Source organism: Sus scrofa, chromosome 9, assembly GCF_000003025.6.
Source record: "Sus scrofa isolate TJ Tabasco breed Duroc chromosome 9, Sscrofa11.1, whole genome shotgun sequence".
NCBI lineage: Eukaryota > Metazoa > Chordata > Mammalia > Artiodactyla > Suidae > Sus > Sus scrofa.
The window spans coordinates 8,905,988-8,978,076 of record NC_010451.4 but is presented as its reverse complement, the minus strand read 5'-3'; the positions used below and the strand labels follow the sequence as shown (position 1 = coordinate 8,978,076).

Genomic DNA, 72,089 nt, shown 5'->3' with positions numbered 1-72,089 from the left:
CCACTGAGCAGGGGCAGGGACCGAACCCGCAACCTCATGGTTCCTAGTCGGATTCGTTAACCACTGCGCCACGACGGGAACTCCCCTCTGCCCATTTTTAATTTGAGTTGTTTATGTTGAGTTGTATGAGTTCTTTGTATATTTTGAATATTAACACCTATCAGATTTATTACTTGCAAATATCTTCTCTCATTCAGTAGGCTGCCTTTTTCTTTTATTAAGTGTCCTTTGCTGTGCAAAAGATTTTTAGTTTGATATATTCTCATTTGTTTTTAATGGGTAATTTAAATTCTTTACTTCTGTCCTATTTCAACCTGTTTTATTTTATTTTTTATTTTTGTCTTTTTAGGGCCACACTCGTGGCATAGGAGATTCCCAGGCTAAGGTCCAATTGGAGCTATAGCTGCTGGCTTACACCACAGCCACAGCAATGCAGATCCAAATCTGTGACCTACACCACAGCTCACAGCAACACCAGATCTTTAACCCACTGAGCAAGGCTGATCAAACCTGCATCCTCATGGATACCTGTCAGGTTTGTTAGATGCTGAGCCATAACGGGAACTCCAAGACTGTTTTCCTTTAGATCTTTTATATTTCCATATAAATTTTAGAACCAACTTGCCAATTTCTTAAAAAAGGACTGCTAGAAATTTAGTATTGTCTTGAACCTATTGGTCAATTTAGGGAGAACTGACAAGTTAGCAATATTGTATTCTTCCAAGCCATGAATATGTTATCTCTCTGTTAATTTTGAATTTGTTTGTCGTATTTATTTTTTTATGTATTTATTTATTATCTTTTTGGGCTGCATCCATGGCATATGGAAGTTCCAGGCTAGGGGTCCAATCAGAGCTACAGCTGCTGGCCTGTACCACAGCTGCAGCAATGTTGGATCCTTAACTGCCTAAGCAAGGCCAGGGATCAAACCCATGTCCTCATGGATACTAGTCGGGTTCGTTTCTGCTGAGCCATGATGGGAACTCCTATTTATGGTTTTTAATGTAGAGATCTTGCACATATTTAACATTTACTTCTAAATATTTTATGTTTTCTATGCTATTATAAATGGTATTTAACTTTTTAAGATTTTCTAATTTCTTATTGCTAGTATATATAAATACAATTGATTCATGTATCTTGTCACTTTACTAAATTCACTTATTAGCTCCAGTAGTTTTGTGAGTTTTCTAATTTGTTTAGATTTTTTAAGTTTCTGTATCTACATGTTCTTTGAGACTAAAGACAATTTTATTTCTTCCTTTTTGAAGGCATACTTTCCTTTTGTATGCCTCTTATTTATTTTTTCTTGTCTTATTGCATTGGCTAGGACACCTCCAGTGATAATATTGAATGAATTGATAATGGCAGATATCACTGCCTTATTCCTAAACTTTTTTTTTTTTTTGTCTTTGTAGGGCCACACCTATGGCATATGGAAATTCCCAGGGTAGGGGTCAAATCAGAGCTGCAGCTACTGGCCTACACCACAGCCACAGCAATGCCAGATCCAAGCCACATTCTTACCTACACCACAACTCATGGCAATGAGCACCAGATCCTTAACCCAATGAGCAGGGCCAGGAATCAAACACATATCCTCATGGATACTAGTCAGCTTTGTTACCACAACTGGAACTCTTTTATTCCTAAACTTAATGGGAAAGTGTTAAATGTTTCACTAATTATCACAATTAACCATAGAATTCACACATTCTTCTTTACAGATGGAGAATGTTTTGTTCTATTTCTAGGTTTTGGAAAGTTTTTATTTTTTTTATCAAGAATAGGTGGTGAATTTTGTAAAAATACATGTTTATCTTCCATGTGCATTTGAAAAGAATGAGTATTCTGCAGTTATTGAGTATAGTGTTCTGTAAATGTCAATCAGGCCAAATTGATTGATAAGGTTTTTCAAATCTTATATATTATTATATTAATTGTGTTTTTGCCCCTGAATATGAGTCACACTTCCCATTACTTTGCATATCTCATACTTTGTGTTTGTTAGATAACATATTCTAACAATTCTAAAGTTGTTCTTTTTTTGCCTAGGGTGTTTTTTCTTTTGCATGTTTAGTAACTTTCCTGGAGTAAATCTGTGGACCTGTAGTGTGCAGTCACTGATATATTTCTTGGTTTTGTTTTCTTTCTTTAATTCTTGTCTTATTTATTTTTCTTTTTACAGCCACATCTGTGGCATATAGAAGTTCCTAGGCCAAGGGTTGAATCAGGGGTGCAGCTGGGGCCTATGACACAGCCACAGCAACACAGGATCTGAGCTGTGTCTGCAACCTACACCACAGCTTATGGCAACACCACATCCTTAACCACTGAGCCAGGCCAGGGATCAAACCCGCATCTTCACAGAGACAACATCAGGTCCTTAACCGCCAATCCATGACTCTATCTTGTCTTTATTTTCAAGCCTTGCTAGCTTCTGTGTCAGCTTTGCTAAGGAGTCATCCAATGATTGGTTAGAGGTTATGTTCAAACACCTTGAGCCCCCAAGATTTTCATTTTCTTCAATGGCTGTATGATGAATCTAATGTGTGGGTGAGAGAGTACATTCAAAATCCTGGCGGTTTACATGTCTGCCCTAGTTTTACTTTCTGTGGGCCCTCTCATGTCTCCTCTACTTGTTTACATGGTCTCAGGTTCTACTAGGAATATGTGGATAACCAGGGCACTGTCTTGTCTCTCCTGAACATATGCTTTGCCAGAGCTATTTAGGAGCTTGCCAAGGCCCACTATAGCTGGCTCATTCCCATTACATCTCTGATAAATTTCTGGTCCCTTGCTTGTCCCAACCAACACCTCAACCTCAGGCTACCTGAATTATTGGCCTGCCCTTTTCTTTCCCCACTAAGATTGCTGCTGTTTCTTTCAATGCCCCAGGCATAGGGTTTTTTTCAAGCTCTGCTCCAAATCAAGTGAACCCTTTCCTTAAACAAAGCTGCAGTTTTTCATGGCCTCCCTCTTCCTGTAGGACAGTTATGACAATGACGGAGCTGGGGGCGGGATGGTATGAGGGGATAGCATTAGAAGCAGCTGCAGGCTAAGATGTCACAGACTCCTTACGGTTCTTACCAAAGATTCAATCATTTTTCCTGAATCAGTGCTCCTCAACTTCTTGTAAGCCTTTGATGCTTTTGACAATTTTGTCCAGTTTTAATGTTTTCGTTTTTTTTTATTTTTTTAAAGAGGATTTTCTGAGCTTCTTTGCCATTCTAGAAGGCCTGCCCTCACAATTCTATATCCTTCCAAACTGTGGATTTATCTACTTCTTTTTTCAGTTCTGTTAGTTTTTAATTCATGTGTGAATAAGCCTGCCCTAAATATCCACGTACAGGTTTTTATGTGGACATAATATTTTCCTGTGTTGACAATAGTTTTTAATTCATTTGGATAAATATCAAAGAGCACAATTGTTAGCTCATATGGTAAGATTATTTAGTTTTGTAAGAAACTACCAGACTGTCTTCCAAAGTGGCTGTACCATTTCACATTTCTACCAGCAATGAATGAGAATTCCTATTGCTCCACGTCCTTGCCAGCACTTGGTGTTGTCAGTATTTTGGATTTTGGCCTTTCTAACAGGTGTGTGGTTCTGTATCATAGTTGTTTTAATTTGTAATTCTCTAATGACATATGATGTGGAGCATCTTTTAATATGTTTATTTGCCATGCCTATATCGTCTTTGGTGAGGTATCTGTTTAATAAATCTTTCACCCATTTTTTAAAATCGGGTTCATTTTCCTTTTTTTTTTTTTTTTTTTTTTTTTTAAGGGCCATACCTGAGGCACATGGAGGTTCCCAGGCTAGGGGTCAAATTGGAGCTACAGCTGCCAGCCTACACCAGAGCCACAGCAACACAGGATCCGAGCCACATCTGTGACCCACACCACAGCTCATGGCAATGCTGGATCCTTAACCCACTGAGCAAGGCCAGGGATGGAACCCACAACCTCATGGTTCCTAGTCGGATTCTTTTCTGCTACGCCACGACGGGAACTCCCATTTTCCTATTTTTGCATTTTTAAGTGTTCTCTGTATATTTTGGATAGCAATCTTGTATCAGACATACCTACTGCAAATGTTTTCTCCAAGTCTATGACTTGTTTTCTCATTCTCTTAAAAGGGTGTTTCACAGAGCAGAAATTTTGTTTGTTTTCCTTTTTAGGGCTGCACCCATGGCATGTGGAGGTTCTCAGGCTAGGAGTGGAATAGGAGCTGTAGCTACTGGCCTACGCCACAGCCACAGCAATGCTAGATCCAAGCCACGTCTGTGACCTACACCACAGCTCACAGCAATGCTGGATCCTTCACCCACTGAGCAAGGCCAGGGATTGAACCCGCATCTCCATGGATGCCAGTTAGATTCATTTCCGACAAGACCCGATGGGAACTCCTCCATGTAAACTTTAAAATCAGTTTGTCCACATCCGTAAAATAACTTGCTGGGATTTTGAGTGGAGTCGCATTGAGTCTAAAGGTCAAGCAGTGACATTTAAAAAAAAAAATTACATTTTCAGTTCCAGCATTTCTATCTCTTTTTAAACAAATCTCAGTTCTCTGTTGGGATTTCTTATTTTCCCTCATTGGGTTTAAACTTTTCCCTAATACCTTGATCATTTTTACAACTGTTTTAAGATCCTTGTCTGCTTATTGCAACATTAATGTCATTTATGGATCTGTTTCTCTTACATTATTTTTCTTCTGGTTATGAGTCATTTTCCTGCTTCTTTGCAGGTCTGCTAATATTTTATTTTATGATGGACACTATGGATGCTACGTTGTTGGGTGTCTGGATTTTTTTTTTTCCTAAAATAAGAACAAGAATTTTATTTAAAGGTACTCAAATGTCTCAAGTTTTAATCAGATCATCCTCTATGCACACATTTATTTGCTACGGAAAATTAAAACAGCACATCAAAAATTTTTCTAACAATTCAATAGCTGCTCTAGTGATGTTCTAGCCAAACTACCAACATTTTCTTTAGATTCTTTCCACACAAGTTGATTTGCTTCACATTCTTTTTTCTTTTTGGTCTTTTTAGGGCCAGCACTTGGAATTTCCCAGGCAGGGGGTTGAATTGGAGCTGCAGCTGCTGGCCTATGCCCCAGACACAGCAACACCCGATCTGAGCCTCATCTGCAGCCTACATGGAAGCTCACGGCAATGCCAGAAACTTTAACCCACTGAGCAAGGCCAGAGATCGAACCCTGGACCTCATGGATACTAGTCAGGTTCATCATCACTGAGCCATGATGAGAACTCCTGTTTCAAATTCTTGATACTGGGTTTCATGTCTGGACTCGAGGCTTCCAAAACAGGCAAAACCTGAGACCAGTTAGTGCTTCTTTGTGTCAAACCAAAGTGGAACTAAAGTACAGTCAAGTCCCTCAAATGCAAACTATATAGATTCCTCATAAGTTTCCTGTATTTAATAGGTAGAAAAAGAGATACAGGAAAAAAAGTATCACAGAACTTATAGGTTATCAAAATATTGGTTCACAATCTTTTCCAAGCCGCTACATAATCATCCTACAATTACTAGTGAGAAAAAATAGTAAAGAATAAGGTGATGCCTCAGCCTACTCGGTGTCAGAATTACTGTCATCATCATCGTCATAATTACTATTATAATGATTCCCGTAATTACCCCCAGCAGTATCTCTATTATTCAGGCGATAAGTACAGGTGTATTTAAGTCTTTCCATTCTTGATTTTGTCAGAGGTTGGTTTGCCGAACCGTGTATCGAATCAGCCATTCCACCCTTGGTCCGCGAGCACTCAGCATCGTCCTCACCCCTTCCTTCCTACAGATGACACTTCCCCAAGTCGCCCTCTAGTTGCTTGCGATGGATATTCTGGTTGAATGGATGGCAATTTTGTGCTCAGGTCGAGAGTCAAGTGACTGGTTCTTTCTGAACACATCGAGTCAGACTGAAAGGCGGGTCTCTGTCCAGTTGGTCGAGGTGGATGTTCTGGTTGAATGGCTGCCACCTGTGTACTAGGGTTGAGCGTCAAGTCACTCAGGTTCTGCATGAACACATCAGAGATGGGTTGAGAGGCAGCGGCATTTCCTGGGAATTTTCCTCAACGAACACTTGAGGACAAGCCTGAGTCCGGGTTGGATTAAGGTCTGATGGCTCCATTGGGAGTCTAGCCACAGTCAGAAGCTCCTCCTTGTCTTTGGGTTCCCCTGGAAGCTGATCCTTTAGACTCTCAAATTGCTACAAAGTAGCCTTGAAGAAACTTGGTGACAAGAAAGAGGGAGAAAAATCCAATCTGCCCCTGCTGTGGTGAGAGAAAAGTCCAACCTCGGGTGTCTGGATTTGGTTGTCTTCCTTAATGGGGTGTCGGGGTTTGCTCTGGCAGATAATTTACGTGGATAAGCCTAATCATTTTGAAGTGTTAGAGCTTTGCTAGGGTGCCTCTCGGGTGGCCTTTACTCTAGGGCCAGCGGGCCCTAACCTTAAGGCGTGGCCTTTCTGAGAGGTCTGCTGGATGTGTGGAGTACTCAGTGGCCCTGGTGTACTCTGACTAGTTGGAACTCAGCCACATCCTAGTGCCCTGCGTGCAGTGGTAGTTGTCGAGCTCTCCAATAGTTGTTCCCTGCCAGGCCTCATGGAGTGTCTTCCCTGCATGGGAGGGGACACTACGCATGTTCTGGAGCTCCTATTCTGTGTAGCTCGTCTCCCTGCACATTTCAGCTCCCTCAGTCCCCCTGAACGTCCATGTCTGTCTCTTCTTCTTAGCAAATGTTCTCTTTGGCAACCCCTTCCTTGCACCGGGGTCTAGAAAATGCCTCCAAATTGGGTGATAATGAGGTAAGCATGTTTTCTTTCTATTGGGGATAATATTCCCACTCTGCCTGTTGTCCTCTGTCTGAAAACACGTGTTTCATATGCTGTATCCAGTTTTATACTTGTTTGTGGTCAGGAGGCTAAGTCAGTGCCAGTTACTCTGCATGGCCAGAAGTGGAAATCTGTCATTTTTAAACTGTGTGATCTTGGACAAGTCAACCTACCTTTCTTAGCCTGATTTTTTCTTTCTTTCTTTCTTTCTTTCTTTTTTTAAGTTTTAAAAGGCATGTTTATCGAAGCAAAATTAAATTCAATAAAACTCACTCTGGGAGTTCCCGTTGTGGCGCAGTGGTTAACGAATCCGACTAGAACCATGTGGTTGCGGGTTCTGTCCCTGCGCTTGCTCAGTGGGTTAACGATCCGGCATTGCCGTGAGCTGTGGTGTAGGTTGCAGATGCGACCAGATCCCACGTTGCTGTGGCTCTGGCATAGGCCGGTGGCTACAGCTCCGAATAGATCCCTAGCCTGGGAACCTCCATATGCCGCGGGAGAGGCCCAAGAAATAGCAAAAAAAAACCCTAAAAAACAAAAAAACAAAACAAAGCAACAAAAGAAAAACCTCACTCTGAAACTTGACAAATGCAATAATGACAGTGTAGAAGAGTTCTGTGTGCACACACCCCTCCAGCGTATGCAGCAAACTCCTCCTGATCCTTGGGGATCTGTTGATCTGTTTTCTGTCAAAGAGGTCAAAGTTAATCACTGCCCCCATGAAAAGGATAAAGAAAGCAGAAACCTCTGCTCTGTATATATCTCATGTTCAAATACACCGTATCTCCTTGAAAAGCTTCTTTCAAGTACCAACCCTGAATTTTGTCAGCATCTTAAACTGGACCAAGCCAAGTCAAGCACCACGGCCAAAAAGCTTTCTTAGCCTGATTTTGACATAAGAAAATTGGGACTGATAATAATAGCTAAATCGAAATGTTGTCAAGATGAAAAGAAGTAATGTAAATGACTTCGGTTCCTGGAGCATTTGCAGAAGCTTCACAATGATGGTTGCTTGGCATGGTGGTTGTGTGACCGCATGTTAAAATCTCTATTGGGCAGATGTGAGAGGAAAGGCTGACTGGTCCATCCAATCAGATGAAGAATCTTATCTGAAACCACAAGCTCTCCCATCCTACAGAGCAAAAATTCAGCACTGTCAGCCCAGCCTATGGGCTTCGAGTTGTCCTGAGCAGCTAGTGACATGTGCCTAAAGAATGGTGCTCTTGGAGCCACGGATCAGGTGAAGGCCATTGTGCTTAACAAGAAGTGAAAGTGAGGACACGAGCACGGCAGAAGCAGTGGGATACAGGAGAAAGAATACCCAGGCTTTGGGCCAACAGGCCTGAGTTTCCATCCTAGATGTGCTATTTGACTTTAGGTAAGCCACATACTCTCATTTATACAATCGGGGATAATATGTATTTTGCAAGGTTGTTCCGAAAATGAGAGATACTCTATGTAAGTCCTCTAGCATCTAGCTGGCATGTAATAACCATCTCTGTCATCTGGTTCTATCACTTCCTTGCTTGATAACTTTCCATGGTTTCTTATTTCCTTGGAAGAAAAAACTCCCAGATTCCTCAATATAAGCCCCCCACCCCACCCCCGCCGCCCCATGAGCCGAGCTCCTTTTACCTCTTCAGCCTTGACTCTTGCCGCCAAGCTTCCTTGACTTTGCTTGGCTACACTGAGCTATTTTCGCCGTCTCTGCAGGCTTTTACCTCTGTACGGAACCTTATTTCGATCCTCCGCTTGTCTTACCAACTGAGAGAGCGGCATCATTTCATTCATTCATTCCTTTGTTTATTCACTCATCAAACGTTTATGCAGGTCCCATCACATAGCAGGTACCATGATACAGCAGTGGACAAAGGGTACACAATCCCTGTCCTCAGTGGAATTTGCCACCAAGTCTTACTACATCCCCCATGTCTGGACACGGGGCCCCTTCTAATTTTATGGTGTCCTGTATGTCTCCGTCATAGACCTCTCCTTAAATATTGTAATTACTTCCTGCCGATGGTTAACTCTCACTAGATGGTAAACTCCGTGGGGCCCGGAGCATGTCCTCTTCATCTTCGCTTGATTCCCACTGCCTAGCATATTAAATGTTTGTTGAATTAACAGCAAATTACTGAAAGGTCAGCTGGGCTCTGAAACCTACACAGAGCACGACTCCGGGCAAGACACTGTGGGAGCTAAAGGCCCATCGCACCAGCCAAGTGACCACCAAGATCTCAGGCTCTGGGCCCGAGACCGCACTCGCTGGACAAGCCCATCGTGCGGCCCTTGGTCTGCTGGCACGGATGACCCCGCTGCTTTCCGCACGGATGCAGCCTCTGCGGGAGTGTTCTTCCTTCCAGGACTTTTAACGCCCCCAGTCCACAGAGTTCTATCAGCCTCATAGGCCATCGGCTTGCGTCTCCAGGAACCACAGCAAGTCCTGAGCAGCCCCCATGTCATGTACCTCGGACTTCCTCTGGGGCCGTGGGGAGTTTCTTGCCCCCTTTGGACACGATAGTTTCATATTCTTTGCTCAGTTAAAGTTGTCAGAGTCTTGTTGTCTTTCCCGAGTCTCAGTGAATAAACTAAGTGTGGCTGGCAGCTGAGTTTTCAGTTAGATTGGTCTCCGTTACTAGAAGCGGTGAGAAAAGCCATTTTCATGTATGGATGAACAGCAAAACTGGGACAACTTTGGAAGAGGCGACCTGGCAATATGTGTCTTAAAAAATGTTTATCGGTTAACACAGCAATTGTCTTCCTAGGAATTGATCCTAAGGATAGTTTAAAATACATCACAAGAAGTTCCCGTCGTGGCTTAGTGGTTAACGAATCCAACTAGGAACCATGAGGTTGTGGGTTTGATCCCTGGCCTCGCTTAGTGGGTTAAGGGTCCAGTGTTGCTGTGAGCTGTGGTGTAGGTCACAGACGTGTTTCGGATCCCATGTTACTGTGGCTGTGGTGTAGGCCAGTGGCTACAGCTCCAATTGGACCCCTGGCCTGGGAACCTCCATATGCCGAGGGTGCAGCCCTATAAAGACAAAAGACAAAAAAAAAAACAAACACAGATTTGGGTGCAATCACCCTAAATGCAAGCATAATGCTCCGGAGAAGTTTGTCTCAATGAGACTTGCGTAAAAGTTGCTTACGAGACATTCAGCTTTCAGATAAGAGTTATTCTTATAAGGTATTTAGGTCCAAATTTTAGCCATCTGGAGGATTTTAGAGGAAGAATAAGCTCTGAGCTCTGTAATGTGGTGGAGTATTAAGAGGAGTGGACTGAAATTTCAAAGACCAGGCTCCACCGCTGACGGCATGGTGTTCTGGGTAAGGCCGCTGACCTCCCAGGGCCCTTTCCTCATCTACGAAATGGGATGCTCTCTGCCTGTGTATCTCGGACAGGTGTGTAAGGAGGGACCCAGCTTTCCCTTCGGCCTGTTCAAGGGCGTGCTCTGTAGTGACAGTGACTGTTTTTGTGGTTTCCTTTTGCCTTTAGAATGACAAGATACCTACCACAGCCACAAGGCTCCCGACAGTCTAGCTCAGCCTACATCTCTGGCCTCATCATGGGCACCACCTTCCTGACGGTCACTGGGCTCCAGACACACTGCCCCACCCCCACACCCCCTGCCACCCCCAGGCCCTTCACCTGTGCTCTTCCCTCCACCTGAAATCCTTGCCCCTGTGTCTGGCCGGCTCCCACTTACTGCAAAGTTTTGAGCCTAAATGCCACTCTTCACTGGGACATCCTCTTGGACGATGCCCAACACGGAGGTGCCCCATCCCACGCTCCCAGAGTGCCCCTACAGAGCCTGCGCCAGGCTTGCCACCGTGGCCGGTCAGTGCTCGTCTACGCCACACTTCATTGGGTTGCTGCTCCCTTCCCCGCTCCCTGAGGGCAGGTTCTGGTTCTGACTTCTTCATGACTGTGTGTTTTCGGGGCTTGGCAGGGTGCCCAGCCCAGAGACACAAGGTCAAGTTCTTAAATGAATGAATTTTTACCATCTTAGAGTGTCGGGGATAGAGCTCTGTTGGCTTCCTTTTACAGCTGACAAAATAAAGGCCCAGCGAAGAGAAATGACTTTGCCCAGATCATATGGCTGATGAGGGGAGGAGGCAGTTTGAGATTCACTCATTCATTCACTCGGTCTTTCCTAAGAGCCTACTATGGTCCAGGCCCTGTCCTAGGTGCTGGAGGTGGAAGCACGGCCCGAGCAGGCCCTGCGGCCTAGGACTTACTGCACTGCAGTGGAGGAGACGAGCAGATAAACAGGAGCACGTAGCGCCGTCTCAGATGTTACATCTGTGAAGAAAGACGTGCCCTGAGGACAAAAATCACATCACCAGCAAAGACTCAAACCCATGTTTTCTGCTTCCAAGTGCGGGCTCTTTCTACTACACCACGCCGCCTGCCCTAAGTAAACAAACAAAACCATAATTTATGAGGCTCCCTCAGCTGCCTGTGTGTGTGCTTGCTGGGGTGAAACCCTCATGCTGTCCATGAAAAAGGGCCAACATCAGCAGGAGCAGCAGCTGACTGGCTTGCCTGCTCAAGCAGGTGTCGCAGCGTTCGCCAGCCTGGCCTCTCCTGCCTTGAAACTTCACATCTGGCGCCTGCAGAGAGAGGGAGTGTGTTTAATAAGGCAGCTATTGACCAAGTGGACTGAGGCTGGAGTTGGCTTGTCTCTGGGAATGATGCAAACCACAAGAGGACCGTACTCAAGAGGCAGACAGAGAAAACAGATGGGCTCAAACTGCAGGCGTGACTCTTGCCCGAGCGGCCCCTCCGTCGCTGGGGGAGGCAGCCGAGGCCTCTTCGCTGCCGAAGATCTGTTTATTTTTTCACTTATAAAGGCGCCCTCTGATGTCTGTACTTGGAGGAGACTGTGCACTCAGACTGCTAGCTTTCCTTTAAATGGTTTCAAGTAGAAATGTGCTTGACCTAAGAGGACAGGACGTGTGCAGAACGACACGGCAGCCCCTGGGCGGGAGGGGTGCTGGTGGGTCGGGGGGTCATGGGGTGACAGGTGCGTGGAGGCACAGGCCGCCCGTAGAAACCTCCTCTTCTCACTTTGTCAGAGCATCCGTTCTGATTGGTGGTCCAGTGTGCTGCCTGTGCCACAACGCAGACACTCTCGCAAAGGTCAGTTGAAATAAATGAAGGACAAAGCTTCATTTTCCTCACGTGGGGAAGAGTAAGGCCCGCAGCACTGCCTGGAAAATAACCATGGTTATCACTTGCTGACTGAAACCACTAAGCTGGACGCCCTGTGACCTTTCACCCTCACACTCACCCTGCTGTCGATTTTATCATCATCTTACAGAGGAGCAAACTAAGGCTCAGGGGACGTTCAGTGACTTTCTGGAAGTCACACTGGTAGGAAACAGGCTCTGAACTCTGGTGTGTCCGACTCTAAAATCCAAGTACTCTCTACAAAACCAAGAAGTAACAACCACTTGCTCCACAGCACAAAGCGACCCTCTCTAGCTGCTGGGAAGCCACCAACCTCATGTTGTGAGCTTTGCATAATTCTAAGTAAAGTGGGGCAGGGGCTTCATGCAGAAGCTTCAGGATAGCTGGTCCCTTATTTTATTTTTTTTGGTCTTTTCTAGGCCTGCCCCCATGGCATATGGAGGTTCCCAGGCTAGGGGTCCAATGGGAGCTGTAGCTGCCGGCCTACACCACAGCCACAGCAACGCAGGATCCAAGTTGAGTCTTCAACCTACACTGCAGCTCACTGCAACGTCGGATCCTTAACCCACTGAGCAAGGCCAGGGATCGAACCCGCAACCTCATGCTTCCCAGTCGGATTCATTAACCACTGAGCCATAACAGGAACTCCTGGTCTCTTCTTTCAGAGCTGAGCTCAGGAGTTTGCAGCAAAAACCTCCCTGCGAGGGTAGAAGCCTGTCACTGCACAAGTCCACGCGGAACGGCTGCTCAGTGAGCGCCCGATGTGAACCCCGGCTGCGACATGCAGGACTGCTTACTGCACTCCACCCCATTGGCACAGAACTTGAATGAGGAGTGGCCAGGATGCTCAGTCTGCCCCTCAAGCCCCAGCTCTACCATGTGCTAGCTGGGTAGCCTCTCCTCATTTCCTAATTCACAAAATTGGGCTGTCTACACTTCACAAACTGGTTAGGAGTAAATAATAAAGCATATGGGAGCACCTGGCGTGGGACAGGTGTACAATAAACGTGACCTGAACTTAGACATGCTTTTCTGTTACTCACAGATGAATTCAGTTGACCAGTCTGGGGCTGTGGGTCATTCTGGCCCAAAGAATTCCAGGCAGATGCAGTCAGTTCCAGGTCTACATCAGAGTGTGTACTCGTGCGTCAGAGAACGGCCTCCACGGGTCCTTAGTGGAACCGCGGAACCAATTCCATCTCCATGGTTTAACGAGGACCATGGCTCAGGCCAGAGCCAGAGGATTTCCAAGCATGAGATGACCCAGCGAAAGGCTCTTCATTCCACGTTTGAAGTTGCTCTCAGTTCCCTCCTGTCCTGAACTTCCAAGGGGATCAAAGGAATCATTTGCCCAAAATGGAACTAAATCCAGCTTTGTATTTTTTTCCTCTGCTCGTTCTATCTGAAGATGCAGGTCCAATTTGGCTTTTATTTATGACCTATTTCATACTGGCGATTTTCTCTTCAGGTTACAAAGGGAAATTTCTCTAATGTACAGATCTGAGATGTTAAAATTCTTCGCTGGCTTCCTATTGCCTGTAGTGTGAAGTCTAAACTACTTAGCAGGAGTTCCCGCCGTGGCTCAGTGGTTGAACTCAATTAGTATCCCTGAGGACGCGGGTTCAGTCTCTGGCCTCAATCAGTGAGTTAAGGATCTGGTGTTGCCACGAACTGTGGTGTAGATTGCAGGCGTGGTTTGGATTTGGCATTGCTGTGGTGTAGATCAGGTGTTGCTGTGGCTGTGGAGTAGGCCAGCACCTACAGCTCTGATTCGACCCCTAGCCCGGGAATCTCCATATGCCGAGAGTGCGGCCCTAAAAAGACAAAAATAAACTACTTAGAGACCTCTGTGATCTGGCGCCTACCTACTTAGTGGTCTCCTAGCCCCCTATCCCATCTCGCATTAAACCACTTAGAACCCCCTGAACACCCTGTGTTCTCTCACGTGTTATACCTCTTGTGTCCTATGCCCTTTGCCTGGGTCCCTTCCCTTGCCCAGTGGGCAAACCTGTTTTCAGGTTAAGCACTGCATCCTCTGCGACGCGTGAATCCCGATGGCGGGCACAGACAAGCCTTCCCTGGGCCACACCGCCTGGGCACACGCATCCTTCACGCGGGGCAGGAAGACCGGCAGGGTGGAGAGAATAGGGTTTCAAGTCAGAAAGCCTCGCGCTTAAGCTCTGGCCCTCCCCCCAGGCAGCTGCAACACCCGCCACAGGGAAGCCCGGTCTCGCCGGCTCACGGACAGTCCGCTGATGGGGTTTTCTTCACGTGAAGGTAGATGCAGGGGCTTGAAGCCAGAAGATTCAGTGACCCGAAGCACTGGCAGGATCCCCGCTCTCTGGGATGGACCGTGTTCTAAAGATGAACTCATTTCGCTCCTTTAGTCCCGGCCCCCCCGTGCGCTCGCACACCCATTGGTCAAGGAATCAGCTTCCTGCACAGGCGTGCTAATCTCAACCAGATTATTTTGGTTGTTCCTTTTTCATTATAAATGCATTATTAAAAATAAACCCATCTCACCTTTGCCACTTGGCAAAACATTTAAACTCTGGGCCTCGCTATCACCCCTGTAAATGGAACGTGTTCTGAGGATGAGAGAACACGTGTCTGGCATATGCTCTGACCCACAGTAAGCGCTCATGTTACTTTACCATGATGGCACGTGTAAATTCTCTGTCTCTCCCACCACCAGACAGTACATTTCTCGGGGGCAAGAAATTCACCTTTGTATTCATCCGGCACCACAGCAATGGGCCAGAGTGAGCTTCGGACCAAAGTCCTGGAGCTGCACAAACACGCACACGCTTCGCCTTTCCCCCGGCGCACGGTCCAGGACGGCAAGGAACCTGTCATGGGCTTTGGTCTGTCACAGCAGCCGCCGTGGTCACCGGGCAGACTGGCAAGCATGCATTCGAGGCGCCTCCCTGAGGAGACCAACACCTCTTTCTTCTCCTTGGGCTTGCTCTGTACTGGAAAAGTCACGCGACATGGTGTCTAAAAGCTTGATTCCAGTCCCGGCCCACTCCCTTACTGTCAATGTGAGCCATACTCGCTAAACAACCTGGTTTTTTTCCGCCAAACAGGGGAGACGGAAACCTGGAGGACTATCACAGGGATGACGAAGATCAGGCGAAGCGCCACGTAAAGCGGACTCTAAGCGGGACAAGGGCGACGCACGGAAGCAGGCTTGACGGTTTACAGGAAGATGGAATACAAAGCAGTACCGTGATGATGCTGTGTTTATATAATCGCCACATTTCTTTTAGGAAAACTTAGTTTTGAGATTCCCTTGGCCTAAACCGGTGCCATCGGTGGCGAACAAGTGTCCTGGGGCCCTTTTCCTACCTGTGAACTCACAGCATGACTTAAATAGGGCAAAAAATGCCAAATTTCTTCTTGATTTTCTTGCAAAGCTTAAGTCAAAGGCAAGACCAAGAACTGGACACTCTTTTCCAAGGAAAAACAGTCAGTATCTTGATTTAAATTAAAAGCAACTCAGTGGTTTACTTAGAGACCTATGCTCTATTCAGAAGAGTTTCCTGATGATCCAAAATTAATCATAAAACTTTTATTCTAGCCTCTCTTTAAATTCTTCTTAACATTTATTAGCCTACTTGTCTAACTTTGTAATTTAGTAAGCGTGGTATATTGAGCATAATTGAATCTCTGTTTGTAGACTCAAGACCACTTGGCAGGGAGGCTGTAGAGAGGGCTCGTGCAGCAGGTGGGTGGTTGAGTTAGATAAACACCAAGACTGCCTTCCAGTTTGACAACCTGGGATCCAAACAACCTCGCTGTGTCTTCCCTTGTAAAAAGGAACATGAATCATCACTGCCAAGAGCAGTAGAGCAAGGCGGTGAAGACTGCAGGCCCCGGACGAAGCCAAGGCGTCAAGACTAATATCCCGGGAGTTCCCTGGTAGCTCAGTGGGTTAAGGATCCGGCATTGTCACTACTGTGACGTGGTTTCGATCCCTGGCCAGGGAACTTCCGTATGCCACAGGCATGGCCAATACACACACACTGGCTCTGTCACTTGCTAACTCCATGACCTTACGGTTCCTTTACTTCTCTGCTTCAGTCACCTCATGTGTAAAATGGGAATAAAGGTACCTATCTCTTAGGGTTGCTGGAAGGGTTAAGAGTTAATATATCTGAGAGGAGGGGCAAGACGGAGATATGGGATTAAGAGCAACAGACAACTATGTATAAAATAAGCTACTCGGATATATTGTAAAATACAGGGAATACAGCCAATATTTTATAACTATGAATGGAACATAACCTTTAAAAATTGTGAATTACTGGAGTTCCCTGTGATGCCGAGGGTTAAGGATTTGGCACTGTCACTGCAGCGGCTCAGGTCACTGCTGTGCCAGGGGTTTGATCCCTGGCCCAGGAAATTGCCACGTGCCACGGGCATGGCCAAAAAAACCTGTGAATTACTATGTTGTACACCTAATACTATACATGGACTACACTTCAATGTTTTTAAAAAGTTAATACATTTAACATCCTTGGAACAGGGCCTGGCACATAGTAGGTGTGCCAAAATGTGAGTTATCCTGCTTTGTGTTAGCCTAATGTGTGTCAGAACCCTAGAGACTGACTGCCTATGCAGAATTTCATGAAAGTCTTCAAGCAACCCTTTAAGGTAGATGATTTAGCTCATTCTAAAGATGAGGGACTTATCTGAGGTCAGTGCCTTAAACAGGGCTGGCATCCAGAGCCCTCTGCCTCCCAACTCGTGTGCACCCTGCTTCTCTGGTATGCCAGACTGTTGAGTGTATACAAAACTGAGTTGAACTGGTGCTGATCCAATATACGTAGGTCCTATAAGCTGCCTTTTGGAATAATCCTGCTTGCTAGCCTGTCAATATTCTCACTTTTAAGGTAGGACAGAAATAACTCCATTAAGGATCCACTTTATGATGGTTTACTTACGCCACAATTGTGTAAATGGTGACGTCCGAATAGCTAGATAAAAAAAATCCACTCACATGGTGAACTTTTCTCAGCCTGTTTCTTGTCTTAAATCCTTTGTTATTCTTTACACAGGACTATAAATCTTTGCCCATTATGATTATCCTGGCCCTCTTCTCATTAAGTCCCTCGTCTACCACTCATCTAAGCATCGTCTCCTTGCTACACACGCTGTACAGAGCCCACGTCCTGCCATTCCAAAATGCTGACCTCTGAGCTCTTGCAAGCCGGGACTAAACAGTGCTGGCATTCACTGCCTGACGCTTCGGGTTTGAAAGCCCCAAAGCAGATGCTAAACAATGTGGTTTTTCCATTCTTCATACTTATTCCCAAGGAAAGACATAAGAACCTTGAGAAAGCAAGCCTAAGAGCCCGAAAGAGAGAAAAAAGGCCCAGCCATGAAGAACTTTGAGTGTTAAGGGAGGGGGGGCAGGGGGAGAAGCCAAAGTGAAGCCTCAAGAAACAAGGCATCTGGCAAAAGCAAATGAGAAGAAAGGAAGGGGTCGGGGGAGCCAGAGACGCTTCAGAGTTTGCAGTGGGAGGGGAGCAAAGGTGGGTTTGGATCAGAAGCCTTCCCAAGTTTCTCGGGCTCAAGTGTCTGGGTGGTAGTCTGTGGGTGGCCCGGGCTGAACATAAAAAAAACTGGACTCAGATACAAGTGCTGAGAAGTGTCATGCAGCAGGGAGCGGCGAGAGTCAACCCGAAAGGCAGTCATTTGGGTACAGCGTGCCCTTCAGAGAGGGCATGGTGACAGCCCGGGCTAATTTACAGAGCTGCCAGGGCAATAACTCAGAAAGCAACACTGCCTTCTCCCCACACAGCGAGGCCGCCTCAGCAGGCCTCACGGTGGTCAAGGGCTGCCTTACAGCATCCCGGAACCAGGGGAAGGAGACACGTTTACCAAAACGAGTCCTGACACAGAGTGCGTCTCTGGCAAATGCATTATTCTTCACCCACTCTCCTCGGCTCCTGGAGCAACTGTTTCGCTTCCTTATATGGCCCTTCTCTCCAGCTCTCTCCTGTATCATAACCAACGCCTTCTGGGAGAAACAAAGATAGAAAAGGAAGAGATCCGGTCCACTCATTCCCCTCAGTTTTGTTGTGTTTTGTTTCCCCAGGGAAATGAGCAGAGGCTCACGTCTTTTGAGAATGTCAGAAAAGAACTACCCCAGCTTTTGAAAGCACTTTTTAAAAACTGAAGTCATTTCTGTTAGAGAAAGAGCTGTGGTGACGGGGGCAGACAGGGCCAATGCTGCAACCGCCTGCCCTGACGGCCCGGACGGAGCAGTCGTATTTTAAGCAGGACATTTTTCTTTGATTCCCTGAGAACTTGAATTTGAACACTCCCAGAACTAGGAGACGGTGTGCGAGCAGGGGTAGAAACCCTCCTCCCACGGCTCACGACATCAAAGACCATGCCAGCTGCCAGGCATACATGAAAATCAACTTCTCACGTTACCCGCTCTTCTGAGTCTCCCATGGGCCTTCACAGTCTTCGAATAAAAGCCCAACTCCGTAGGAGGACCCCAAAAGCCACGTCCTTCTGCCTGGAAAGCCCTTTCCATTCCTCTTTGGTAAAATCCTGCTCGTCCTTCACCAAACGGCTCGGCTTCCTCTCCTCCCGGGAGACGTCCTCCGTCCACCGGCCCGGGGCTCGAGGGGACGCTGCGCTGGGCCGGCGGGGCTCCGTGCGAGGCTCCACCTCATCCCGCTGGCTCGTCTCTCCCACGAGAGGCCCCCGAGGTCGAGTGGCCAATCCTGGGATTCCGAGATGTCTTCTAGTGCTCCGGTCAGGAGTCCGACGTGGAGTAGATACCCGGCAAATGTTTTAACGAATAGTAAACAGCGAGCCACACTCCTCACGTTCTTACAGCAGGAAAATATACTCTCTACACCCTTTCAAAAAACAGGACAGCCCTCTTCCCTCCTTGACCACATTTATGGTCCGAAGGATGATTCTGTAAGAGACGAACATCGGCGTCCCATCCTTGCTAGCACTTCAGGACGCTGGTGGCTGATGACGGCATTTGTGGCATCAAGAAGAAAGCCATTTGTAAGCGCACCTGCTTGTGCTGAATTTATTCTGTACATACATCACTTCACTTTTGACAACCCATGGTAACTTGTTTGAGTTGTTTTGGCTTGTTTGCTTTTTGTCTTTTTAGGACCACACCCACGGTACACAGAGGCTCCCAGGCTAGGGGTCAAATTGGAGCTATAGCTGCCGGCCTACAGCACAGCCACAGCACCTCGGGGTCTGAGCCGCGTCTGTGACCTACACCACAGCTCACAGCAACACTGGATTCTTAACTCACTGAGCGAGGCCAGGAATCAAACCTGCGTCCTCGTGGATACTGGTTGGGTTCGTTACCCACTGAGTCACGACGGGAACTCCCTGCGCTCTGTTTTGATAAAGAACCTGAGGCTTAGAGCCATGCCCAAGGTCACAGAGCCAGCAAGTGGCGAAGCCAGACTAACACAATGTGCAAGAACAGGACCAGACTTTCTTATAAAGGAACTAAAACCAAGATTTCCCACAGGGCTGAAAAAATGATGAAGACAGCAAATAACTTGTCCATCTCAGACTAAAGGTATGCAGTTTTAACAACATAAACTGAAAACCAACCTTGTTCCTGTTCAGAGTTTGAATAACTGCATCCACCGTTGCCATCCTGTCCAATAACAGACCTCACCTCATCAGACATTCCGTTTGAAGCAGGTTTGGAATTTCTCAAATTTATTTAACTCACATGATAACATGGTAGAGGGTTTTTTTTGTTTTTTGAGGGTTTTTTTTTTTTTTTTTTGCTTTTTTTACAAAAAGAAAAAAACCAGCTAGCACTTGCTAAGCCCTGCAGACGTCTCAGAGTGTAGGCAGCACACTGGGCACAGTAGTCACAGGATTTGCAGTATCCTTTCAAAGATAAAACTCCACCGGCACCAGTTTTCCAATTCAACATGTGATTTTATTAAAGATCCCAGCATAATTTTTTAAAAAGACTGAATTGTTGCTTTTTTCTTTAACTTTCCATTTCTACTTAGAAAAATGACTAGAGGCGATGACAAAAATAGCCATTTAAAAGGATTCTTCCCCAGCAGCTTTTTGTAAAGGTTTAAGACCTGCCTTTCCACGCTTCTCTCCACCCTTTTACATTTTAAAAAGGAAGGGGTTTGGAACGTGTCAGCCTTCACGCAGCCTGCTGCGCAAAGCCTCTGCCTTCTCTAGTTGCAGACGCGATGCCGGGACTCATCTCTCAAACCTCTGGTTTTAATCAAGGCCATGGGGTGCTGGCTGGAGAGCCCTGGGTGACAGTTGCAAAAGCAGCTCCTGCTAATCCAAGGTCATTCACAATCCTAACCTAAACAGTAGACGCCGAATGCATCATTGACGACACACAGCAGGCCGAGCGGAAGGAACAAGGAGCGAGTCAGACATCCCTCGTCTGTCCGCTGGGCGTCAGGCCAGCCGCTGAGCCTGCCTTCCCCTCCCCAGAGCTCACTGTGCAAGATCACGATCACGCCACCTCCGGCCCCTGAGCTCGCTGTCAGCCATAAAGGAAGGCGCTTCCAAGTTATCACTGGAATAAAGGATTTTCCATAAGGAACCAATGAAAATGTTTACCTCTACCAACGACTCAGTCTCTCCTTGTCTTCTTGGGGAGCCTTGGGGCGGTGGGGGGGAGGGGGGAATTAAAAAGACGGAGGAGCCACATCTGGAGATGATACGCTTTATCTCTTCCTCATTTCCTTCCGGGACTAGATTGTTTCTGAACATTCAGGCTCCTTGGGAAGGAGAACCACTGCTCAATTATTGTTGTACAGGGTGTGGGAGCAGAGGCGGCTCTGGTTAGTCTTCATTTCATCAGTCAGGTTTCCCCTCTGGTAGCGAGAGTGGGAAGGGGAGGGGGAGGAGACCGAAACCAGAGCAGTGTCCACACACCCTGTGTCGGCAACACGACGAGGCCTCGGATACCATCCGTGCTGACTTGGAGTCATTTCCGGTGGAGCTGAACACGTCATTCCACTTCTGTCTGTGCTCCGCCCGAGGCTGTTCCCTAACCGCGACTCGCCAGTGAAGGCCTAGAGAGCGAGCGCTTTGTGCCCGGGCTGGAACACGAGCAACGTGCGGGGCTGTGGCCAGGTGTCCGCGCGCTTTACAAAGGAGGACAAGAGGAGCACAAGGGAGATTTCTGCTTCAGCCTTTAGTCCAACCAAGATTTAAAAGACTTACAGAAAATGCTTCACGCAGAACTACGGCGGTGGGGAAGGGAAGGGTGGGGGGCAGTGGTGAACACATCAGTAAAATTCAGGCATAAAAGAGTACCCACCCAAGGCCACAGAACACAAAGAACCAAGAGGATCACTTCCTGAGCCAGGAACAGATGGATCGGGCCATAGGGTGGGTAGGGCACAGTGGATCAGCCACTAAATGGCTTCAGTGATCATTCTGAAACCTGTTCCAATTTATTTTTGGAGGGAATCCTCCAGGACAGGTCAAAGGTTGTGCTCAAAAAAGGTCATCAGAAGATAACAGCTTTTAAAATATTCTTTTGCCTCTTGCTTCCAGGCAATTTCCTTTTGGTTGAAAACCAGAAACCACAGAAACCTTACAGGATTCTGTAAGGAAGAACAGACCTTATAGGAAGAACAGTCTTTTGACAGAGGCGAGGTGAGGCGCTGGATGAACTTACACAGTAAGTGAGAGTCCGTATGTCTTGGTCTTGGCCCTGGGCCACTCCACGTCTCTGCCCTAACAGAGACGGCAGCTCACTTCCTCTGGAAGAAGCCGGTGATGGACACTTGTCTATTGGCTTTGCCCAGAGCCGCTGTCCCTTTCTTTGGGCCCCTTCGTTCCTCTTTGGGCTCCTTTTTCACGGCCATGGCGGGCGGCCTGGGCACAGAGGAAGTCTTCGCCTGGAGCTCTTCCTCACTATCGGTGCAGGATTCACTCTCGTAGACTTTTTCAGTCACTGGGAGGACAAGGCAGAAACGTGCTGTGAGTGGGCTGAGCCACTGAAAGCGCGGCTCTCTCGGGAGAGTGATACTGGCTCACCGCCCCCCACCAGTGACCGAGGGAGGTGTGCTCACCGGCCACTGCGGCTTTGTCCGCCAGGACATCAGTCCCGCCTCAGGCAGGCGGTCTCTGGCAGGGCGCTCCCTGGCTGCTATGCCCCAGGCCTTCAAAGAGGCCTGATCATGCGACTGCCCCGCACCCTGCACTGGGCCTGGTCACGCGCGCGCATGCGCACTCGCTTCCTGAGCTCTGCAGCAGCAGCAGCAGCGGCCCCATCGCAAACACCCGATTCTGCCTCCCTGCTTTGACTGGCTCACTCAGCCTCACCTCCCTGACCCGCCTGCCCTTCCTGTCACTGCTTTTCCTGGTCTAAACCCTCTGCTCTGCCTGCGTCCCCAGCCTGTCCCGGCACACTCACCGCCACGGGCCCCTCCCTGACGTCACCCACTCTCTGCACGTCCTAAGGTCAGAGAATTGGAGATTCCTCAACTGTTCAGTTCTTGGTTCTCAGTGACCCAGGATTTACTAGTGGGCTACATCATGAAGATAAGGGTCTCAAGCCAACCCAATCAGATGACAAACTTGGTAGTTTTCAGAAAGAACAGTGATAAACATGAGCAACGATGTTACTAATGCTTTTACTCCCTAATCAGTCAAAGGCATATTCTGCCTTTTCTCCTACCAATTAAAATGCACTGAACCCTCGTCCACTGGAAACTTAAAAAATTATACCAGGAAGGAAACACTATAAGGAAGCCCCAAAGGGGAGAACACGGGCACAGACAATGGCTTCCAGCAGCGATGTCACAACCGCTGAGGGGCTCTGGGCTCTCGGGCACTGCTGCAGCGCCCACGCCAACCACATCATCTGAATCCTTCTGCAGCCTTCCTGGTTGCAGCCAATGAAGGAAAAAAAGGAAAGGAAAACACCTTTTCTTAGCAGAGTAATGTGATATGTGTCCTAAGTGCTCAAATGAATAAAGGGAAAAGTATGTTTTCCCATGAACAAACAATGATAGTTTTAAGCTCTCAATTATTGATCACTTCTGTCTAATAAAATACATGCATCTAACTGTTCCAGAGGCACAGCATTGGAATTAAACACCTCTGTGCTCTAATCCTAGTCTGTCACTTACATAATCTCCAGTCTTAATGTGCATCAGGATTACTTGAGGGCTTGTGAGGCCACACATTGCTGGGCTTTATTTCCAGAGTTTTGGATTCAGTAGGTCTGGGGGACCCCCGAATCTGCTTTCTAACATGTTCCCAGGTGATGCTGATGTGCTGCTGGTCTGGGGGCCACCGCCTGAGAAGCCCTCTTCTTTCATCCCTGGTGAAATGCTGACACGCCGCCCCACGGAACATACAAACCCACCAGTAAGGCCTGGCAAGCACGCTTCACTGCTCTTCTCCCCCTCACGGTGGGCCATGCTGGAAGCCAACTGGGCATAGCCAGTGGATGATTCCTTCACTTTATCCACCTAATCCTATTAAGGTTGCATAATTAACAGCCCCTCCTTAAGAGTTCCTAGGATTTGTCATGACTTTCAAGAGCCTAGAGTTTACTTTGGCTGACTCATGCCAACTTAGAGGCTAAAAAAACACTAATAAGCTTTACATGCCTATTTAGCGTTCTTGAAGCCTTAAGGCCCAGAGACCAGAGATATTATAATCTCCCATGAGCTTATGAGAAACACAGAATCTTGGGAGTTCCCACTGTGACTCAGTGGGTTACGAATCCAACTAGTATTCATGAGGATAGGATGGGGTTTGACCCCTGGCCTCACTCAGTGGGTTAAAGGATCTGGCATTGCTGCGAGCTGTGGTCCAGGTGGAAGATGCAGCTTGGACCTGGCATGGCTGTGGCCATATGGCCAGCAGGTGCAGCTCTGATTCGACCTCTAGCCTGGGAAATTCCATATGCTGCGGGTGTGGTGGCCCTAAAAAGGAAAAAAAAGAAACACAGAATCTCAGGTCTGCACCAGGCTGACTGAATCAGAGTTGAATTGTGGCAAGATCTTCAAGTAATGTGTATGCTTAGCAAAGTTTGAGAAATGCTTCTCTAAGATACGTAGGGAACTTCCACGACATACCTTATTAGTTCAACAATCATGATCCCAGACCACCATCCCCAACCTGATGCAGCTTCAATCAATATGTAACAGGATTATTGGAACAAAATCATGAGCTGTTATTTACTCATTATCTCAAAAAAGGAAAGTCTAGAGAGCCATCTACAGATAAACCAATAACTGACTAAGCTATATTCTCTATTCAAAGGGCAGCATGTCTATAGTATTAAATGCCAGCATCAACTGTCTCATTAGTTCATTACTAACCACTGGCTGTCTCATTGCCAATTTTGTACAGCGCATTGCTTGAGGGAGTTAAAAATCAGGCAAGGCAGCACCAAAAGAATTTCTTAAGCAGAACCCTTGGTATATGCCATAAGAGGCACAAGGAGCATTTCTGCAGTCAGAGCTGTACTACTTCAAACCACGGAACAAAGAAGATTTAAACTTAAAAATATAGGTCCTTTATTTTAGCTGAACAACATGCCATACTTTCCTGGGATGCCAGAAAAAAAAAAAAAAAAAAGGCCCAGTTTGTGTGGGTAAAAGAATTCTTTTCCATTCAGCTCTTTTGCTCTTAGAAATCCACCCTGTCCAGAGGTTCACCTCAAGCTTATCTCACGGGCCCAACTCCCCAGCTTCTGCAGCAAACCCAGAGCACAATATGGGACGATCAGCTTTTTAAAGCCACAGACCAACTCTGTTCCAGGACGGGACAAACCCCCTGTGCTGGCACATTTGGAACAGTCCGAGCAGAGAGAGGAAAGCAGAACTCCTTTGTTGGTTACAGGAGCCAAGATTCATTAAATTGAGCTTGGACTAAAAACCTTAAAAAAAATGTGCTATGTGAGCACAGTTCTCATTGTTGCCTCCAAGGCTCTTAACAGTCCTGTCTGGAGACAGAAGCACAAAAAAAGCTCACATCTCATACCTGGCCAGCCCTGGAGTACTGTGTTTTGAACAAAGCAACAAGTAATTAGTCACAAATTCCCAATGAACTATCATAAGGATGCTTCTGTCCTCTTAAATTTAAAAGAATAAAAAATAAAAAATTCAACAGTAAATACATAAATTACCACCAAGAGTCAAACCAAGAGGCTTGAAATTCACTAGTAGAAGACTGAAAGCAAAAAACAAAAAAAAGACCAAAGTCCAAAATTTATAAGCTCACAAGAAAGGTGGCACTGAAAAAGAATCCTCCCGTGTAAGGGATTTTATTCCCCAACCCACTGGCTACACTTAGAATGGCAGAGGCCCTTCCAGAGGAGCGGGACGTGGGGAGCAGGACAGGGCTCAAGACCGAGAAGACCGCTTCACTAGTTTCAACAACCACGCTGCTTAGGAGAGACTGGTTCTTCAGTCAGTCCGTCTTTTAAGACAAAAATCTGAACCAGAAAAGGAAAATCAAGAAGCGGAAAAAATATTTCTCTAGGGGAGCCAAGGTGTGGCAGGTGCCGAAGGAAAGGAGAAATGACAATTACAGATGACCTCACTAACAAGAGGCTGAAGAGCCTACAAACCACGACTCTATCCAAACATGAAAGGCAGTATCGGGATCCAAAGGTCCGATCAGGCCTCAAGTGCTAAACCCCAAAAGCTCAGCAGACACGGGCCGTTGGGGAAAGGGCAGAGCAGCTAACGTGGCTGAAGAACCAACCAGCGCCTCAAAGCCTGAATTCTCATTCCCCTCGAGGCCTCTGTAGGAAGCAGGTGCTTTTACCTAACAGGGCTTACAAGTAGGAAACATAAAGAGGTGAGCTGGAAGGCATACCCTCTAGAGAACAAATGGGGCGAAACACCAGGAAGACTCCTGCTAGGCTTTTCAGGGTCCAGTCATCTGCAGGAGGTTCCTTTCACTGTTCAAGTGGATGAAACATTCCAAAAACCCCCAACTGTTTCTCAAATCTTTGACAACAACATTCAAAACTGGCATTGTGGATTCCATCTTGCAAGTTTTTTAGATACATGACCTCATCTGAATCTTCACAACAACCCCACATCAGGCCAAGTGGATTCCACAGGTCAAGAAACTCCCCACCAGAGGTTATGCGCCTTTTATCCAAGACCTCACGGCTTGTTTTCACAGCACCTGACCCAGACAGGAGCCCACGTGTTCTGACTTCAGCTGTAGTGTTCTCTGCCCTCCAGTACACAACGTGCGGCCACAGGCAGGCGGCACAGCCCCTCCCGGCAGAGTCAGGAGCTGAAGCTGGAGGCTCCTGCTCTCTAAGGGATTAGGTGCTCTCCATGCAATAACACTCTCTCTGGATTTGGAGCCAACGATTTTTCTTACCTATGCAGCCTTCCTCATCCACAAAGGTTTTCGATTTTAGCGTGCGTTTTCGTTTTCTTTTGTTTTCTCCACTTGAGCTCTAAAGATCACAGGAAGATCAGAAGATAAAACATTAAATCCACCATGAAGGTACAGAGAAAATCACAATCACCCTCGAATACTCCATGATGATAAAAAGTTAAGCAAGGAGCTCTACAAATTTGCTTTTGGGGACCAGTCTGACCACAGACAAATTATGCTCACTGATAACGTCACTATTTATGAGAAGAAAAGCAACACGTTAACAAAGAACTGGGTTCATTCAGTCAACAGACTTCTGCTGAGTAGCAGAGGCACCATGGTTAAAAAGACCAAGAGGACAAGGGCCTTAGTGGAAGAAAGAGACAAGGCAAACAGCCCTGCAGTCCACTCTGGTGAGGGAGGTCACGGCAGGCCGCAGCAGGTGCGGACGTGCGCAGGGAAGGCCCCACGTCTCCACGGCATCCGCCCTTGCTGCGGAAACCTGCTAGTCCAGCCTCCCCACTGCAGCACTACAACTGTCTAATTTATTCTCAGAGAGGTATTACTCCTACCAATTCCTTTTCTTTCCCCTGGTCTTTCACTCTATCTTCTCTTCAGCTGAGGAAATTAGTGCAAAATTTAAATGACAGTCTTAACACAATGAACTAAGGATAACTAATAGCCATAAAGAAAACAAAAACAAAACCAAAAACACAACCCGCCCATCTTCTCAATCCTTCATTGCCTACACTAACAGATGCAGCCGAGATCCAGCTAAAGATCACGGAAACCTGTATTTCCCCATTTGCAGCCCTTTTCTAGAAGAGCAACAAACACGTATAAACAGTCGTTGGCTCTACTCTCTTAAACACACACGGCTTCAAGACTTCACTTTGCACAATGACCGACAGAAGCTGGGCAGCACAACTGCACTGAGGCTAGAGGTCATGAAAAACAAGAGCTCCCAGGATTGACCTTGGCGACATTCCTGAGATGAGGCCCTATGGGCTGAACTCCTACTTCAGGCAGGAGGAAGGGAATGCCGTCCTGCACTACCTGCAGGAGAGCAGGATGAGACAGAAGCCAGCTACTGGCATCTGTCAAGTGTCTGCAGCTAACTAATGCAGCAGTGTGGTTTTATCCTTGGGCGTAAAAGACACATGGCAAGGCAACCATCCCAGTACAGTCGTACCTTGACAGAAGGAGGCTCTGGCTCAGGCTTTGGCACTGGTTCCGGAGGTGGAGAAGCAGGAGGCGGTGGGGATGGTGACTCAGCTTCATAAGCCCCGGAGAGTCTGGTACAACTGAAATAAGGAAACCAGCTCAGATAAGAGAACGATGGCAGTATCCGTCTGGTACAAGGCCTGCTCACATGGCCCTCTAAGCTTCCATGTCCAGCAAAGGGTATTTTGTGAGCAGTAATTCATGACAACCAAGGACTCTGCAATTATATATTTAAAATATAATTTTAGGAGTTCCCGTCATGGTGCAGTGGTTAATGAATCCGACTAGGAACCATGAGGTTGCGGGTTGGTCCCTGCCTTGCTCAGTGGGTTAACAATCCGGCGTTGCCGTGAGCTGTGGTGTAGGTCGCAGACGCGGCTCGGATCCCGCGTTGCTGTGGCTCTGGCATAGGCCGGCGGCTACAGCTCCGATTAGACCCCTAGCCTGGGAACCTCCATATGCTCGGGAGCGGCCCAAGAAATGGCAAAAAGAAAAAAATAAATAAATAAATATAATTTTATTAATTTTCATACAAAGAAAATCAAGAATTATGAAAGCTGGAATGTACCTTAGAGATCATCCTAGCTAAGCTTCTAATTTTATAGATAATTTGAGGCATGAAGTTGTTTTATAAATATCCCCTTGTCATCTACCATGTGGCATGCATTTCACTTTATCCTCACAACAAACCTAAGAGACAAACATTGTTCATACATTAGAGTTGAATAAAAAGAGGTTCTGAGGTTAATTAATTCATTAGAGTCACAGACCTTGCAAGTGAGGTGGGAGGTTTGCAACCCCAGTCGGTCTGATTCTACAGCCTGACAATTCCTACCCTACTACTACACGCTGCCTCACTGTTCAGGGCCGGAAGCTTTCTCTGAAGATCAACTAAGGGGAGATAATCCTCAGATTAAACCAAATGTAAGTACCTTTCAGCAGAAGAGCAAATTCATCATAAATATATTTTCAGCTACACCTACCTAGCCATCATTCCTTATGCTTATGTCACTAAAAACATAGAGGGTGAATGCTTGGCTTGATGATAAAGACTAAGGCAGACAGACAGACATGGATTCTAACACATAGAATATGGGCAAACTTAGAAAATTCTCTTTTGAACTTCACGAGCGTAGAACAGAAATAAAGTAACAGTGATTTTGTCACTGTGAGCTGAGGATTATTTGCAACCACCTGAGATGTTTGTTAGACTGAAATTTTCCAGCTGATATTAAGAGCATAAATCATGGGCGGTGGGGGAACTGCCTTTGCAACAATGGTCACAATTATAGCTCTAACGACTAGGACTTGCTTAATAGGATTTTTGTTTGGGAACTTACTTCTAGTGATTGCCTCAATGATAAGGCTGGTTTTGCTACACTGAGCTCATCAGCAGGAAAGAATATTTTCAGCAGAGAAATATCACAATGGAGGTTGTACCACCTGAAATAATGGAGGTTGTACCACCTGAAAACAGAGTGCCATCGGAGGGATCCCACCATTTCTGAATAGGTCCAGAAACAGTGGTCTTAGTATAAGGTCCAGGAAAGGGGCAGATCCTCAGCTGACCTATTGCTTAATCACGACAAAGAAACTGCTGGTCCAGGGACTGGGTAGCTGCTTAGCCTCACCTGCTCCCTGAATCTCCTGGCTGTATTCAAATGCTTAGCACAAGTCTTGGATCTGAAAGTCTCCCAACTCATTAGGTCAGTGTTAAAATTATGACAGTGGAGGATTCAAGGCCAAATGACCTAAAGAGGTGAGGCAGAACAAGAGCCAGAAAGAAACAATAAATTACACACTTCAAGTACGAAATGGGCCCCCAAACTCTGTAAGCTCTAGGAAGTAGAAGCACAAAAGGAAGTGGTCCAGCTATTAACCAGCTCCGGGAGGCTAGAACACGACGGGCACTCAAGCGAGCAAAAGTCAAGTCAAACCACAGAACTAAGCACCCATTTTTCTGAAGGTGTAGCTATTAAGAAGGCTGTGCCACAATGTGTTACAGTGGCAGGAGGAACGTTTATGCCGTGAGGACGCCAAAGAAAAGGAATTTTGAGTACTCCCAGTAATAAATTTATGAGTTCTCATTCTATTTCCAGTTCTGTAACCACTTGACTTAACCAAAGAAAACACATCATCCCAGCGGCACCTCGAAGTCCCTCTCACTGCCCTGCAGGACACAGTTTACCTGCGTTCCCCTGTTAGACTCTAGGCCCCACACAGGCAGAGGCACCGCCATTTCCCTCGCATTAAATACACGGGGACAACGGTTTCCTTTTTCAAGTAAAGGAGAGGAACCATTTTCTGAACTAAACTTGGGTGAGGGGCTTCCAGGTTAAAGAAGATTCAGCATATCCCTCCCTCTCTCTTCCATACACCCTCAAAGAGAAACATGATAAAACCAAGACATGCTGTAACCCCTTCATAGTGGGGAAGAGAACATCATAGGAGCCAAAAGCATTTAGTGAATAAGAAATTCCAGCAAATCCTGGAACAAGGCAGGCAGAAGGGAGAAAGCTGAGAAGAGAAGCATCAGTCAACTAGTGGAGTCAGGCGAGCTTACTACATATTATAAAACTTGTATTTTACCTGACTTTTGAAATTGTGTATATGTATTATTTTGTATATTAAAAAAATAAAATATTTTGAGAAAGGAAAGATAGAGAAAACAACTAGAATTTTCTGGGCTTTATAAACACCAATCATTCATTTTCCTAATAGCCCTACAAAACCACCATCACTATTTCTGTTTCATATGACTGAAAGTTCAGAGATTTTTTAAAAACTTGCCCATATTCATTGCTAGAATCCATGTCTGTCTGCCTTAGTCTTTATTATCAAGCCAAGCCCTGTCTCTCAATATGTTTTTCACAGCATAAGCATAAGGAATGATGGGTGCATTGGTGTATTTTAAATATATCTTTCACAGGTTTGCAGCTCTTCAGATGGAAGGTATTCAAGCAGTAAAACATCACTTACACCAGGAAAGCAACCTTTGCTGGGACAGAATAAGAACTTCGGTAAAACTAATTGCAGGGATCCAGTAATGTAACCACTGTTTATCAGCATTTTCTGGAAGAGATGGGTAATTAGAATTCCTGGAAATCATTCATAGCTTCCTAGGAAATTTTTTAAACTACTTATCTTAACCTTTAAAAGGGGGGGTGGGGTAGGGATTATTTGCTTAACATTCTCTATAGGTAATTTAAAAGGACTGAAAATAGCAGCAAAGACTGACACACACCAATTAAAACGACTTCCTCCCAGCAGTGTGGACACTACTCAACTACTGTCCTTTCTTGCTGCGTCTGAGCCTTCCTTGCTTTATAAAGAGAGCATGGAAAACCACTAAAGGTGCTCACGGCTCTGCCAGCAAGAAGGAAAGGAACAGCCCCTTGGGTAGAGAGTTAAGGTTGTGAAGTTGCGGGGGATTTTCTGAGAGAAGGTGCTTTCGGGTGTATTTACGACCATTAAACGCTTACTAAATTTCAGCAGGAAAAGTGGGGCGAATAAGAAAACTGACTCTATGTTAAGCACTGTCGTGGCACTTTTTTTTTTTTTTTTTTTTTTTTTTGTCTTCTCTAGGGCCGCTCCCGTGGCATATGGAGGTTTCCAGGCTAGGGGTCCAATTGGAGCTGTCGCCACTGGCCTACGCCAGAGCCACAGCAACGCGGGATCCGAGCCGCGTCTGCCACCTACACCACAGCTCAGGGCAACGCTGGATCCTTAACCCACTGAGCAAGGCAGGGACCGAACCCGCAACCTCATGGTTCCTAGTCGGATTCGTTAACCACTGCGCCACGACGGGAACTCCTGTCTGACACAGCGTCTTACTTGGTGTTCATCAAAGGCCTCCAGTTTGTGTGGAGATGAGGAAACAAGGAGCTGAAGAGGGTAAGCAATCGGCCTCAAGTCACACAGTCGTGGTGGAGGTAAGATTTAAACCCAGGTCTGTCTGACTCCTAAGTCTCTGCCATTTCCTCCACTCCTGCTGCTCCTCTACTAACTTCCAGCCGAAGACAGCATATTAACGTAATAGCATATATTTAGTGTAACAGAAATAAAACAATAATGGGTTAGAGACTGTCTCACAGCCAGTGGTATTTTACTTTAAACTTTCATACAAAGAAATTTAGGAATAAAACAGTAAAGGCTTATAAATTCAGTCAGGCGTCAAAAACTATCTTCGCCCAAGAAAAACCCGAGAGCCTCTGCTCTGTATCTGTATCGGGTCTCAGAGGCTGCTACGTCTTCTACGCCCCTTCTCCCTCCAAACTAAATAACTGCACTCGTATTTCAAATCACTAACAGGTATTATTTTTGTGAGCTATGTCAGAAGTATATAATTTGTCTTCAATCAACCACAGTAACTCCTTGACTTAAAGCTGACTCCACTAATACCGGAGAATCTAGTTTATGTTTTCAATGTACATTAGGCTGACGGCTTCAAAGACTTCTCTAGAATCTTCCTCCAGTTCTTTTCTTGGTTGGAATTAGGAGAGACTTCCAATTAGCTCACATTCCTAAGTTACTTTCTGAGTTTTTTCCCATGTACCTGCATGGAGTTGCCTCTACCCACCTCAACTCTCAACTGGACAGAATGTTCCTTGATGGTTCTTGTTTCATCCACACACGTGGGAAGCCTCCTTTCTATAGTCTTGCTTAAAACATTTTAATAAGCGACATGGAATGAGTATACAGCAACTGCCCCACTGGGATGCTCTCAATACCTTATCCATTCCAGTCACTGAAAACCCTAAATCCAGAGTCAAACATGTTCCATGTCCTTGTCCAATTGCTTAGGTTGGTCACTTCCTTTGCATTACTGTCATCTGTGTATACAATTTGGTTTCCCACTCTCTTGGCTAGTACCCCTCCTTTTGGAGAGACTCTGTTATCATTTTCAGTGCTTCTCACAGTTGTTTCTGGTAAGAGGAGAGTCTAACAAGTTTAGCTTTGTCCTTCGACACGACAGCAAGCTCCTTGCTGTGCATTCTTTTAACTCTTTTCACATCAGCTTGTTTGTCTACCTTTTTTGTGATGCTGAATCCTTTTGGACGAGAGGTCCCCCGTCATTACCTAAAATGTTTTACACTCATCATGCCGTGAATTCAGGGAGCATTAATCATAGCAGCTCAAGCTTTTCACCACTGGTGGTCAAAGCAGGTGTCTTACGGTCAAAGTCATCTGACCTATCAGTCCAAACCAGGTATGTTTCTCTCCGGCCGCCTCCTTTTTCTATACACTTTCATCTACATGATTTGGGAAGAATACTTGATACTGGCTCTGAGAATAACTGATATTCTTTTACAGGCACATTAATTTCTCAGGCAAGAATCTTGCCCTTGTTCTTTATCATTTGCTAACCTTATGACACTGTCTACAGCTAAAACCCGAAGAGTCCCTGGTGTCATTCCTTTCAACGACGACAAGGCAGATTCCACATCTTAGCAAGGTTTTCCTTATGTGGTACCAAACACCACGAATACCTTTAATGCCTACAAGTTCACCCATTTTATGAGATTCACATGAAGGCAGCCAAAGGAACAGCTCCACCATTTTATTTTTTATAAAGAAAATGTCATTGATAATAAATACAATAATGATAATAATCCTTATTCTCTTTCTCTTGTGTTTGTTATTTTGGCAAATTACCAGAAAGTCATGGTTCTTATCAAAAAGCTAAAGTAGATTTTCAACAAAAATAGGTACTATATGTCTCTCGGTGCCAGGATTACTGCTGTCTCTGACCCACAATAAGTAATTTTTTAGCTCCTTGATCTAAAACCTTCATAATAGCAATCGACCCTTCTGTGGACTGAATGCTTGTGTTCCTTCAAAATTCATATGCTGAAGCCCTAATCCTCAACAATGATCATATTAGGAAGGGGACCTTTGAGAGAGAACCAAGTTGCGAGCACAGAGCCCTCATGAACGGGATTAGAGACACAGGAGGGGCCATTTGTGTCCCTGCCATGGAGGAGACAAGAAGGTGTCCCTCTGCAATGGGGAAGAGGGCTCTCACGGGGAACTGAATCTGCGGACACTTGCTTTTTTTAGGGCTGCACCTGTGGCATATGGAGGGTCCCAGGCTAGGGGTCCAATCGGAACTACAGCTGCCGGCCTACACCACAGCCACAGCCACATGGGATCCCAGCCACGTCTGCAATCTTCACCACAGCTCCTGGCAGCACCGGACAGATCCTTAACCCACTGAGCGAGGCCAGGTATGGAACCCGAGCCCCCAAGGATACTAGTTGGGTTCATTAGCCACTGAGGCATGAAGGGAACTCCATCAGTTGGCACCTAGATTTTGAACTTCTCAGCCTTCAGAACTGTGAAGGATACATTTCTGTTGTTCAAGCCCCCAGTCTACGGTATTTTTGTTACAGCAGCCCAAACTGACTGAGACAATCCCGCTAACCGAACAGTCACAGCAGTCCTCACCTTCATCCTCACTGCTATCAGACTCAGGAAGTTTGATTCTTCTCCTCTTTTTCTTCATGTTTTCAGTTTCTTTTATCTCATCATCAGATAACGCCACTTGTTTCCTCCTGTTGCCATTCAGGAATAATTTAAACATGTTAACACAAAATAAAAATAAAAGTATTCATATGTTACTATGGGCCTTGCTTCATAACCCATGATCTTAATTCCAGAGGGTAGACAATGAGAGTCATAAGAGACCCATCAGGATTCTTTTTAAGGATACTCTGCTGACTGACCACAACTAGATCACTTGATGGGGTAACCAGAAAAAAAACCTTTCTCTAGCTCTCTAAAGACCACTGTAAGCTACTTACCAGGTTATTGAGAATTTTTCCAAATTCCTTATTTCCCCTACTGGCCTTTCAATCATTCAACAAGCATTAAACAAACAGCTTCTACCTACGCACAAGGCTTTCTGCTAAATGCTTAGATGGAAAGATCAAGAAAATACCACTGCTATAAATAAACTCTTGCAGGAAAAACATAAATACCACTAACTATAAAATACAATGTGATCAATTTTACTGAATAAAATGTTAAGGGACGTGAGTCTTTAAAACTTCAAGAGCTAAATATAATTTTATCTGGAGTTCCCACTGTGGCTCAGTAGTTAACGAATCGGACTAGCAACCATGAGGACGCAGGTTTGATCCCACCTCGCTCAGTGGGTTAAGGATCCAATGTTGCCTTGAGCTGTGGTGTAGGTCACAGACGTGGCTCAGATCCTGCATTGCTGTAGCTGTGGCGTAGGCCAGCAGCTCCAGCTCCAAATTGACCCCTAGCCTGGGAACTTCCATATGCCACGACTGTGGCCCTAAAAAAAAAGAAAAAAAAATATATAATTTTATCAAATAGAAAAGAGACACCTATATTTTAGAGAAAGTACACTATAAGCAAAGGCAGACAAAAGACCTTAAGGTGATTCTAATGACATAATAAAAAACCTACATCCATCCTGACATTATTTATTATTTCTCCGTTTCCGGATACTCCACCACACTACTCATTCAATCAACAAATAATTTAAACAAGGGGCCTACTGTGTGTTATAGACACAAATTTGTACAAGACATAGTTTTTGCTTTCAATTACCTTCTTTCTTTTTTTTTTTGTCTGTCTTTTGAGGGCCGCGCTGGCAGCATGTGGAAGTTCCCAGGCTAGGGGTCTAATCAGAGCTGCAGCTGCCGGCCTACACCACAGCCACACAATGCGGGATCAGAGCCACGACTGCGACCTACAGCACAGCTCACAGCAATGCCAGATCCTTAACCTGCTGAGCAAAGCCAGGGATCGAACCCACAACCTCATGGTTCCTAGTTGGCTTTGTTTCCGCTGCACCATGATGGGAACTCCAAATTACCTTATTTCTTATGTAACTAAATACCAACTTAATTTTCTACTTTAAGTTAGAAAAAGAACAAATTAAACCCAAAATAAGTAGAAGGAAATAAAGAGCAGAAATCAATGAAATAGAAAATTTTAAAAGCTGAAAATTATTTTTGAGAATAGATTAAGAAAATTAGTAAGACTTTTACTAGACTGATTTAAAAAAAGAAAAATATCAACATTAGGAATGAAAGAACTAAGAAATGTGGTGATATCTATAGATTCCACAGATACTCAAAGAATAAGACTATATATCCTGAACAATTTTATGCAAGTAAACTCAGCAATTTCAATGAAATATATACATTCCTGTAAAAACACATTCAAAATTGACCTAAAAAGATAAGAACATTTGAATAGCTCTATTTAAAGAAATCAAATTCCTAATAAAAATTTTCCTGCAGAGAAAACTCCAAGCCTGAATTCACTGGTGAATTTTATCAGACTCCTAAGAAACAATACATGTCTCACACAAACTCTCTTGGAAAACAAAGGAGGAGGATGCTCCCCTCAACTAATTGGACGAAACAGCACAACTTTGCTACTGAAATCTGACAAAGACATTGCCCAAAGAAAACAACGGATTAGAGACCCTGAAAATAGAAATGCAGGAGTTCCCCTGCTGCCCTGCAGGTAAAGGATCTGGATGTCACTGCAGAGGCTCAGGTCGCTGCTGCGGTGCAGGTTCAATCCCTGGGCCAGGAACTTCACATGCCGGGGGTGTGCCCCCTCCCCCAATAAAACACATAAAAAAAAGTTTAAATGTAGATGCAAAACATCCTTAATATAATGTTACCAAATCAAATCTAGCGATATATAAAAAGGATCATGACCAAGAATGCAAGGCTGGTTTAACATCTGAAAACCAATCAGTATAATTCGCATTAACAAAAACACCATATAACCATCTCAAAAATGAAGAAGTATCTTTCGAAATTCAACATCCATTCACAAACTATCTCAGCCAACTAGGAATAGAAAAGAACTTCCTGGAGTTCCCGTTGTGGCACAGTGGTTAACGAATCCAACTAGGAACCATGAGGTTGCAGGTTCGATCTCTGGCCTCTCTCAGTGGGTTAAGGATCTGGTGTTGCTGTGAGCTGTGGGTAGGTTGCAGTGCAGACTGATCGGCTCAGCATCCTCGGTTGAACTAAGTGCTCCTTGCATCTGTAAAAATCTATTACATAATACAGGAGTTCCGTCTGGCAAGTGGTTAACGAATCGACTAGGAACCATGAGGTTGCGGTTCGGTCCTGCCTTGCTCAGTGGGTTGGATCGGCGTTGCGTGAGCTGTGGTGTGGTTGCAGAGCGGCTCGGATCCCGCTTGCTGTGGCTCTGGTAGGCCGGTGGCTACGCTCGATTGGACCCCAGCTGGGAACCTCCATATGCCGTGGGAGCGGCCCAAGAAATAGCAAAAAAAAAAAAAAAAAAAAAAAAAAAGACAAATAAATAAATAAATAAAAACACACATACAGTTAACATCCTACTTAGTGGTAAAATACTGAATGCATTCCTGGCAGTAAAAGTCAACCAGGAGTGTGGCACCCAGGGCCGGAGACCTTTTAATCCATCCACATCACACGTTCCTAGGGGGCCCGGCCCACTGGACAGAGCTTTGCCCCTCTGAAACTTTTTGTTGATGTTTTCTAACAGAGTAGCCCCAACCCTGCCACAAAAGTCAAGTGTTTCTGGGCCTATCAGTGCTGACACTGTCCTTTAGAATTTCTTTCAACAGACGAATCCCTACCAACTATGAGGTAGTGTCTCAAATTCCTGGATTCATTTTTAACAGCTTGTGTGCTTTTTATTTTCTTTTCTAATTACACTTTACCCCTTGAAAAATAAACTTATTGATATAAAAAGCAAACAAAGAACTTTTTCTCTTAAATTTCACTGGAAACAGTAACCCCTCACTTGGCAATCTAAGGTGAAAAACAGAGACATAGAATCCGGCACACTTAGGCCATGTCCACAAATACAAAAATGAAGTCAAGGAGAAAAGGCAATCAATTCAGATCAATGGGGCCCAGAAAACTGGCTTTGGGCTCTGAATCATCTCAACTGGCTGACTCCAGTTCTGTTTCACTAGATAAGCGATGGAGCTTCTCTCCTCATTTTGGTTCTGCAGCTGTGCTCCTAAGGCATTAGGTAGGATTTCGTGCTCAACTGAAAATTGCTGCTTGTCAATAAGCCCAAGCAGACCTTCTCACCCCCAGCAGAGACACTCTTCCCCACAAGCAACAAAATTTTCCTACCTTTTTTTTTCTTTCTGCTGCATCTTAACAGGCTCTGCTTTTTTGCTAGCTTTCTTCAGGCCCGCAGGGGCTGCCAGCTTTGGTTCAGTGTCAGACAGTGGAGGTTGCTCTACTTTTTTTTCTTCTTTCACTGCTTGTTCGGAATCCAAATTGACTTTAAGTTTATCTATAAATGAAGTATAGCAGACGATATACAACCCATCGTGCAATACCAATCTATCATTTCTTTGGCAGTTTACTAAGTGCCAGGTAATATATTAGGAACAGGGGCTAAAGGGATAAAAAACAGTCCGTGTCCTAACAGGAGCTCACGACCTAGTCAGAGAACATTGCTCCTTTCCAACTAGTACTCTAGCTGTAACTGTTTTCATTTCTGCCTCCTGCTAATCCCTCATTATATCACAGCCCCCAGGCCGAATGATAGAAAAGCAAGGCTTAGGGAAAATGAGTACAACTTCGTGAGGTACCAATATTCTCATGTGTTAGATGAAGAGATTAAAAAATGCTTCCCAAGAGTATGCAGCTTATGAATTATGACAACAGAAAAGCACTTCCCTTTTACACTGGAAAAAAAAAGAAGGAACACACCTTTTTAAGCAAAGAAAGACAACAGATGATGACTTTTTAATTTTGTCACCAATGCTGTGATTTTTTTAAAAAATAAAGCGTTACAGCTTTTATTACTGAGATATAATTCATATATCATAATTTACCCCTTTAAAGTGTAGTATCCAGTGGTTTTTAATTGCAACAACACCACTATACAATTTTAGAACCTTTTTTGTTTCCACACCCATGACATATGGAAGTTACTGGGCCAAGGACAGAATCTGAGCCACAACTGTGACCTACAGCACAGCTGCAGCAATGCTGGATCCTTAACCCATAGTGCCACAGTGGGAACTCCTAATTTTAGAACATTTTATCACCCCAAAGAAACCCTGTACCCATTAGCAGTCACTCCCCAACCATCCTTTCACAACCAGTATACTTTCTGTCCCTACAAATTTGCCTAGTCTGCACATTTTGTATAAATGGAATCATACAACATGCGGCCTTTAGTGTTGGCCTTTTTCTTTTTGCATTAATTTCAAGGTTCATCCATGTTGTAGCAGGTATCAGTACTTCATTCCTTTTTATGGCTGAATAATATTCCACCATATGGATATATCACATATTTATCCATTGATCTGATGGTGGACCTTTCTGGTTAGTATGAAGAATGCTGCTATGAACATCTGTGTACAAGTTTTTCTATGGATATACAGCTTTAATTCATCTGAGTAGATACCTAGGAGTGGAAGTGCTGGGTGGCTATGTTTAATTTTCTTAAGTACTGCCGCACTGTTTTTCAAAGTGAGCACATCATTTTACATTCCTCACAGCAATGTATGAGGGTTCAATTCTCCAGATCCTTGCCAAAACTTGCTATTGTCTGCCATTAAGTTTTAAATGGTTCAAATCCCCACAATCAATACTCTTTATCCAACTCTCAAGCTTCATTTTCATTGTGTTGATCTTGTCATGCATCAAATACAATAAAAACATTCGTAATTTTACTCTAAACATTTATCCTTGAAAAAAAAATCTGTTAAATCAGCTTTGTAAGCCATTCTTTTAATTAGATGAATATTTCATTCCTTTATTTTAATCCAAGTTTCCCTCTCCCTCTATTACATGCTATCATAACTTCCTGATACTCTGTTTAGCTATCACAATCATTAACTATTTTTTTCTCTGTATTTGTCTATCTATTCCAGTAGAATATAAGGACCATGAGGGTATTTTCTCCATTGTATCGCTAGTACACAATGGTGTCAAGCACATAGTAGGTGCTCAATAAATATTTGCTAATTAAACACATGAATAAATATATACTTCTGTTTGGCTTTTACAGTTTGAAAATAGTCATGTCATATATTTTAGAAACGACAGTAATTCTGAAATTTACTAATTTTTTTTTTTTGGCTTTTTTTTTTTAGGGCCACACCCACGGCATCTGGAAGTTCCCATGCTACGGGTTGAATCAGAGCTACAGCTGCTGGTCTACACCACAGCCGAAGCAACGCCAAGATCTGAGCCATGTCTGCAAGCTACACCATAGCTCACGGCAATGCCAGCTCCTTAACCCACTTAGTGAGTGAGGCCAGGGATCGAAATCCTCATTGATCCTAGTTGGGCTCGTTAACTGCTGAGCCATGAAGAGAACTCCAGAAATTCACTGACTTTTAAGATCACAAAAACATTAAAAACAAAAAACCCAAGAAATAAACCTGTGGGCCTCAAAGTTGCCCAGAAAGCACACAATCTGACTGGGTACAGTGGACTAGTACCACCCATGCAGGCTAGTGACATTAGCATGATATTGAAATTTTCACGGTAGGGAGCCCTCCTTATACACTGGGCCTGCAATAATACAACTGTGCTTCCTAATAACCTGAAAATAGCACATTTTCAGTATTTTTTTCAGAACATAAATATGTTTTCTGATGGCTTTTATGGCAAATAAAAAAGCTATCACTCCAACCTGTCCCATAACTACCATTTTGACCATCACTGAAAAGCATACTTCTGATTAATGTTACTTGCATAGGCATGTAACAAAATGCTTCCCACAAAATCCTTGTAAAACACAATGCTCCAAGAAGTGTGCCATCCTGCAACTCCTGGGTTTTTCCCGGTATTCTGGCCACATTCCCTCAGGCCATGTGTACTTAATATAAGAAGTATGAAAATACATAATTAACACTAAATCAACTATAACAAAAAATTAAAGAAAAAGAAAAAAGGGAGTTCCCGTTGTGGCACAGTGGTTAATGAATCCGACTAGGAACCATGAGGTTGCAGGTTCGATCCCTGGCCTTGCCCAGTGGGTTCAGGATTTGGCATTGCTGTGGCTGTGGTTTAGGCTGGCAGCTGTAGCTCTGATTCCACCCATAGACTGGGAACCTCATATGCCATGGGTGCGCCCCCTCCCAAAGACAATACGTGAGTATTGGTTCTTTCTATATGAAACAATTCCTGTTTTTTTTTTCTTTTTTTGTCTTTTCAGGGCTATACCCAAGGCATATGGAGTTTCCCAGGCCAGGGGTCTAATGGGAGCTGTAGCCGCCAGCCTACACCACAGCCACAGCAACGCCAGATCCAAGCCTCATCTGCGACCTACACCACAGCTCACGGCAACGCCGGATCCTTAACCCACTGAGTGAGGCCAGGGATTGAACTGGAAACCTCATGGTTCCTAGTCAGATTCGTTTCCACTGCACCACGACGGGAACTCCCTATTTTTTTTTTTTTTAAATAAGAGATTTGCTCTCTCAAAAGTTAATATTTTTAAGTGGCCATTACTACCTGGGCCTTTCTCATTTACACTGAGGTCTCATTCATTATTGTAAGAAATCTACAAAAATAACTCAAGTCAAAAAATTTGTTTTTGCAGCCTCTTGGGAAATAAGGCTAACGATGGTTATTACACCAGGCAAACTGACTCCAGCATTTAAGATACTATTCTCAATACTAGACTGCTTAACCAAGCAGCCTCCCTTTTAATTACCCATTTTCAAGAACTCTATGAAACAAATATTTCTCTTTTCAAGGCAGGAAGTAAAAAATAGGAATAAGTAAACTACCCTCCAAGAAATCTCAAGTGAACCCAGCTCATCCATAAAATCTGTTGTTCTCCAGTTGGTTATGCTCATCTATATACACACACACACACACACACAGGTCTGCAGGCTATAAATCTGTTAGGATGCAGGAATGCCTCACGGTAGTAGGTAAATGGGTGGGTAAAAACTGGACAAAGTGTTTTCACTTCAGGTATAATGTGATTATATTAACATTTATACATTGGTCAAAAGAAGGTAAAAACACGCTTACTCATAGCAGCTTTTCCAAAGAAATTGCTTATCGTATTCCCCTTCCCTGATGCCTTGTTGCCTACTGAAGATGCCTAGAAGGAGAGAAAAGAAAACAAGTGCGATTTTTTTTTTCCCCTGGTATTCAGGCTGTTCTTCAAGTAGCAATCAAAAAAAATCTCTTCAAGGAGTTCCCTGGTGGCCTAGTTGTTAAGGATCCAGCGCTGTCACTGCTGCAGCGCAGGCCACTGCTATATAAGTGTGGTTTCAATCCCTGGAAATTTACACATGCCACAGGTGTGGCACCAAAAAAAAAAAAAAAAAATCCCGTCACTAGCAGAGCGCATTGCCATGAGCATACGGTCTCTAGTGTCATGCCAAAACGGGTAGGCACCACATATAAGGACAAAACCAAACCAGAGAGTATTGGGTGTTAATTTCCAAAGCTTAGTTTCTCCTTGTTCTTTTAAAACTATCATCCATGAATGTATCTAAACCTTTCTTGAATATATTTAAAAACTACATGGAATATTACTCAGCCATAAAAAAAGACAAACTAATGCCATTTGCAGCAACATGGATGGATCTAGACTCGCAATACAAAGTGAAGTAAGCCGGAAAGAAAAAGACAAATACCATAAAATATCACTTATTTGTGGAATATAAAATGTGCAACAGCTGATCCTATTTAAAATAACAAACAAACAAAAAACAGAAACAGATCATGGCCAAGAAGAGCAGACCTGCTCTGCCGGGTTGGGTGGGGGATGGGATGGATGGGCATTTTAGCGGTTTTCCATTTTGTCTTTTTTGTCTTTTTAGGGCTGCACCTGCAGCATATGGAGGTTCCCAGGCTAGGGGTTGAATTGGAGCTGTAGGAGTTCTGGTGGTGGCTCAGCACAAACCAATCTGACTAGCATCCATGAGGACAGAGGTTCGAACCCCATCCTTAATCAGTGGGTTAAGGCTCTGGCGTTGCCGTGAGCTGTGGTGTAAGTCAGACAAGGAAGGCTGGGATCCCACGTTGCTGTGGCTGTGGTGTAGGCCAGCAGCTACAGCTCCAATGTGACCCTTAGTCTGGGAAATTCCATGTGCCACAGGTACGGCTCAAAAGAGAGAGAGAAAAAAAAAATTGGAGCTGTAGCTGCCGGCCTACACCACAGCCACAGCAACACAGGATCCAAGCTGCGTCTGCCACTTACACCACAGCTCATGGCAATGCCAGGTCCTTAACCCATTGAACAAGGCCAGGGATCAAACCTAAGTCCTCATGGATACTAGTCGGATTCGTTAACCACTGAGCCACGACGGGAACTCCTTTGGGGTTCTTTGGATGCAAACTGTTATATCTGAAATGGATAGGCAATGGGATCCTATTGTACAGCACTGGGAAATTTGTGTGACTGGGTCACTTTCTTCTAAAACAACTTGATAAAATACTGTAAATCAACTATCCTTTAATAAATAAATACACGATTCCTGGGGGAAAAAGAAACCTACTTACTTTGACAGAATTAAAACAGATCAGAGGCAGTATGGTACACAATGGGGAAAACCCTCCAAAACGCTACATCTGCCATCACAGTGAGTAGAGCCGAATGCTGGTTCCACCACTTCATAGCAACATGACATCCAGGCAAGTTACTTATCAAGCCTAGGATTCAGTTTCACTACATACCATGCAGATGATGGTAACATCTCACTCACACAACAGATAAGAGGCTTTAAACAAAGACCAAACTACTGACACTAGGTAGGGGTTCTATAGATGTCATTGTTTTCTCTCTACCTCTCCTCTCCTTTCCCAAAGTGTTAGCTTTAAAATGACAGTGATGGAGTTCCCACCGTGGCACAGCGGAAATGAAACTGACTAGTATCCATAAGGATGCAGGTTCGATCCCTGGCCTCGCTCAGTGGATTAAGTGCTGCCATGAGCTGTGGTGTGAGTCGCAGATGAGGCTTAGATCTGGCGTTGCTGTGGCTGTGGCATAGGCCAGCGGCCACAGCTCCAATTCCACCCCTAGCCTGGGAACCGCCATATATGCCATAGGTGTGGATCTTGAAAGACAAAATAAAATAAAATAAAATGACAATGATGGCAATAGTACTAATTACAATAATCACGCTTTTCTAGATTTCTTAAAAATAGTATCTTAAGACTTTGCTTAAGTCAATGCTCAATGCACTTACGTTAGTTCAGATGACTGAACAAGAAAAAACTAAGGAAAGTGAATGAAGGAAAAAAAACCAAAAAAAATTTCATAAAATAGAATGGAAACGTTAAATACACCAGGAAGGAAGGCATATACAACAAAGCCTAGAATATAAGATGTTTCCAAATGACACACTGCTAATATACAATTCTTTGTGGTTTATAATTTCTGAGGTGTCATGGGTTTCACAAAAATCTTGTGATGTGCACAGGACAGGCCTTACATTTTACAGGAGAATCTGTGGCTTGACGAGAAGCATCAAAAAAATAAAACAGAAAACAAAAAAAAACTATTTCAGGTAGACTAGGGGATTTAAACTAAAGTAGACAAAATAAAACTAAATAGCAGAATGTGAATGGATTAGCAATGAGATCCTGCTGTGTAGCACTGGGACTATGTCTGGTCACTTATGATGGCGCAGGAGAATGTAAGAAAAAAGAATGTACACATGTATGTGCAACTGAGTCACCATGCTGTACAGTGGAAAACTGACAGAACACTGTAAACCAGGTATAATAGAAAAAAATAAAAATCATTATTAAAAAAAAAAAAAAGAATCTTATGTACCTACATTCTACCATTGGAGTTACTAAATACTCTTCAGTTGCCCACTCTGAGCTATAAAAGCCTGTGCTTAACGAGTACTTACATCCGTTACCTCTTTAGCCTCTGCTTTGGTTTCCTTGTTGGCATCTTGGGTTTTAGAAGCAGCTTTAGAAGCAAACATGCCCATAATCCCTTTGGGCTGCTGGGGACTCTGTTTGGGGATAGTGGGGCCATGACCATTGGTGGTCAACTCATTATGGCCTGTGTCTCAGGTGACACTGGAAGATCTGACTGCTCAAATTTTTCAGAAGATGAGGATTCAGCAGGAGCTCTTGGGACTGCGGCTGCACACTGGATGGCACTGAACCTGAGGACAGAAATGTTAAATTAATTAATGCCAACATCAAACTTATTTTCAAACTCTTGCTTCTTCCACACAGTGCTTTCTAACCCTAATACTATAAAATGAGGACGTTTTAAAACTAGAGTGGATTTTAGAAATTATTTTGTGCAACAAGTACTGAAGAGAAGTGAAGTGTGTCCTAGGTCACACGTCTCATTAGTAACAGAACCAAGACTGGAAGCAGGTGTCTTCTACCATACCACATGGGTATTCTTGCTGTTTTGAAAAACGTATCTTACTTCCAAATAGCAAGAACACACCCAATAATAATAAGAGAGAAGTCGCTTCACTATCCTTAGTAAATCAAATGGTTATCGCTTGTTTTTAAAGGCCTTCACCTTATAGGGCTAGATACCTTATAAATACTGACTGAATCAAAATTAAGAGCTTCGAATATTAACAAACTTCCGGCGGCTATCCTGGCCAGAATGGATGGTGCTTTAAAGCAGGGAAGAAGCTGGGAACACTGCCGCTGGCTCCTACAGCCTGGGGTCCTTTACAGTCATCTGTTCATCATTTACAATCATCTTAAACAAGAGCAGCAGACAAGCACGCCCTCAGCCCGGTGAAAACTTTGGAACGACTTCCACGACCAATGGACGGGAACACTCATCTCTTCTCTCATCACCGGAGACCTGCCTGTTTAACCAAATCCCTACGGAACTGTTCTGCGCAGCGAGTGGGTGACGGAGGCGGCCTTCTTAGGCAGTGGTACTTCAAGTTTCCCAACTTGGAGGAGACGTCTCCCTCCTTTAGGGTATCATCTCAGCTGGGGGTGGGAGGTGGAGGTGAAGAAACTATACACGGTGACAGCAATTATCTTAAATATCAACCAGGCACAACTTCAAGATTAACCGTTAGAATAACTGGCCTAGGGAAAAAAACACAAAACTCGGATAACATCACTTAATTTCTGAAGGACTTAAGGCTGAAAGCCCCATGCTGGTCAACAGCTCCAGAAACCTCGCACTGATGTATTACAGTTCGCCGAGAAAACCCACATCAACACAAATATTTTGTGCATCAGAGTTGAGAACAGACAGAAATCATTGCCTTTCACCTACCACTCTCCTCTCTGGCTTTGCAGTGCATCCATGGACAAGGAAAAAGAGCAATGTTTTATTTCACTGTCAACATCTCGAGTTGGCCCCAAGACAACTCTTTCTCCATTTGGTCTACATTCCACACCTTAGGGTCAGGACCAGGAATTGGCAATAGAGGAAGAGACCAAGTTAGGCTGGGAACATGTCCGAAGAGAGAAGAATCTGCTCAATCCTAAAATTTCAACTTTCTTCTAAAATTTCAGCTTTCTTCCTGTCACAGCACTTCTTAAAACACATGAAACAATGAGTCAGATCTCAGTTGGCCCATAATTCTCAGGACCAAACACACACTTCTTTATTGGAGATAAATTCTTCACATTTCTAGCAAGGATATTTTTAAGTATTTAAGTTTCATTAAAGTGCTTCTTACTATCACGTTTTACTTGCCATGTTTGTTTTAGGGGTCCCTACGCAAATTTCATTTTGGACTTTTTTTGGGGGGGGGTCTTTTTAGGGGCACACCCGGGCATCTGGATGTTCCCAGGCTAGGGGCTGAATCAGAGCTACAGCCACTGGCCTACACCACAGCCACAGCAACCCAGGATCTGAGCCGCATCTGCGACCTACACCACAGCTCACAGCAATGCTGGATCCTTTAACCCACTGAGCGAGGCCAGGGATCAAACCTGCAACCTCGTGGATACTAGTCAGGTTCATTAGCACTGAAACACAATGGGAACTCCTCATTTTGGACTTCTGAGTCACTTTTGTTTGCTTACTTACTAGACACGACAGAACTGATTTTTAGAGCTTGATATGCCACAACTAGATTTTAATAGATTACTTTTGGGAATTCCCATCGTGGCGCAGCAGAAACAAATCTGACTAGGAACCATGAGGCTGCAGGTTTGATCCCTGGCCTCACTCAGTAGGTTAAGGATCTGGCATTGCCGTGAGCTGTGGTGTAGGTCGCAGATGTGGCTCAGATCTGGCGTTGCTATGGCTCTGGTGTAGGCTGGCAGCTGTAGCTCCGATTAGACCCCTAGCCTGGAAACCTCCATATGCCTTGGGTGTGGCCCTAAAAAGACAAGACAAAAAAAAAAAAAAAAGGATTACTTTTGAAATCTAATAATATAATTCACATAAACACATTAGTGTTAATGTTTTCTTACAATCGTTCCCTATAAGACAGCAGACATAAATTACTCTTTAGCTGTACACTTATTTATTCAATAAATATTTGGATGCCTAGTACACTCAAGGTTTTGAGCTGAAGAAAAAAGAAATGATGTCTAGGAGTTCCCGTTGTGGCGCAGTGGTTAACAAATCCGACTAGGAACCATGAGGTTGAGGGTTTGATCCCTGGCCTTGCTCAGTGGGTTAACGATCCGGCGTTGCCGTGAGCTGTAGTGTAGATTGCAAACGCGGCTCGGATCCCGAGTTGCTGTGGCTCTGGCGTAGGCCGGTGGCTACAGCTCCGATTAGACCCCTAGCCTGGGAACCTCCATATGCTGTGGGAGCAGCTCAAGAAAAGGCAAAAAGCCAAAAAAGGAAGGAAGGAAAGAAAAGGAAATGATGTCTAGCAATAATTCATTCAACAATTATTTACTGAATGGTTATCATTTGCCAGGCACCATTTTGGGTATACGGTGGTTAACAAAATAGACATGATCCCTATTCTCCTGGAATATAAAGAAATTATTTTTGGCAATTCTATTATCTATTTCTCCTCAAGGACCCACCTTTATGAGTTATCCTACCCTGCCCAATGTCTTCAACTATTTCTTCTTTTTATAGATCTTTCTTAAAGATTCAAGTTCGAGACATTCTCAGCTTTAAAAATGTATGTATCCTCCCTCGGTCTCAGCTCCTCTATAGCCAGCTACCTCCATTTTACCATCAGATTTCCTGGAAAACTGTCCCTAGTTGCTTCTCATTTCCTTATATCCCCATTTGCTCAGTGGATCAGAATCTGGTCACCCCACTGAAAATGCTCTTACCGAGGCCAGCACTTTCCCGCTCCTATTTTACTTAGCTTCTCAGCAAGGTCGGATACTGTTGACCAGTCCTTCCTTCCTGAGACTCTGTCCTTAGTTTTTAGAACTCCACATACCCTCATGATTCTCCTCTTAACTTTGGCTGCTCCCTCCCAGGCCCCTCTTTCTATGCCCATCCCTTAGAAAGCAGCTTTCACTGGAAGAGTGCTTACCGTATGCCAAGCTTTACATGTATTCATTCATTTAATCCTCTACAACCCTGAGGCTGATATCTCTGTTAGCTTCATTTTACTGAAGAGAAAATGGAAGCAGAGAGGCTAAATAACTTGCCCGGGTTACACAGCTAGTAACTGTGCCTGGAGATTACTTCCTGCCCTTCTTTCATTCCATGCATTCTCTCTGCATGACTGTCTCTACTGCTATAAGCCAATTCATTACCTATTTTCTTTGATTCCAAAACCTCTATCTCTACTGCGGATTTCTCTCCTGAGCTCTGGACTCACCTACCTACTTGGACTCTCCACAGGGTACGCAGACTCGACATGTCCAAACCCAGTTCATCGTGTTCCCCTCTCTCCCAAAGCCCACTCTCCCTCGTGCAGACGCCTTCCTTGTGATGGCAGCATCACTCACCCAGCAACTCCAGCCAGAAACACAGCCGTCGTCCTTTGAACCATGGACACGGCCCCCCGCCCCCACTGTACTCTCTCCTGGTCCCTACCTGCTAGTGCCCCACCCAGGTTTTGATGGGGTGACTCTTTAACCTCTGTACCTCTCCATTCCCAGCACCACTACTGTACTTCAGACAGCTGCCAGCTCCATCCTGAATCACTGCAACGCTTCTCCTTTCTGACGGCCCTGCCTTCAGATTACCTCCTTCAGGGCCATTGTCACCATCATAGCCAGCGTGATCTTCCTATAATGCAATTCTGATCATCCCCTTCAAAACCTTCAGTGGCTCCCCTGTGCCCCTGGAATAGAGTCTCAGCTGCTTCTCCCGGCAGTCGCAGCCTAGAGTCTAACTCCTTGTATCACCACTTGCTGCCTCGCACTCTAAGTTCCAGCCACAGGAAACTACCGCGGTTCTGCACAAGCGCCATGTCTTCTCTCAGCCACTTGCCTCTGACTGGCTACCCTTCCCAGGCCGTCAGGCCTCAACTTAGATGCCGTGCCTTTCAGGAAGCCGTCTCTGTCTTGCCGCCTCGCTCCGCCCCAACCAGAAAGGGGGTGTGAGTGCCCCCCAGATCCTCCCACACTGCTCTCCCCGTAGCACTGTTCGCTGCACTATAACTGCCTCCCACGGGACCATCGGTTCCGTGCGCAGGAGCCAGGCGGTAGAGCTCCGCGGTGGAGCATCTGACTGCATGAGCAGGTGCTGGGCCGTATTCACTCTACACTATGTGGCACATCACGTGCACTCATCGGATCTCTGCTGAATTAATTCAAATTATCTTGCTTAGTGCCTGTCAAAGTGGTAGGGGTTCATATACGTCTGGGGATCTGGCCTGAATCCACCAGACAACCTCACAAAGTAGGCATTATTTTATCAAATTTAAAGATGAAGAAAGCAAAGCTTAAAGGAGTTTAGGTAACTTACCCAAAGCCACTGAGCCATTAATAAGCAACAAAATCACAACTTAAGCCCGTGACATCAATTTCCAAAACCCACACACATGAAGCACATCTCCCTGTACTATGCAGGACACAGAAGATAAACGAGACCTGATCATGGCTGTGGAAGATCAACCGATTAGGGTGGAAGGCAGAGGGATATCAAAAGAGGAACAGTTTTTTGAAGGACGACACTTAACTGGTTCTGACAGGATGGTTAGGATTCAGACAAGCAGACATTGGGGTAAAGGAGTAACAACGGGGCACAACAAACAGCATTTCTGGCGGCAGTGACTGGGTAAATACATGAGAAGGAGATTTATGGAGAGTCCACTGGGGTTTTCAATATGGGTTATGGCCGCTATTTTTCACCTTATGATGTACTAATAAAACCAGGCATGTGTCTTACTGCAAGATAAATGGGGTTTTACTAGACTTGGCGTTCACTCTGAAGAGGCAGCCACTGTGTAAACATCTTACAAAATCAATTCGTAAAGAAGCCCACAAGGAACATTCAGGAGCTCACTTGCTGCAGTTCTGCAAGTTGCTTTTAAGGATGTCATAGTCGGTATTGAACAGAGGCCCACTGTCCTTTAGCATGGCTTTCTGGATGCTGTACACATGTACGCTGGCAGTCACAGCTAGCTTGGACTTCACTGCTACAAGTCAACAGGAAAAGCAGTCTGTTAATACACAAACTTCATAGCATGTGGGGACTCGAACAAGTAACCCTTCTGCATTAAAACCATTTACAATCTGTGGTGGTCCAAAAAGCTCTGAAAGGCCAAACAGTCATATGTGCAGTATAATAGCAGCTCTTCTGTCGGTGACAAGGACATTATGAAAGGGACGTGGCGGTGAGTCAGTTCTCAGTACTGTACCTGTGACAGGATCAATCATCCAGTGGACACTCAATAAATCCTAATGAATAACTGGTGATGCCATGAAGTTAATTTGTAAGAAAACAACTCCACTGGTAGGCATACACAAAACACGACAGTGGTTTTATCCTGAGACATAATTCAAGATCATGTGAGCCCTGTTATGAAATTCCTTTGAATTGGGTATTAAAATAGAACAGCAATGTTAATAGTCTCAGTATGCTAGATAAATTTAATTTAGAAGTTATACTAAGTCCTTCTGACTTTAGAAAAACATTCTTTAATTTTCTTCCTAAAAAAAAAAGTGATGGAACACAACACAATATTTAGAGACCACTGTCTTTTTACAGTTGATGAGGTGTTCCATATGGTATTCATAATAGTGTTTTATTTATTTATTTATTTTTATTTTTATTTGTCCTTTTGCCTTTCCTAGGGCCGCTCCCACGGCATATGGAGGTTCCCAGGCTAGGGGTCGAATCGGAACTGTAGCCACCAGGCTACGCCAGAGCCACAGCAACTCGGGATCTGAGCCGTGTCTGCGACCTACACCACAGCTCACGGCAATGCCGAACCCTTAACCCACTGAGCAAGGCCAGGGATCGAACCCGCAACCTCATGGTTCCTAGTCGGATTCGTTAACCACTGAGCCACAACAGGAACTCCCATAATAGTGTTTTAGACATCTGTCATGAGTTTTTGAAATTGCATGATAAGAGTGCTTTGTAAGAGTTCCCTTGAGGCTCAGTGGGTTAAGGATCAGGTGGTGACACTGTAGTGGTGCAAGTTCAATCCCTGGCCTAAGAACTTCCGCATGCTGTGAGTGGGGCCAAAAAAAAAAAAAAAAAAAAAGCCTTATAAATGTCACCAGCTATTGGCTCTACAAATGGGAAGTTAGTGTAGTATCATATTTTAACACATTTCAGAAATTACTAATAAAAAGAATACATGGCTCTTCAATAAAATAGCCAAATACATGAGATGTTAGAAGCAGTTTTTTTAAAAATTGTACCTACACTGATGCCATAAGAGGAAAAACTTGCTAAGTTGCTAAAATACTTACCTTCCAATTTATCTTCTCTCACTACTGCAACCTTGTGGCACTACAAGGAAACAACACTTCATTAGCATTTAAAATGTTAAAACTTTTAAAGTTTTCTTGCCAACAATTTAATTGCACTTGAATGTGAAATTAGAAACATTAGATACTCCTTAAAATATACATTACAGTTTAATAAAGTCAGACTCATTTTTAACTAGCTTCCTTTAAACTTCTTGATCAGCTTAAGGAGAGGCAAAGAGTATAGATGTTAATACCAAAACCAAAACCAAAAACAAAGATAAAAGCCTGCCCCCAAATTTAAAACAAACACACAGACAAAAAAAAACCCCACAAAAAAACAGCATCTCAAACTAGTGTGAGGAAAAGAGGACCAGTAAGTCATGAGAATTACTGTATATAATCATATGGAACCAGATATTAAAAATTGGATCTTTCCCTCACACCATAAAAAAAATAAATTCTAAATGGATCAGAGCTCTCAATGTAAAGAATGAAACATATATGCACAAGAAGAATCATGGCTTGGAGTTCCCACTATGGTGCAATGGGACAGCCATTATCTCAGGAGCACTGGAACGCAGGTTCAATCCCCAGGCCCGGGGCAGCAGGTTAAGGAGTCAGCATTGCTGAAGCTGTGGTGGAGGTTGCAGCTGTGGCTCAGATCTGATGATCCCTGGCCCGAGAACTCCATATGCCAAGGGGCAGCCAAAAAAAAAGGAAGAATAAGATGGGTGAATTCTCCTGTAAAGTAATATAACTTGAGAATGAGAAAAAATTTCTTGACTATAATTCAAAATCCAGAAGTAACTGAAATAATCATAAAAACTAACAAACCCAATTAAACCAGTGGGTTAAGGATCCAGTGTTGCCTCGGCTGTGGCGTAGGTCGGAAGCTGCAGCTCCAATTCGACCCCTAGCCTGGGAACTTCTACATGTCGAGGGTGCAGTCTTAAAAAGAAAAAAAAAAAAAAAAAAAGACAAATGGTAAAGTGGGAAAAATATCTGCAACTTACATCACAAAGGATTACTATATAGCTTCAAAAATAGAGAAAACAAAGACTAACAATCCTTTAGAAAATAGACAAGAAGTGTGAAGACACAGTTCAGAAAAGAGAAACGCTGAGGACCCTGAAGCAGCTCTACAGGTGCTGTGTAGGAACAGGGGCTCTCATACTTGGCCAGTAAGAATGAAACACGGAGAGGCATCCTACAATGCCCAACAAAGTCCACACACATCCTACTTCTAGGAACGTAACCTTAAACACACTGGGAAAAATATATAAAACACACACACACTGAGTTATTCACTGCAGCATTACATGTAATAGCCAAAGACTGTAAATAACTCACATAACTATCAATAAGGGACTGCTGAATAAGGTTCATCTATCAACACAAGATCAGGTAGCTATATAACAAAGAATGAGAAATATTTCTAGAACTGCCACAGAGTGATGCTCATGACCCACTGTAAGAAATCTTAAACTTTTTAATAATCACATTATCAGTAAATTTTTTTTTTTGCTTTTCTAAGTCTCATATATTTGGCAAAAGCAAATACTTATTTATGCTAATGTGGGAAAAACCAAGTTCACAACATAAGAAAAAAGAACAAAATAAAATAAGTTTTCTAAAAAATATAATTGTAAATGTGAACTGGGAATATTAATTTGACTTCATAATGCATTTTCTCTTAAAAAGGAAAAAAACAAGCATTCTTTAAAATGTCATATTCTCATATTCTCTAAATAAAAATTAGAGTTAATGTAGTTTCCACCGTGGCTCAGGGGAAATAGATCCGACTAGTATCCATGAGGACGTAGGTTTGATCCCTGGCCTCTCTTAGTACGTTAAGAATCCAGCGTTGCCATGAGCTGCAGAAGCAGCTCGGATCCCACGTTGCTGTGGCTGTGGTGTAGGCCAGCAGCTACAGCTCTGATTCAACCCCTAGCCTGGGAACCTTCATATGCCATGGGTTCGGCCCTAAAAACACAAGAAAAATAAAAATAAAATAAAAAGCATTGGGAACTAATCACTCAAACCTCTGTAACTTCGTAATGGAGCTCTAAAAACATTATTTGGTATCCTCAGGAGAAAATATGGTAGCCCCGACAGTTCACCGTGACTAATGCTGCCTAAGGGAATATTAGAAATGCACAAAAACAATGCAGTGGAAACGCCAGAGCTAAAACAACATAGACCAGACTAGAGCTCCGGTTCAGTGGTTCCTGGTAAGGGGGACCAGGAGTAAGTTCAGCATCCATATACGCAGAGCCTGGCTGGGAACAAGCCTTTTGAACTTTTTAGCATCAAAGAAAAAGGGCAGTTCCTATCATAGTGCTGCAGAAATGAATCTGACTATGAACCATGAGGTTGTGGGTTCAATCCCTGGCCTCGTTCAGTGGGTTAAGGATCTGGTGTTGGCCTGAGCTGTGGGGTAGGTCACAGACGCAGCTTGGATCCTGTGTTGCAATGACAAGCAGCTGTAGCTCCGATTTGACCTCTGGCCTGAGAACTTCCATATGCTGCAGGTGCAGTCCTTAAGCAAAAAAAAAAAAAAAAAAAAAAGAGAGAGGTAAAAAGGGAAAATATATGGCTAGTTGATGAGAGAAAGTTCTTCTTTATAAACACATTCCAGCCAATAAATTCAAAAGGAATGACAGAATTAGAATATCATTTTTGTAACTCTTAGTGAATTAATGATGTCAACTGATAAAAATCAATTTCAGTTAAAATCATTAGATAAAAAGCTTATGGAGAGAGTTACCCCTGTGGCTCAGCGAGTTCAGAACCCAAAATAGTGTCCGTGAGGATGCAAGTTTGATCTCTGGCCTTGCTCAGCAGATTAAGGATCTGGCATTGCCATAAGCTGTGACATAGGTCACAGATGTGGCTCAGATCTGGTGTGGCTATGGCTGTGGTGTAGGCCGGCAGCTGCAGCTCCCATTCAACCCCTAGCCTGGGAACCTCCATATGCTGCAGACGCGGCCATAAAAAGAGGAAGAAGAAAAAAAAGCTAATGGGGAACTTCATAAAGAATGTATCGGGCTAATATTACAAAAAGAATCAACCAAATATTTACTTAAGATTTTCAAATAAGGAGTTCCCGTCGTGGTGCTGTGGTTAACGAATCCGACTAGGAACCATGAGGCTGCGGGTTCGATCCCTGGCCTTGCTCAGTGGGTTAAAGGATCTGGCGTTGCCGTGAGCTGTAGAGTAGGTGACAGACGCGGCTCGGATCCTGTGTTGCTGTGGCTCTGGCGTAGGCCGGTGGCTACAGCTCCGATTAACCCCTAGCCTGGGAACCTCCATATGCTGCGGGAGCGGCCCAAGAAATGGCAAAAAGACAAAAGAAAAAAAGATTTTCAAATAATTTTCTGGAAGACTCTCCAGGACAAGATTAGAAGGATCCTTTTAGTTTCTTTGTATTATTAACCATTTTTAACAATAATAATGATCACTGGAAAAATACAAATTATTTATATGTTAAATGTCTGTAAAAGCCTTTGTGTCTTTTCTCCTTCTAGAAACACTTAAATACTTAAAAAAGAAACAAGAAAAAATAGGAATAACATGACGCTATGCTTAATAATCTACCTTTTCTTGGGTTTGTGCTCTTTAAGGAAAAAAGCATGGATAAGCTCCCATATTTGGTCAGTAATTCTACAAGGTTCCACAGTACAAGGCTATAAAATTCTCACAACTACCTCGACCATAGCTACTCTAGTGTATTTCATATTTTAGGATTCCATTTAAGATTTAATTTTATAAAGTATTCTGTTGCTTTAAAAAAGGTGGAGGGGCGAGTAGACAGAATTTAAATGCCCTCTCAAACATAGAAGGCTTTGCATAAGCAAAGCCATAGCATAGAAGTTTTATTTTGGTTTTTTTTTTAATTACTCAATGAATTTATTACATTTGCAGTTGTACAATGATCATCACAACCCAATTTTATAGGATTTCCATCCCACAACCCCAGCGTGGGTTTTTGTTGTTGTTTTTTTTTTTTTTATTTATTGTTTTCATGGCAGCACCCGCAGCATATGGAGGCTTCCAGATCAGGGAATGAATCCGAGCTACAGCTGCGACTTACACCACAGCTGCAGCAATACTAGATCCTTTTAACCCACCCCAGCAAGGAGCAAGGGATTAAACCTGCGCCTCCGCAGAGACCCTGACCACTGCAATTGGTAGATTCTTAACCCACTGAGCCACAGTGGGAATTCCTGAAGTTCTGAAATGACTACGGGTTACACATCATTTTGAAAGATGGTCTCGGAGTTCCCACCGTGGCTCAATGGTTAATGAACCCGACTAGTATCCATGAGGATGAGGGTTCCATCCCTGGCCTTGCTCGGTGGGTTAAGGATCCAGTATTGCTGGGAGCTGTGGTGTAGGTAGCCGATACGGCTCGGATCCTGCATTGCTGTGGCTGTGGTATAGGCTGGCAGCGACAGCTCCGATTGGACCCCCATAGCTTGGAACCTCCAAATGCTGCAGGTTCAGCCCTAAAAAGACCAAAAAAGAAAAAAGATGGTTTCAAAAAAATTTGCACTGAGAAGTTCCCATCGTGGCTCAGTGGTAACAAACCCAACTAGTATCCATGAGGATGAGGATTTTTTTTTTTGTCTTTTTCCATTTCTAGGGCCGCTCCCACGGCATATGGAGGTTCCCAGGCTAGGGGTGAATTGGAACTGTAGCCCTCGGTCTATGCCAGAGCCACAGCAACGCGGGATCCGAGCTGCGTCTGCAACCTACACCACAGCTCACGGCAACGCCGGATCCTTAACCCCTGAGCAAGGCCAGGGATCGAACCCGCAACCTCGTGGTTCCTAGTCGGATTCATTAACCACTGAGCCACGACAGGAACTCCGAGGATGAGGATTTGATTCCTGGCCTTGCTCAGTGGGTTATGGATCTGGCACTGCTGTGAGCTATAGTGTAGGTCACAGTCGCAGCTTGGATCCTGTGTTGCTGGGCTGTGGTTTAGGCCTGCAGCTACAGCTCCAATTCGACCCCTAGCCTGCAAACTTCCATGTGCCACAAATGCAGCCCTGAAAAGCAAAAAAAAAAAAAAAAAAAAGAGTAGGGGGGCACTGAGAAACACAACTTGAATGTAATTTTAGGGGTTCAGAATCCCCTGAACCCTGAAGACCATCCAAGGATCTGCAATGTTTAAGAACCTGTTATATGGGTTAGAATAAAAACCTACAACTTTATCCAACATACACATTTTTCTTTCGGATTCTCAAGGACCCAGTGCCAGAGAGAATAAAAACTACTGTTTTAAAGATACACAATGAGGAGTTCCTGGCAGCTCAATGATTTAAGGATCTGGCATTATCACTGCTATGGCTGGGGTCGCTGATGTGGTGCAAATTTGACTGCTGGCCTGAGAACTTTAGCATGCCAGGGGCGTGGCCAAAAATAAAAAATAAAGGTACACAGTGATCCCAGGTAAATAATTGCCTATGACTAAATAGAAGGCTTTGACTAAACTCAAGAAAGAGACAGAAGGGAGCTAGTCAACCCTGGAAACAAAAGGAAAGCAGACATTCAGATGCAAAAGCCACACAGGGAGGATTCTGGTCAGGCTTATTTCTGAGAGCAAATGCATCAGGTCTGCTTAATCTTGTTTCAAATACATAAAGACATCTGATTCCATCTACAGTTGCGAATATCCTGATTAACATCCGGCTTGCCAAACAGCTTACCGACAAGGACAGAATACGCAGACCATGGAATATAAGCATCTGGTACCCCTACCGATTTTGCTTTTCCTTGTAAATTACTCAACTGCCAATTCCAGCTTTAAATCTCACAGGCTTGGGACTCTACTGATAGAAGACTAATCTAGCCATTATTTTGCTAAATCTGGCTTCTGAACCTCTGGCCTTAGGGTCAAGTACAAAGGGAAGAGGAAACGTGTGTAAGTGGCTCTGTGAGGGGATCCTTACTAAAGTCCTTCCTTGGGTGGAGGTTGTGTGGGAGCAAAAGACAACGCTACAGGCAAGAGGTGTGGGAGTGAGAACAGAGGAGGAATGCCTCAGTTTGGGTGGGGGGAAGCAAGAAAGGAGAATCACCAAAGTTCCCAAGAATCCATCAGGTGCAGAAGGAATGGTGTTTTCTCAGCAGAATTTCTGGATGAGAGCTCATATTAAAACCAAGTTCACTTAGGGAGTTCCTGTCGTGGCGCAATGGTTAACGAATCCGACTAGGAACCATGAGGTTGCGGGTTCAATCCCTGGCCTTGCTCAGTGGGTTAAGGATCCCACGTTGCCGTGAGCTGTGGTGTAGGTCGCAGACGCGGCTCGGATCCTGTGTTGCTGTGGCTCTGGCGTAGGCCGGCTGCTACAGCTCCGACTGGACCCCTAGACTGGGAACCTCCATAAGCTGCGGGAGCGGCCCAAGACAATGGCAAAAAAGACAAAAAAATAAAATAAAATAAAATTATACTTTCTGAACATCTGAGTCTGTGGCATGACATTTGAATGGGCTGGAAATTCACCAGCACTGTCCCCAATATATGTTCAAAAGGAAGAAAGGAATAACAGGAGCAGTTTCCAAAATGTCTTGCTGCCTTGGAAAACTGCACAGTAATAATAACACAGTCTCTGCCTCACAGCCAAGATGCTCCCCAAACTTCTCAGTTTCGGGTTTAGCCTAAACATCCAAAATAATCATTATCTTCAATTAGCTTTCGAAAAGTTTCCTCATACTGAATCTTGTTTTCGCCCTATGTTATGTTACATAACACTATTTACACTTCGAAGACACTGAAACCCACCATAAGTTTCTGAGAACTTACGGAATGTCCATTCTGAATGAGACTGCCGGACACTAAATAGGTAACATGCAGCTGGGCTCCCGAATTTTCCTTCCGCTTCCTTTCAACATAGTCATACAGCATCCTGTGACAAACAAAAGGCCAAGTCATTAATGAAAAGTTTACCTCATCAACTGTTAATTCATGAGTTACAAGTTAGATGTATGAAGTCTGACTGTGCATCAAAAATTTTACAGAATATTTTTGCTCTGTCCACAGACACAGAGTTGATTTTTTTTTTTTAAGAGTTGAAAAAAGATGAATGTAACACAGGCGTTGGTGTCAATTTGCACCAAGCTGGCACAGTCACCAAGTAACCAATGAAAGGAAATCTAATAGGCGGTCAAGAGGAGCTAAGCCTGCGTTAAAAGAGGCAAAGGCATACAACGGATAGAATAATGAATCAAGAGCAAGTTCAGTCACGACCTAGCCACGGGATCCTAGATAAATTAGTTTCTCCAGGCCTCTTTATACCCTGAGTGTAAGTCAGGAGGGCTGTACTAGATCATAGCTCTCTTAACCTGAGATTCCTGTGCCATCCATAACCCTCCACCCCTCAAAACCATAAGCAAAATCTTTGTGTTTTTTGTGGGGGAGAAAGGGGGGAGGGTGGAGATGATTCAAGGTTTCCATAGATTCACGAAAGGATTGCTCCAAAACATTAAGAACCACTGTGTAGACGATCACAAAGTAGCTGGCTCTAAAATCCCAATCTCTTTTTTCTTTGTTGCCACCCTGCGGCATATGGAGTTCCCAGGCCAGGGATCAGATCCGAGGGGTAGTTGGGACCTAAGCCACAGTCGTGGCAACGCAGATCCTTAGCCCACTGTGCCAGGCCGGGGATCGAATCTGCATCCCGGTGCTCCCAAGACACCATGGATCCTGCTGACCACCATGGGAACTCCGAGAAATTCCAATCACATGATCAGATTCAATGCTGTTTCAGAACTGCAAATTTAAGAGTTTACACTGCCTAGTATTCATTAACCTGAGATTACCAAACAGTCAATATAGAAATTCATTTTTTTTTTTTTTTTAATGGCTGCACTGGTATTTGGAAGTTCCTGGACCAGGGATTGAACCGAGTGGCAGCTACAACCCACGCCACAGCTGTGGCAGTGCTTATCCACCTACTATCATCAGAAGCTGACTCCCCTCAATAACTTACAATTTGACAGAAACATCAACAAAAGAGACGTATCATTTTGCGTCTTTTATTTCAGGAAACATTTGGTGAGCCTCTATAACATGTCATACTTCTGCCAAGGATGGCTAGAAACAAAAACCCCTAGGCCGCTGACTACTCTCTTAGCTCTCCGACCCAACGCCTCGCTGAGTCTCCTGCTACCCTGCTCCGTTTCCTGCTTAGACTTGGCTACCTCCTCCCCTTCTGTCCTGCTGGGGTTCTCTCTTCAGCTGTCTTTTCACTCTCTAGAGTGAGCCATGATCTGGGTTTGCCTAGTTCGGAGGGGTGTCCTGAGACATGGACTCCAGCACCAAGACAAACCGTCCTGGGCACACCAGGATGACCGGTCACCTGACTGCCTATTCTCCCTGAGCCCTTTCATTCATCCTCGTGGCTTCATTTAATCCCAACAACAACATCTGCTCAAACCACTCAAGCCAGAAATCTGGGAGTCATTATCCTTCACTTCTCCTTAGCCACGGAGTGCCAAATTTTGTCAGTTCTCCCTCCCAAGTAATTCTTGACTCCATGCCCTCCAAATTTCTTGACTGGACATTTCAATTCCAAGTGTCAATTCCTTCCTCTCACCCTTTTCCCATTCATTATCCACAAGGCTGCCAAGGTAAGGTTTAAAAATGCAAACCAAGTTATGCCGTCAATAAAACTTTACTGAGCAGCTACTTCGTGCTCTATGCCTTGGGGACAGACCAGTGGACAAAGCAGTCAAAGTTTCTATCCATTCAGAATTTGCACTGTAGAAAAGAGAAAAACAATAAACCAACAAGTAAATATGTCAGATGTAGTAAGTCTACGGGGGCAAAAGATTAGAACAGAGAATGCCTGAGAAGTTTTGCTATTTTATATAAAATGATTATATAAAATGAAGCTCTCAAGAACAGAGCCCTGCAGGAAATGACACAGCCACCAATGTGCAGTCTTGGGGAAGAATGCTCCATGTGGAAAGAAGAGCAAACGCAAGGGCTCTGAGGCGAGAGTGTAAGCCCGGCCTCAGGACCAGACGGAGGTGAGTGTGCTGAGCGAGGAAGGCGGGAGAAGACAGCCAAGGGCCAGACACGCGGGCTCTGCGGCCTGAGAGAGGACATTAGGCAAGAAGGTCTTAGAAGGTGGAGAGCAGAAGTAACAGGATCTTATCTCTTAGGAGGATTCCTGACTGGTGTGCGGAGAATACACTGTCGAGGGGCAGGGAAGGAAGCAGGAGGCCAATTAGAAGGCTACTGCAGAAATCCGGCCTAGAGAGCATGGCGGCTCAGACCAGGGTGGTAGCAATGGAGCTAGTAATTAATGGATGATTCTGGGTATCTCTCAAAGGGAGAGATAACAGGACATGCTGATGGATTGACTGTGGGCTATGAGAGAAAGAAAGGTCAAGGGCGACTGGACTGGAGTTTTCTTCTGGCGCAGCAGGTTAAGGAATAGCATTGTCACTGCAGCGGCTTGGCTTGATGCTTTGGATGGGTTTGACCCCTGGCCTGGGAACTTCCACACACAGTGGGCATGGCCAAAAAGGGGAAAAAGGGGCATTCCATCGTGGCTCGGCAGTTAACAAACCTGACTAGTATCCATGAGGACACGGGTTCGATCCCTGGCCTTGCTCAGTGTGCTAAGGATCAGGTGTTGCCAGGAGCTATGGTGTAGGTAGCAGATGCCGCGTGGATCCTGCGTTGCTGTAGCTGTGGTGTGGGCCAGCAGCTGTAGCTCCGATTCAACTCCTAGCCTGGGAACCTCCATATGCTGCAGGTGTGGCCCTAAAAAGACCAAAAAAAAAAAAAAAGACGACTGAACTAAGCAACTCAAAGAACAAAGCTGTCATTCACCGAGATGGAGGAAAGTAGGGGAAAGAGAGAAGGAGGTGATGGGGGGGTTAGGAGTTAAGTTTTGGGGCATGTTAAATCTGAGGCCTATTAGTCTTTCAGTGCTGTTGAAAAGGTAGTTGGTTACTCTGATATGAAGTGTCATTCCCTGTTCAAAGTTTTCACTAGCGCCCCATGCCCTAGGGAGGAAATCCAACTCGCTAGCAGCAACACGGCGGCCTGTGCTCGGGTCCCCTTCTCTCTCACCCTTCTCCCACATTCACACTACTTTCCACCTTAAGAAACATTCTACAGTTCCCCTGGATGCTTTGGATGCCCCCCTTCTGCCTAGAATGCTCTTCTCAGACCTCTTCCTCCTGACGCCTCATCAGGACAGCAGCCCAGTCATCACGTCCTATGTGAAGCCTTCCCTAATAGCACCAGGCCAACAGGGCGCCCCTGCCTTCTAAGTTCTAATGGAACCTATCCCATACCTGTTACTGTAGCATTTACCACATTGTATTTCTAATTATTTAGTTTCTATATCTGCCATCCTCACTAGATTATAAACATCTTGAGGAAAAATGTGTCCTACTGAGCTTTTTTTTTTTTTGGTGAATCCTTTATCTCGCTCCCCTTTGTATTTCCTTCCATGCAGCACTTATGTCAGCAAAGATGAGGTACACAGACTCATGAACACTTTGGTTTATTTACGTTAGGACGACAGGAAAGGCAGAAGACATGATAGCAGGGACCATGCCCAAGATGCTTTCAGCTTGCTGGCTACGTGCATTGTCTTTTATCAACAACTCATAGTCTTGCTTGCATCACTGCAGTCACTGTCCTCTGTGCACTTATCTCCCCAAATCAACCTCAGTTCTCTTTTATATTAACACATTCAAAACTGCACAAACTCTTTAAAAAAAAATTCTGCTTGTTTTGAATCTCTAAGATATGGTCACCTAGCTTGATTATGCCAAACATCTTAGTAATGGGCCAAATACTCCTAAATGTGAATGACAATACATACGACGTCTTACAAGATGCATTTCCTACACACGTGATGAACTATATTCTCTCATCTTCTCATTTTAATTCATTAATCCTCCCTCCTGATGAGTTCCACCCACAATCCTCCCTAGGATGAATGGTGTAGTCTAGACTGCCTTTCCTAACCTAATTCCTTCACATTTTTATTTTATTTTTGCTTTTTAGGGCCACACCCAAGGCATATGGAGGTTCCTGGGCTAGGGGTTGAATCAGAGTTGTAGCTGCCGGCCTACAACACAATCATGCGGGATCCTTAACCCAGTAAGCGAGGGCAGGGATCGAACCCTCAACCTCATGATTACTAGTCAGAGTCGTTTCCACTGAGCCACAACGGCAACTCCCCACAGCATTCTTACAACCTGAAATTATCCTGGGACCTTGTCTGCCAGGTTTGCTGTTTTATAAGAGCCTAAAATAGTGCTAAAAATATAGTAAAAACTGAAAAAACTTGTTCTTTTTTTTTGCTTTTTTTTAGGGCCACACCTGCAGCATATTGAAGTTCCCAAGGGTTGAATCAGAGCTGCAGCTGCCAGCCTATTCCATAGCCACAGCAACTGTGGGATCTGAGCCACGTCTGCGACCTATACCACAGCTCACAGCAGTGCCGGAATCCCAACCCACTAAGCGAGGCCAGGGATCAAACCCGCATCCTCATGGATTCTAGTTGGATTCATTTCCGCTGTGCCACAAAGGGAACTCCCTGAAAAAACATCTCTTGCTGAATCCAAGCAAACAGTAAAAACCATGCCTATTAATTGCCCTCAGTGTCAATGGTGATACTTTTTTTTTCATTGAAGACCAAGTAAATTTATTCAGTGCTAATATCCTTTCAACTATTTTCGTATCCATTATAACATTTGATTATCAAAACAATCCTGTTACATCAAGAAATTTTTAACCATGTCCAATTTACCATTACTTAAAAAGCTCCGTTTAGAGCTTTTCATGTACTGCCTCATAAATTTTTACTCACCTCAAGTTGAAAAACATCGACATTTCCTTCTAGAAGTATTACAGTATTAGCTTTTACATTTAGATATATATATTCATCTCAAATTAATTGTTGCTCAGTGTTGGGGAAGTTGAGACTTTTTTTTTCCATACATTTATCAATTGTTCCAGTAGATATCTTTAGAAAAAAATTAATTTTCTGGGAGTTCCCATTGTGGCTCAGTGGTTAATGAACCCGACTAGGAACCATGAGGTTGCAGATTCGATCCCTGGCCTTGCTCAGTGGGTTAAGGATCTGGGGGTGCTGACTGTGGTGTAGGTCGCAGACGCGGCTTGGATCCTGCACGGCTGTGGCTGTGGTGTAGGCCAGCAGCTATAGCTCCGATTTGACCCCTAGCCTGGGAACCTCCATATGCCGCGGGTGTGGCCCTAAAAAGACAAAAAAAAAAAAAAAAAAAAAAAAGAAGTCTGACTACCTGAAGACGTCTTGATCTTGGGAAGCCCAGGCCATAGACACAGACCACTCACAACGACGGGTCAACAGCCCTTGCTGACGTCCCAGCTGATGGGCAGCATCAACTGCCGGACGCGTACATACAGTTGCCTACAAATGACTGGACTCCAGCACTGAGGCACCAGACATCATGGAACAGAGAGAACCATTCTCACCGTGCCTTGCCCAAATTCCAAACCAAAAGGATCTATGAACATAACATGGTCTTTCAAGCCACTAAATTTGGAGGCACTCTGTTACACAGCAATAGTAACTGGAACAGGGATGAACCTGAAAACATGTCCCCCGCCTTCATGGAGTTTATATTCTCGTGGGAGGAGGACATATAACAAGAAAATGTCAGCTAGGAATAAGAATTATGAGACGCTGGAACAAGTAGACATCCACATGCAAGAGAAGGAAATTGGGCCCTTTCCTTACACCATATACAAAATGATTCCTGGGAAAACATAAGCAGAACATTCTCTGACAAAGACTGCAGCAATACCTTTTTGGATCTGTCTCCTAGAGTAACAGAAATAAAAAACAAACAAATGGGACCTAATTAAAAGCCTTTGGACAATAAAGGAAACCATAAACCAAACAAAAAGATAGCCTGCAGAGAAAATATTTGCAAATGATATGCCCACAAAGGATTAATCTGCAAAACATACAAATAGCTCAGATAGCTCTACATCAAAAAACAAATAAGCCAACTGAAAAACGGGCAGAAGATCTAAACAGACATTTCTCCAAAGATACACAGATGGCCAAAAACCACATGAAAGAAAAGATGCTCAACACCACTAATGACTAAAGAAATGAAAATCAAAATCACAGTGAAGTCTCACCTCACACCAGTCAGAACGGCCTTCATCGAAAAGTCTACAAATAACACATGCTGGAGAGTGTGGAGAAAGGCAGCCCTCCAACACTGTTGATGGGAATGTAAACTGGTGCTAGCACTATGGCGAACCGTATGGAGAGTCCTTAAAAAACCAAACACAGAGGCCTTTCCATCGTGGCGCAGCAGAAATGAATCCAACTAGTATCCGTGAGGATGTGGGTTCCATCCCTGGCCTCGCTCAGTGAGTTAAGGATCCAGCGTTGCCGTGAGCTGTGGTGTAGGTTGCAGACTCGGCTGGGATCCGGTATTGCTGTGGCTGTGGTGTAGGCTGGCAGCTACAGCTCTGATTCGACCCCTAGCCTGGGAACCTCCATATGCCCCAAGTTGTGGCTCTAGAAAATACAAAAAAAAAAAAAAAAAAAAAAAAAAAGACAAAAATAAATAAATAAATAAAAATCAGCTTGAACCAACATCTAATCTGAAAACTATAGTGCATTCTTGGTGTTTTGGCTTTTTTTTTTTTTTGTCTTTTCTAGGGCTGCACCCATGGCATATGGAGGTTCCCAGGCTAGGGGTCGATTTGGAGCTGTAGCTGCTGGCCTACACCACAGCCACAGCAATGCCAGATCCTTAATCCACTGAGCGAGGCCAGGGATCTAACCCGCAACCTCATTGTTCCTAGTCGGATTTGTTAACCAAGGAGCCACGACAGGAACTCCTATAGCGCTTTCTTACTGTGAGGACTGAAGCATTTTTTGTACATATAAGGGTATGTGGAAACCTTAAATGAAGTGGTAATTATTGATATAAAAACTCACAGAGGGGAGTTCCTGACGTGGCGCAGTGGTTAACGAATCCGACTAGGAACCATGAGGTTGCAGGTTCGGTCCCTGCCCTTGCTCAGTGGGTTAACGATCCGGCGTTGCCGTGAGCTGTGGTGTAGGTTGCAGACGCGGCTCGGATCCCGCGTTGCTGTGGCTCTGGCGTAGGCCGGTGGCGACAGCTCCGATTCAACCCCTAGCCTGGGAACCTCCATATGCCGCGGGAGCGGCCAAGAATAGCAACAACAACAACAACAAGACAAAAAAAAAAAAAAAAAAAAAAAAAACTCACAGAGGTAAATCTTCATGATTTACTTGGGTTAGGCAAGTCTTCTTAGATACAACATAAAAAGCACCAGCAACAAAACAGAAAAAAACGGGACTCTAACAATAATAAGAACTTTTGCACTTCAAAAGGCACCATCAGGAAAGCTCAAAGAGGGAGTTCCTGCTGTGGTTCAAACCTGACTAGTATCCATGAGGATGTGGGTTTGATCGCCGGCCCCAGCTCAGTGGGTTAAGGATCCGACGTTGCTGTGGCTGTGGTGTAGGCCAGCAGCTATAGCTCTGATTGGACCCCTAGCCTGGGAACTTCCATAAGCTACGGGTGTGAACCTAAAAAAAAAAAAAAAAAAAAACCTGCAAGACAACCCACAGAATTGGAGAAAATTTTCGCAAATCATTATCTGATCAGGGTCTTCTATCAAGAATATTTAAAGAACTCTTACAATTCAATAATAAAAAGACAGGGAGTTCCCGTCGTGGTGCAGTGGTTAACGAATCCGACGAGGAACCATGAGGTTGCGGGTTCGATCCCTGGTCTTGCTCAGTGGGTTAACAATCCAGCGTTGCCGTGAGCTGTGGTGTAGGTCGCAGACACGGCTCGGATCCTGCGTTGCTGTGGCTCTGGCGTAGGCTGGGGGCTACAGCTCCGATTCGACCCCTAGCCTGGGAACCTCCATATGCTGCGGGAGCGGCCCAAGAAATAGCAAAAAGACAAAAAATAATAATAATAATAATAAAAAGACAAAAAAAACCAATAAAAAAATGGGAAAAGAACCTGTAAAGATAATTCTCCAAAGAAAACATGCAAATGGCTTACAAGCACATGAAAAGAAGATCAGTATCTTCGGCTATCACAGAAACGCAAATCGAAACCATAGTAACGCCAGAGTTCCTGTGTAGTTGGGTGGGTTAGAGATCCTGGGTTGTCACCGCTGTGGCTCCACAGGCTGCGGGTGTGGCCAAAAAACGAAACAAAAACAACCCAGAATGATACCACTTCAGACCCACTAAGATGGCTAATATTTTAAAAGACAAGATAATAGAAAAGAGCTGATAAGAATGTTGAGATAGCTATTAGAACCCTCGCACCTTGCTGCTGGGATTGTGAAATAGTACAGACACTTTGGAAAACAGCTCATCAGCTCCTCAAAATATTACATATGACCCAGAAGTTCCAATCTTAGGTGGATACTAGGAGAACTGAAGGCACATGGCCACCCAAAAACTTATACACAAATGTTCATAACACCCAGATGTGGAAATAAGCCAAATGTCCACCACTTGGTGAATGGGTAAACAAAATGCTGTATACCCGTATATCATGGATTGAACCGTATTCCTTGCAAAATTTTACGCTGAAGACCCAACCACCAATACCTCGGAGTGTGACCTTATTTGGAAATAGGGCTCTGCAGATGTCACTAGTTAAGGTGAGGTCACACTAGAGTAGGGTGGGCTCCTGACCTACTATGATTGGTATCCTTATAAGATGGCCACGTGAAGATGTAGACAACAGAGAGAACGCCATGTGACCACGAGGCAGATATTGGGGTTATGCAGCTACAAGCCAAGGAATGCCAAAGACTGCCAGCAAACCACCAGAAGCTGGAAAGAAGCAAGGAAGGATGTGTGTTCTACAGGTTTCGGAGGGAGCACGGCCCTGCCAAACCTTAATTTTGGACTTCCAGCCTCCAGAAGTGAGACAATGAATGCGTTTCTTTTTTCTTTTTTTTTTTCTTTAGGGCCGAAACCGCAGCATACAGAAACGCCAAGTCTAGGGGGTCGAATCGGAGCCGTAGCCACTGGCCTATGCCACAGCCACACGGGATCTGAGTTGCGTCTGTGACCTACACCACAGCTCACGGCAACATCAGATCCTTAACCCACTGAGCGAGGCCAGGGATCAAACCTACGTCCTCATGGATCCTCGTCAGGTTCATTTCCACTGAGCCACCACAGGAACTCCCAAATTTCTGTTGTTTTAAGCCACCCGGTTCGTAGTATTCTGTTATGGCAGCCCTAGAAAACTAATTTATAAATGTATAAACTAATTTAATATTCCATATAATGGAACATCAGTCAACCATAAAAAGGACTGAAGTACTGATACATGCATAACATGGCCAAACCTTGAAGACAGTATGCTAAGAAACCAGACGCACAGATTCCACAGCAAATGATTCCATTTACGTGACCTCTCCAGGACAGGCAAATCTATAGACAAAGACGGTATCAGTTGTTGCCTAACGCTGGAGAAGATGGGCAGGAATGATGAGAGACTGCTAATGGACACAGGGCTTCTTTTGATGGTGATGAAAACATTCTGAAATTAATTGCAGTGGTGGCTGTACAACACTACAAATATATTAAAAATCACTGATGGAGTTCCCGTTGTGGTGCAGTGGTTAACGAATCCGACTAGGAACCATGAGGTTGCGGGTTCGATCCCTGGCCTTGCTCAGTGGGTTAACGATCCGGCGTTGCCGTGAGCTGTGGTGTAGGTCGCAGACAAAGCTTGGATCCTGCGCTGCTGCGGCTCTGGCATAGGCTGGCAGCTACAGCTCCGATTTGACCCCTAGCCTGGGAACCTCCATATGCTGCGGGAGTGGCTCAAGAAATTGCAAAAAGACAAAAAAAAAAAAAAAAAAAAGATAAAAATCACTGAATCACTTTCAATGGGTGAATTATATCTCAAACTGTTTTTCAAAAAGGGATTATCAAAAATTAACAGGGTAACATGACAGAGAATTAAGGAGGGGGAGAGGTACCTGAAATAGAGCATTAGGGAAGAGTTGTTCTACGAAGGAATATGTGAAATTTGACCTGAATCTGAACGATGAACCCGCTGGGAGAAGAGCATCCAGGGAGAGGGAATGGTACAGGTGTCCTTGGGTGATAATGGGCCTGGCATATCGGAGGCACAGAAAGGCAAGGAGGCTTGAGGATAAGCGAGGTGGAGAGTGGTATGGATGGAGGTGGCAGACAGGCAGGGCTAGAGGGCATAGTGATTCCATAAAAGTACGGGAAATAAGGGCAGCTACAGTAAAAGTGCAGGCAACTGTATTTCAACGCCAGTCTTCAACATGCACCTTTAACCTCAACAGGCTTACACAGTAAGAGTTACATCAGTGCATAGTCAAACATCCACACCACAACCAACAATTACTCTTATGGGTGTCCATTCCCAAAGTTACCCGAATTTTCCGGTTTGGGCCAGGACGGGCCTTAGCAAAGGCAATCTCAAAAATCAGTCCAAACCCATCCCCTGGGCCAGGTCTTGAAGGCATAAACATCCCAGCCAAAACTGGCTTCCAAGATCTGTCAAACGGCAATCCAAATCAAGCCCAATCAACCCATTCCAGAGATCAAAGATTGTTTAAGACTCACAGAATGTTCCTACTGTTCCTACGACTCAAGGAAGAGGGAAAAATCAGACCACATTTAGGAATAAAGCAAACAAAATGAGTATATTAACTCAATATATGTACTATTAGCCTATTCACCAATTGCTACCCACCAGACACAGACAATATCTGCACACGTGCAGGTGAAGAATTTCGAAGTTAATTCAAAAGCTTGCCTTTCCACTCCGGCCTGAGGTTGCACGACAAGTGTCAGCAAGGAAAGGAGATGTGGCCAAATTCTCGACGGGAAATGCTCCGCGTCATCCTAAACCCGCCCTTTTCAGTTTCCCTGAAATAGTTCTCCCGTCTCACACTGTCATAAAGCCTGCGTCCAACGCTGGTTGACCTCACTATCAACATTAAAGTGTCTCAGGAACACCCAGACAGGCCTGAGGAGCACGCACGTGTGAAAACGTTACAAAGACGTTTGGGACAACAGCCATATAAATCTGAGATGTAAATAAAATCAGCTAGTCCATTTAATGAACTTGAAGTAACAAAGTGATGAAGCAGAAGACAAGGCTACAAATAAATCCAGTAAACGCATCACCACACATTTGTATACAAGTCCACCCACCTCCTAAATAATAGACAAAACAGTATTCTTTCTCATTTCCCCAGAGGGCCGGGGGGGGGGGTGGTTTTAACATAGAGACTTCCTGTACACTAACAACACAGCAAAAGAAAAAAAAATTTCCAATCTGATTAAAACAGTAATAAATTGTACTTACTGGAGTTCCCGTCGTGGCGCAGTGGTTAACGAATCCAACTAGGAACCATGAGGTTTCGGGTTCGATCCCTGGCCTTGCTCAGTGGCTTAAGGATCCAGCGTTGCCGTGAGCTGTGGTGTAGGTCACAGACGTGGCTCGGATCCCGAGTTGCTGTGGCTCTGGCGTAGGCCGGTGGCTACAGATCTGATTAGACCCTAGCCTGGGAACCTCCATATGCTGCGGGAGCAGCCCTAAAGGACAAAAAGACCGAAAATAAATAAATAAATAAATTGTACTTACTGTTTGGCCTGATTAACATGAACTCCTAGTGTATAGCTCAGCCATTTGTATGTCACCTGCAAGAAGAAGAAATTTTTTAAATGTTTTATGATGACTCCAGAGTGAGGGTCAGTCCCAAGGGCTCCTCAAGATTCTTACTCTCAGATGATAATGCATTATAAATTACATTAGATGCCACCCCAGTTTTGCCAAGAGCTGTCCGTCTGGGCAGGGAGGATCACGGTATTTATCTTGCAGATACTAAGAAGTTTGTATCGCAGATCAATTCATGCAAAAGAGTCTAAAAAGAAAGCCTGAATATACATAGGAAAAGCTCTTACTTTCCTCACACTCCTTGTTTTACTAAGCCCCCCCCCACATTCTGCCTTTTTTTGGGCCACCACCAGAAACTATCTTCAAACTCAACCGGAAGCCAGGTTACTCTGGACTGTATGACTCCAACTTCTGAGGAAAGGTGCAGCCATACAAACATTAGAGCGCCCACAGGTGGTGCCGGGTCAGGTAATGAGTGAAGTGGTTGAATAGTGTATCAGGGGTGAGATTGGGAACAACTGGCATCAAGCTTTGTTCCCCCTGCCATCCCTCCTTGACCTCTCCTGTCATTTGCCACTTCCTCCCAACCTGTCGAGTTTCCAACAATCAGAAAACTTACAAAGGTTAGGCAAAAGCGGTGTGATGTGGAGGAAATCACTAGCAAGAGACAAATCTAGGCTGGAAAACTGATTATCCCTTACTAACCGCAAGCAAAGACATTATCTGGTCCCTCTGCTTCAACTGCCTTTTGTAGGGATACTTCCACCGACTTCTAGCGGGTCGCTGTAAAGATTAAACGCAGTCATGTGTATCCAAGCTCACAGCAAGCCCTCAATCTTCCCGATTTGCGAAACGCACTCACATTCATCGTCTCACTTGAATCTTGACTCTAACCCTGCGAGGCAGGTCAAACCTCTATCAACACCAAACTTCCGGGAAGAGGAAAACAACGGACGGTCGGAGGGTTTGCACAACTTATCACTTAACCCGGCTAAGACACAAATTTCCTCAAGGGTAACTTAGGACTTCAAACTTGTCAGACAGGTGTAGAGAGACCTGAGAAACGCTATCAATGAACGCTCCTCCCTCCGCGCCTGACCCCCGCGGCGCGTGGTCGGGGCGCAGAGCCCAGCACGCCCACCCCAGGGACGCGGGTTCGCGCGACAAGGAGAGCTCCTCCCCGGCGAGGCCTCGCTCGCTCTGGGACACTAGGCACGGGGACGAGACCCCCTCGGCCAGTCCCCACCCGGCCACACGCACAGGGGTCAAGGCCCCCGCCGGCCTCACCGGGCCCAGGACCCCAGTCGCGCGCCCGCATCCCCCAGCCCGAAGTCCTCACGATTTTGTTCTGGTCCGTGACGAACTCGTCTATATTTTCCAGATAAAACTGGTCCGCCATGGTGCCGCCGTGCCGGGCCCCGCCGCCTCGGAGCTCCCCCGCGCCGCCACAACCGCGGCTCCCGCCGGCGGGAAACGTCTCTTTAGCCCCCCACGTCCCGGGTCGTTTCCCACGGCAACGGAAGCGACGCGCTACGGCGGCCGCCGAGGGTCAAACGAGGCTCGGAGACGGCGCTGGCTGAAGTAGGCGGGGCTAATAGGAGCGAACGGAAGTGAGGAGCCGGGGTGCGGGCGTGCCCTGCAGGCGCTGTCTGTAGAACCTTGGTTTCTACTCTCAGCTCTGCCGCTCGGTGAGCAACTCAGGGCAAAATAGCTCACCTGTAGGAGCCGCAGTCTTTCCACTTGTAAACTGATAAAATAATCCTTGCCCTTGCATGCGTGTATTCAACAAGTATTAAGTACCCCATCTATTCCAGGCACTTAGGCACTGGGACACAGCAGTGAACAATAAAGACAGAAATAAACAAGTATTTTAGTAAAGTCCTCCCAGCTGTGATAAAGTACTGCCTGTTAGAATCTCAGAATGGAGAAATTAGGGAAGGTTTTCCAGAGGGGATGAGAGAGGGGAGTGTTTGCTGGGAAG

General features: G+C 44.8%; 1 protein-coding gene across 1 annotated transcript; it reads right to left on the bottom strand.

Annotated features, from left to right (window-relative positions):
- POLD3 (polymerase (DNA-directed), delta 3, accessory subunit) lies at positions 21,232 to 71,586 on the bottom strand. The gene is given in 14 exon segments (NM_001244235.1): positions 21,232 to 22,014; positions 26,424 to 26,502; positions 27,616 to 27,711; positions 27,714 to 27,727; positions 34,095 to 34,201; positions 37,778 to 37,943; positions 41,657 to 41,729; positions 44,497 to 44,650; positions 44,653 to 44,760; positions 49,974 to 50,106; positions 51,392 to 51,431; positions 58,200 to 58,302; positions 70,076 to 70,131; positions 71,448 to 71,586. Coding segments are annotated over 14 exon segments (1,392 nt in total). The 5' UTR covers positions 71,508 to 71,586; the 3' UTR covers positions 21,232 to 21,811.